Source organism: Physcomitrium patens, chromosome 1 (genome assembly GCF_059467195.1).
Source record: "Physcomitrium patens ecotype Gransden chromosome 1, ASM5946719v1, whole genome shotgun sequence".
NCBI classification, from domain to species: Eukaryota; Viridiplantae; Streptophyta; class Bryopsida; order Funariales; family Funariaceae; genus Physcomitrium; species Physcomitrium patens.
The window spans coordinates 5,984,176-6,056,264 of NC_143410.1; the positions used below are offsets into that span (position 1 = coordinate 5,984,176).

Sequence of the window (72,089 nt, forward strand, 5' to 3'; positions counted from 1 at the left end):
TACAATTGGTCTTCTTTGGGTATCAATTCTTGACATTTTGAAATAAGTTTTGTTAAAATCTATTCTTAATTCTCTCCTAAAGATGCCTACATGATTTATTTTCTTAATCAACTTTATTTTTTTATTAATGGCCTTATAAAGTAAATAATTTTCTTTTATAAAATAGCAATATTAATACTAAAAAGCTTTACTAACTTCCTATTATTTATCTATATTTTGCTACTACATCTTTCTACTAGGTTCTTTTACAATTGAATCCCATATTTTGATCTTTCACCATATAGCCATGTTATTGTACAACAATAATCCAAGTCAGTCAATAATAAGCCCAATGATGCGACGGTTAAGATCACAAATAACTTAAGTATCAATAAAGTACTTCTTTTTCTATTAAAAAATGTATCTTCATTATTTTTAGGGTACTAGCTTAGGAGGGATTGTGTCCTATTGATAAGTTCAATGTAACCCTTGAATCTTAAGAGACTAAAAGACTAGCTAATTTGAAGAATTTAGGCAATATCTAACTACCTAAAATATTATTGTTTGAGTGAAAGAATGACATGAATCACCCAATTTGTATATACGCACATTGTGCCATTGCCAATATCTTAGACCTTTTTCAATCTTTCAACACTAATTCCATTTTCATATGATCTAAGATGCTCTAGAGCTAAAGCCAATTGCTAAGCAATATTAGTTTGTGGACAATGGCTTTTGTTTTTAAAAAACAGAGTAGTCTTTGATAGTTGAAAGCACCATCTCAATGCCTTAAATTTCTTGCAGTTTTGCAAAACTGGGTATGATGCTCATACATAAAATAATTCAAAATCCAATTGCACAATTTGGATATTATATTTCAAGTAAACATGTAACAAAAGTTGTTGATTGCACTATAAACCACCATAAGTTCGTCTACATCATTGAACTTAAAGAAGTCATCTTAAAACTTATTATCAACCTCTTAGCACTATTCTTCAAACATTTTATAAAATTCCTCATCAATTAAAAAAATGAACAACATTTTTAAATCTCAGGGGATCTATTATTTTTTAGAGTGCCAAGATATAGTGAAGTTGCAATGTGGTAGGAGTCAAAGATGCTTAGGATTTGTTGTTTTTTTGGAACACATAAAAAGGTGAAGTTGTAGTGTGGTATAGAGTCAAAGAGGGAAGAGAGCTAAGGCAAGCAACACGGTTTTGATATTTCACCCACCCCTTGTTTGATATTTCATTTACAAAATCACCCACCTTTCAAGGTGGGTGATTTGGTAAAGTATCAAGTGATGTTTTGAAATATCACAAGATACTTTGAGATCTCATCATTGGTGAAATATCACCTAAAAAGGCCATGTTTGAGTCCCCCTATTGGGCAAGATTCATCCACAAAGAGCGAAGTTCAATCTAGGGGTTGTTCTGCAAACCCTGTTACCGAGATGATTTCAAGTCTACATTTTTCACAACAAGAACTTGCAGAAAAAATTCAAGGTTTTCAGAATTCTGCTCTTTCCGAATGCCATGCGGAGTGACACATCTAATTCAAGGTTGAAGATACACGTTTAAACCTGCAACTACACCATTCCTATTTAAAGTTCATCTACAGTAAGTTCTCAATGATGGCATTAATCAGAAAATTTAGACACAAAGAGGGTGGGTTTGACGTAAGATTGTGTAAGAAACTGGACATTGGAGTCTTGACAATGCACACAATACCATAGCTGCCTACAAGAGAGCCTCTAAGAAACAAGCAACTTGTATTCCTGAATACAGTAGAACTGCAGCTGCTTCACCTTCCACAATACTCCTTCGGACTAAGAAAGAACAGAACCGAAATCTGCAACTCTTCATGTGCCAAGACTTATGCAAGTTGATTCTAACTACTAAACCAGTGTAGCCAGCCACACAGCTAAATCTACACAAGACGCACTACTAAAAAAGAGTGCTTTGCAAGGATAACGATGTGAAACCCCCTAAAATATTGAAATGCAGAACTTCAAGTCGTATAGATAAGCCTCTCAAAACTCTGCGCGACCAAAAAGCATCCTCCTTGAAATGTGTTTAAAGTTCCAGTTGACAATTAAAAGCCGTTATTGCTGTGAAACTTTAGGACCTGCTAAGAAGCTCTTAAGAAATTTGCTTCTTATTTTCAGGCCCAAAATAATTTCCAAGCAATCTTTGGTCCAGCACTATGTTGGGCAGCTGCATCACAGGCAAGCACTTAGTCAAGTACTTAAAACATCATAAAGGTTACCAGTGCGTAGCCAGTGCTTTAGCAAGACAATCAAATCCGTTCGCACGATACCCAGCAGAATAACTGCAAAATCTGAAGGCTTTGCCAAGACTATCCTTGTACAAACATTCACTAAGGAATTGGTCTCACATTCAAAATCTCTACGAAGTTTGTTATGGAACGTTGTTCTTTGAGAACATCTTAGTGATAGCATGAACTGAAATTGAGAAATGGTTTTACCTTTTCCCCAAAAAACATCTTAGAGTTGTTCCCAACAGCCTCAATAAACTTCAACTCGAGGAACTCGGGAGTTAACTTCAGTTTGTTAGCATCAGCTTCTCTCATAACTCTGCACCACATACCAGAGAGAGGATTCACATCGTCTACAAAGAACCCTGTCGACTTCAAGTATTCAGAGAATGACCCAGAATAAGACATTTCCAAATAGAGAATCTCATATAACAATAAGGGAAAAGTGCACAGAGCTAAAACAATTCTGAAGACTCCGCTGAATTCTGCTTACTACTATCTTGGATTCCAAATTTTTATACCATCCATATATTGAGAAGCAAAGATGAGACTGAAAAGACGTACCTGTAAAAATTAGCGTCAGCTAAGCTCTTTTCTCTTGCAAGGAATATCTCATTTTCTATCTCCTGCTGCCTTTTGATGCTTTCCTTCTCCCTCACACGTTGACTCATCAGGATCTCACTCACCTTGGCATCCTTCTCAGCATCTGTCACTGCTCTTTTCTTCAGTGTTTCAGCCTCCTTCTCTGCTACCTTCTGCTTCTCTACAGCTATCAGCACCTGAAAATCCAAGCAAGACCCTTGACAATGTTAAATAGCCCAACAAAACTGGATTAAGAAACCCATGCAAGACAAAGCATAGAGCAGAAGGCTTGCCTGGCATCTGAGAACACCAACTGACCAGCGGCAACTCTAGCCAAACTCGTGTTGAACATACATAACCCTAGCATAAATTTAATTTTAAATCCAAACAAGAAATAATGTGACTACACTTCACTCTGGCTGAAAGAGAAAAAAAATATACCTTCGTGCGCTCCTCCTCCATAATTTCATAGTTGCGTGCAATGGAGTGTGGAATTGTAGGTTTGGTCACACGCACACCGATGATCTCAATGCCTGGAGCATATTGTGTGCAATCTCGCTGGATCGCCTCTTTCATCATCTCATCAATCTGCAAGACGATACAAGACGATAGTCAATTGATAATGACATCCCTGTAAGTGTGCACTAAAATCTTGGAGCAGCACTGGACCTTCCAACACAAAAAAAATTCTACTACACATATCCCTTACCGCAGCGACAGAAGCTGTCAAATAAAAGAGCACTTGATTCACATTATCAAAAGTTTACGTTTAAGCTACCCCTCATACAAGGAAATCCAAGATATCCTGACGCACCTGATCAAACTTGTCAATGTAAACTTCTTGCAAAGTATGTCCACTGCAAAATTGGTTGATTTCGTGATGAATCTTGTCGTAGATCCATGTTTTATCATAATGGACGCCGAAGTTCAAGATAGTTTCATACACATAATTCTTCCTTAATCTATTTACAACCTGTGAAACGAGAAAATCACAATTAGAAGTTTTACCACCTAAAACAGTAAGAAACGAAGAGATATAATTCAAGGTTGCAAATCTCCAGTGCCAAGCTACAAATTAAGCGCTAAAATAAGGATGAGATATTATTAGAGAATCCTAGTACTAGAGTGAAAATACACCCAGTCACAGATATATTGCATCATCAATCCAAATCAAACCACCAACGTAGCAACCAGTCGACTAGATAAACGTCAGGATGATCAACCTTTCCAACAGACAAAGACGACTGCCTCGACCACAATATACACGAAATACCTAATTCAAATGTAATATTAGGACTCCGATGAATGGAGATACCTAAACCGAAACGAAAACTGAGTTTCAAGTGGGCTGGGCAGAAGCATCTCATAACAAGGAGCAAGCGATGATCAAATGAACAGCGTCAGATATGAATGTGAGTAAAATCCGGAAGAACGCAGCTGATACCCACCTCAATCTTTGCAAATTCAAGCATGACTCCTCCCTTGGTACCGCAAGGTATGTTCATAACCTGAAAACCAACAGATGGCAAAAGAAAGGATCGATAATAAGTTGACACAAACAAGATTAAGATTGAACACTATTGGTGCAATGACATGTAGATAACTTCTTGTATCAAAAAAGTAGTTTTTCCTGGTTGGAACTTGCGAAATTAACATGCTATCGGATGTGATTAATGACGTCTATTTTGACCAAATAGTAATTAAGTACTCAATTGCCAAATGCAAGTGCTTCCAAGCGCCGATTCCGAAGTTCCCATTTTATGTCTCCATATGTCGCACTCGCTACCATAGACATGACAACGAAAGAAAACAAGATAGACCTACCTGGTCCGTCTGAATTGTCACTTGAATGGGCTCCACGCGAGTAAGAAAGGGAATCATCAGATGAAACCCTGTAACACCAAGGAAAAGTGAAGGTTTAGTACAACGCTACCAACACAGATGAACACATACCAAGGTTGTGTACAAATATTATTTATAGAATAGGGGACATTAAATCCATCAGCATACAACCTGAGCAGTCATGTCGCGGTACATAAGTGTTACATGGGAAAATGGAGGTAGTGCGCGCAGTAAATTCCAATGGATGGAATTATTGTGGCACTCAAGGGGACAACGTATAACAAAGCGGCTTAGAACAGACCAGGCCCTGAAATTGTATTGAGAAGAGCACCGCCACGCCAGTACACTCCAACGTGTCCTTCAGGAATCTGATGCAGTATGGCCAAATTTGTACCTGCAACCGCCATTGGAAGCAATATCTGGACACCAACAAAACCTGATTAGAACTGAAACAAAATTTCACTATTCTGATATGGTGTACCGTAAGAGAGCTAATGTTAAGCTCAGTAAAGTAGTAAAAGGATTCAGTAGTACAACAATCCGGAAACTTCAGTTTCAACAATTGAGACATAGGTTATAGTGAAGGAAGTACCGCTAAACCAACTGCGACCATGGCGAACATGTTCGGAGCAGGTGGACCATCTCCGACTCTAGCTGGTGGCGGGGGCACTCCCCCTGGAATTCCTCTACTTGAATCCATTCTGCTTAACATATGAGCAGCTGTTAAATAATCTAAATTTGGAATTCAGCAGGTAAACCAAAAGATTTATCAACCCAATAGTGAAGGCAGCGTGTCATTTCAGACAAATAAGTCATTGATTCACATTAATTGCGTCAAACATTGCAGATACTCTCAAATTCTCAGAACTCAGTCATAAATGTATGGCCAAGAGATCCCATGAAAATCTAGAGCACTCTGAAAGGACCTATCATTTCAGATGATAAAGAAAAATTGAGCACTAACACCAAAAAATCTGTGTGCATTTGAAATACAGTAACTGACGTTCACAATTCCCACAAAGCATCAAGTTGATCTTGTATTCAACAGTACCGCATAACCAAAACATTGTTAGTTCTTAACTGAGACAACCAAATTCTCCAATTCAACATAAAAGACGCCTGATCCTGAACATTCCAGAAACTACCTCCACAGTTAAACTCAGTTACACACAAAACCACCAACCAAAAATCCACAACAGAAAAAAGAAAAACAAACAAACAAACAAACAAATCATACAGATTATACCGACAAGATAAATACAAGCAACACTTGTGCAATCCACAATAACATCCATAAGCAAACATGTGCAGCTCGGGCCACATCAACCAGGCACCCTCCAAATAAAACCCCTAAATGCGGTCAAACGATCCGACACCACGGCATCGAACTCGAAACAAACACCGGCTTATCTTGAAAACGCATACTAGCGTGAAAGCGACCTCACTAAAAGCCCTAAACGCCACAATTTACACCGCAAGCAGTAGGCAAAGACATCGCCATTGAAGTGCAAGTTTGCAGCTAAAAACCGCTACACACAACCATTTCGGACGAAATTTGTGGCAAAAGGGATATTGACTAACAGCGAAAGGCAATTGCTTAACTGGAAGACAGCGGAAACTGGTCCTGCGGGCAGATGCAGCGGCGGAATTGCAAGCTCCGATGTCGGAGGAGTCTCAATGTATTCGCCTCGCTCGTGTTGGTCTCCTCTGCCGGAAGCCGCTTTCTCAATTACCGTCGGTGGAACTTCGCCAACGAAAGTTATGTTCCGTCGTGGGGGCCGCTCAACGAACGTGGCATCTTGACGAACGCGTTCGTCATCGTTCGACTCACGCACGTTCTGCTTCTTCTTCTTCAATGCCTGAACTTCGTGGAATTTTCCTTTTCAACACGTTCTCCTTCTAAATGTAGTTATGAAGCTATATACGGGTGTGTGTACGTGCGTGTATATGTATATATTTGTACCTCATATATTATTATTGAACTATTTGTATTACAATTAATTCCTTGGAATTTGGTAAATGTAGTAATTATTATATTTTTGTGTTCTTGTTACTCTTTGCATCACATTATCAAATTGATGTGTTCAAATAAGGTTAAAGAGCTATTTGTAGTTTTTGAGATTTTAAAACCTTACTTTTCTATTTTAAATATTTTACCTTCAATTCCTGAATGTTTAAGTCAAAAATCATTACTAAGTTTAATATTGCTTATTTTATTACTATTCAATGTGTTTAGAAAGTAACATTGATTTGATATTTGAATAAGAAAAGTCTTTTAGAACAATGGAAAGTTTTTATACATATTCATTAGTATGTTTTTGCAAAATAAAAAAATAAATGGTAAAACTTTATTAGATATTTATAAGTATATTGTGCAAAGTCAATTAAACAATCAAGCCTATCAAACTACAAAATTAAGTATATATCTCATATGATATTTTATACAAAATTATATAGATTTGATATAATTTTTATTTGAATATAAATTTTTATAATAGACTTAAAAAAAATTAATGAAATTCTTATTTTACGCAGTTTATTAAAAAAAATAATAAATTGAACAGATAATATGTATATCATCTAAAACCATATTTCAAATAAGTTAAATTAATTTAATTGATATTAAATTAGAGTGTCATTTTTAATATTGAATGTTATTCATTTATGGCCTCAATATATATATATATATATATATATATATATATATATAATTTTGTATACAAATCAAAATCTATGTATTTAAATTTTGATATTCAATAATGAAGTGAAATAATTTATCTCATCTTATAAGCAATAAAGCCTATCATTAATGTATTTGACAAGAAAAAAAAATCTTTCATGATTGGATAATGTAAATTTTTAAGTTTCAAATTTAAAGTGAGTGGTTGTAAATTTCATGCAAGAAACTTAATAGCAAATATAAAAGAATAAATAGAACTAAGTAGAATATCATTTAAAGGATGTCTTTTCCATCCTTCCAAAAGTATCCACATACATACATAAATAAATTATTTCATAATTGAACAAATTTAATTTTAAATTTATAATATTTAACATATAATCATATTATTTAAATTCAACTAATTATAAGCATCATATTCAAAGAAGAATCAAATAAAGAAAAGAACTAATCTTTTATTTCGATTTTAATACTAATTATTAAAAATTCATTGTATCTTTTTATTTATGAATATTAATATTTTCTCTTTCTAATATTATATATGATGAATACATAAGATTCATTACATATAAATCAACTATAATTAGGCATTAAAAAACAAATTATATACAAATTTAAAATTATAATTATTATATTACATAAATATCATTGTTAAACTATTTTTGATTCACAACTTGTTTTAAAAATAATATTAAAAAAATTTATTGATAAAGTTTCAATGATGAAAAATATATATAAAAATAATTATTATTTATTTATTTGTTTTCAATTTAAGAATAATAAAAATATGCATCTCAAAAACAATACATCAATGTTATAAAACAAATCTTATATTAACTAAAATATTTATTTAATTAAAACATTATAGAAAAAATCATTAGATTATTGATTAACTTTTATTTTTAATTTAAAAGATAAGATGTAAATATTGATTTTACGAAATATTTTTAAAAACTCGAAATGTGTGTATGTATATTTATAAATATATACATAGACACATTCATAGTTTAAATATTTTTATTTCAATTTATATACCCCAACACAAAAGTTTAAAATAAATAAAATCAAAATACGAAAGATTTAATACAATAATAGAAAAAAAATATGCTTAGTCATATACTAAAACAATACAAGTAAATAAGCCATATTTGGATGTATAATAGTTGTTAGAATAAAAAAAATTAGAAAAACTACACATAAGTCACATATTATTTGAATATTTTGAAAAACTCTTCAATAAACATAAAAAATGAGAACCACTATTAAAAGTTTCTAAGCTCACTACTAATATTTATTAAATAGAATTAAGAAAATATTTATAAAAAAAAACTAATGAAACATTTATACAAGTTAAGATTCTAAAAATAATCATAAACTTATTATTAAAATACTACAAAATGGTAAGGGATAGCTAAAGATGTTAAAGTTCAATAACTTAATATAAAAACATTTTTAATCAAAATTTTAAGCTTAAAATAATATTAGGTTTTTACATTTAATTACTTATAAGTTATATTTATTATATAAAATTTTAAATAAAAATTTAGAAAAATTAAAAAATCATATATATATATATATATATTTATTAAAAGGCTATTAAATTATATACACACATGATAACATGTATACATACATGTTAATATACACACATATACATAAATACACAAAAAATTGTATTTAATACTTACTTTTATATAAAACTTATTTATTTATTTTAATATAATAATATGTTATTTTTGAGCCAAGATTTTAAAAACATCATCCTATTCAATTATTTATTTATACATATAAATATAAATTATTTAAAATAATAATAATAATAATAATAATAATAATAATTATTATTATTATTATTATTATTATTATTATTCAAGAACCACTGTATTAATGTCATAATAAATTTTAATTTCGATAATATATTTCTCTTTTAAAACTAAATATAAAATTTTAGCTTAATTTGGAATAATTTTCTTCCATTTTCTTTTTATAGTATTAACAACTATGAAGTAAATATAAAAAGAACTTCTAAGCAAACTTTAAGTGTTTTAGATTAATTTTGAATATATATAATAAATTTGAATAATAAAAAACATAGTGTTGTTAAATTAAGTTAGAAAGTAAGTAAGTATATCTATATTTCTAATTTTTTAAGTTAAATTTTATTTTTAATATTTATTTCTCTACAAAATATTTATTTGATATTTCTATTATAATTAATGCTATCAAAGAATTATGATATCTTATACATACAAGATATAACATCATATATCTTGTAAATATAACAACCAACAATACAATCTAAGATTATCAATCTTTATTAGAATATTATTAAGCTTTGTTCTAAAATATATTGTAAAATATATTTTTTATTTTTCAATAAAATTATCACATATAATAATTTTTAAGCAATAATTTTATTAATTATTTTGATCAAATTTAATACTATTGGATTTTTATTCAAATTAAATATCTATTATTTAAAAGTTAAATAAAAATATGTATATATATATATATATATATATATATTAGTGTTAAATTAGATTGACATATTACTTAGGAAATTAGAAATAAATAGAAATAAGTAGAATATATTAGATTGATGATAATTTTTTTTAAAAAAAAATTAAAAATCGTAATAAAAAAATTAGATTTGTAATTTCTCATAAGTATGCCATATTACTATTAAACTTTGTTTTACATATTTCATGCTTTTAGAAAGCTGCATTATAAAAATTCTACAACTTGATGCTTGGATCACAAGTCTTGTTACCTTTAAAAAGCTTCCACAAAGCCTTTGTAGTAACTAGTATATATAGAGAAATGAATGAGGCGATTTTTAGCCTTGTCACCACCTTTCTTGTGTTTAAATCTTAATTTGAGATTCTTTGAATTTGGAAATAGCCACTCTTATTCTTTTCTATCATATATTAATATATTTTATCTTCTTCTTCTTTTTCTTCTTCAATGATATTTGAATGTATTGACTTTTAAGTTTTGTCTACATTCATATCTTAGATAGTTTTAGAAGACAAATAGTCATAACATTAAAGCTGAATTATGCAAGTATGTTAGCTAGAAAACCAAAAATTGTTTTCCTAGAGATGTTTAGTAATACAAAATCGAAGTTTCAAATTATTTTTTTGCAAAGTAAAACTTTTTATTCAACTCTAGCATTTTAGTTATCTAATCTAATCAACTCAACGAATTCATAAGAACTTTATTCAATGTATGTATTCTTTTTTAGTTCTCATTATTTTTATAACAACCAGTTTTTATATTAGATAACTTAGATATAATTTTGTGTCATGGACATACTCATAATTACATATATAAATATGTAGAAGTAAGTAAAAATAAATAAAAGTAAATTAATTCTATATTATTTAATATGAAAGCTTCTTAGAAGCTTCATAGACACTGCTTTGACTTCATAGGTATCTTTAATTGACTTTTTGGATTAAAAACGTGGTCAACAAGTTGGCCATGTGCCACACATGTTGTTAGCTTAAAGACCAAGCTAACTATGTGGCCCACACATAGAAAAACTTGTCTTGTAAGTCAAGGCATGTGTCCTACAAAGTCAACACATATTGGAGGTCCTATAGAATGTCGCCACGTAGCCACTAGTTAGATAATATATATAGAGACAAGAGTGAAGCCTTCTTCACTCTTGTCAACTCCTTTCTTGCTTCCAGTCTAGTTTCAAGGGTCTCTAGTTTCTTTATCTTTTGGCAATAGACATTCCAGTTTTTCTTTCAATATGCATACTTGTTTATTTATATTTTGTTATCTTTCTTTGAGTGAAGGCACACTTGTCTGAATTGTTTTTTCATCGAGTTCTTGTCTTTGATATTTTGTCATAATCTCAATCTACATATAAAGAACATGATGCAACTTGTATAGCAAGAAGATTAAAGGCCAAATTTTGTATCAGAGAATTTGATATAAATATATATATCATTTTTTCTTCTAGAAAAAAATATCAAAATATAAAATAAATAAATTATTATTCAACGTACTTAAATTATAACTTTGAGTGAAAGAATTATTTTTCAAACAAGTTCAACATCCAAATTTTTGGATTTTAATCAAAAGCCATCTAATATATATATATATATATATATATATATATATATATAAGGAGATTAGATTATCTCATAGTCTTAAATTTTTTTCTTGCATTATCTTTAAATAAATGAAAAGAAAAAATATGTATTATGTTTAAAAAATTGAAACATCTATTCATAAAAGCTAAGGTATTTATAAAAGTCTTAAAAATGATTCAATGCCATTTATGAAACACTAAATATTCATTGAAATGGGAGAAAATAGTAAAATCTTATAATTATATGAAAAACATCAAGATATATTCAAAAATAAGAATATTGAAATATTATCAAAATACCAACATTGTAACTACACAATTGATTATCAAGAAAAAATTCAACCATGTCTTAGATTAATTTATAATTTCATGCAAATAAACTTAATGCTTTAAAAGAATATATAGGCTTAAATTTGGCAAAAATAATTTATTTAATATATTAAAAATCTTATAAGTGTATTGATTTTTTTTATAAAGTATAAAATAAGATCTTTATAAATAAGTAAAGATTATTTTAGACTCAACAAATTTACTACGAAGAATTATTAACTTTTTTCATTGATATTTATACTTCTTGATAAATTTTAATAAGCTAAAATATGTATAAAAATAGATCTACAACGAGCTTATAAACTTTTATATAATAAAAAAATAGAATAAAAAAAAAGATAGTATTCCAAAATAATTATATCCAATTTGAATAAAATATAAAATTTTAATAATTTAAAGATTTTTAAAATTTCTTTCTAATATTTTATAAATAAATTATTTTATTTATTTTTAGAAAATAGTTTATGTATTAGATGGAAAATATTCTTATCAAATCCAAGAATATAGAAGAGCCTAATAAATTTATTTGCTTTATACCACAAAAATTCAAAGATATAGGAATACATTTCAAACAAGAAAATCATATATTTCACTCAATTTGAGTGCATTTATTGGAATAAATTAGCTTAAATAAAGGTTTAAAAATCAATTCTAAGATAGTAAAAGTTATGATAGATTAGAAAAATCTAAAATCTATATATATTGTGACTAATACAATTTGAAATTCATACAATAGTTTTAAGTGTTCATAAAGAATTTTTATTTTATTTCTTATTTCTTATATTTTAATTCTTATTATATGCCACTTAAAATATTATCAAGGGATTTTTTATAAAAATAAATATATTTAATTATGCAATAGATGCAAGTCCATTACAAATAAATAAAAATAATCGACTTAATTCTATTTTTTAATTATTTTGAATATTTTGATATGATATATATTATATCTATAAAAAATAACTTACAAATAATATAAAATTATACTAAAAATGACAAAATTATTTTGAAGGAACTTTAATCCTATCAAAATTTGTATTGACTATAAGGATTTAAACTATATATATATATATATAACTTAAATCTTTTTTAATTAGATTGAATTATATATTTTTAGAATTTTATATTTGCTAATTATATATTTGTCATGAATTTAGAATACTAACTTGAATTCTAAACAAGAAGCTCAAGAAGAATCGGTAAGAACAAGATTAATCAGATGAATACAAGAACAACACTAGAGAGGTGAGCTAGAGCTCCAAGAGATGTGTTGCCGAGACTGAGGATTCCTTCAGTTTCAGCTCCTATATATACTACAAGCTAGGAAGCTTCTGAAGTAGCTTCCACAAACTACAAAGCTTCTCTAAAATCTTCTAGAATCTTTTACAACTTCCTAGTGTATGTCCTTGAGATCACTTCCCCCTCTTTAGCTTCGAGGTCTCCGAGAAGCACTCCTATTGCAAGTCAGTATTAATGTAAAAATTTGAAAATTTGTCGCATAGTATCTGCAATATATTCCAATTGTTGTTTATGCAGCAAGTAGTTCATTGATCCTTGTAGTCAACAATAGTATCCCACTCCTTCAATTTTTGACCAAGCATGAACTTCCATGTCTTCATTGTGAAAATGCCCTGCAAACACTCCTTCGGGAAGATCTTTGTAGGCAGGTTCTATCTCAAATACAATCATTAGTGACTTATTACTAGGTATTCTTCGTTGTCTTTGTGGTACAAGCGATTCTTCATCTTGGGGTTATCTTTGTGAGATACTCGGCTGAGAAGACATGACTGATATGGTATCTATCTCTTGGCTATCCATATCAGACCAAAGAATACAAGCACTAAATATGGAAGAATGGACTCAAGTTACAAATTTATAGTCTCTAACTATGTCTTTTAGAGTTTCCTTCTCCCCCTTCTTTGTAAGGCCGAGGATTAAGAGACTTCAAGGAGAAGGGACTTCATTGAAAAACTTTCATCAAAAGGGCTTAGGTTGCTGAGGATATTATTGATGAAACTCCTCTACCTTTTGTAACGCATTGATAAGATTTTCCGTTGGTTCTCATGTACGCTCATTCATATCATAGCCGCTCCAATGCACTAGGTACTCCAATTTTTCCTACTTACGTCGCAAATCTAATACCTTTTATACCTCGAATTCCTCGTGGTTTTCAATTTCAATTCTAGATGGCTGACATTCCACTCTTTCAAGAAAAGACGACTCTCGATATGAGTCCAATAAAGAAATATGAAAGACTATATGTACCTTCATAGCAGCCGATAATCCCAAACGGTATGCCATTGGATTGATTTACTTTTCGATGATAAATGGTCCCAATCTTCGATAGTCTAACTTATCACATGGCCACTTAGTTTTGATATTCCATCGAAGCAGCCATACTTTATTTCTAATTTTGAAAGTAGATGCCCGATTCCGAAATATGTCTACGGATGCCTTGTAAGCTTCTTGGGTGGTTTGCAATTGAAGCTTCAACGTAGTTTGAAGCTCCAATAGTTGTTTTACAAATCCTTCAATTGCAGGGTTGTTATTAGTTGACAGATTCAACAAATCAAGCTTTGGATGATATCCATAGTTGGAAAAGAATGGTGTTTGTTGAGTCGATGCATGAATGGTGTTGTTACATACAAACTCGACTAACGATAGATATGCAATCCAAACATCTTGCTGATAATTGATGCTGCATTGTAAATACTGCTCCAAAGTTTGATTCACCTATTTTGTATGGCTGTCAATTTGAAGATGGAAAGCCAAAAAAAGCTTGGTATCTACCTTCAATATCTCAAAGAGAGATCTCTTAAACTTTGATACAAATTGGATTCCTCGATCTGACATGATATTATTTGGTAAACCCTGATATCGATATGTACTATCAAGGAAGAGCCTTGCTGTTTCTTTGCTTGATGATGTTTTCTTGTAAAGGACAAAGTGTGCCATCTTTGTAAGGCAATCTACCACAACAAAGATGATGTCAAATAAATTTGATGGCGGCAGGTCCGTAATGAAGTCCATGGAAACTAAAGACCATGGCTTACGTGGAATAGGCAATGGCTAAAGAAGACAATAAAGATGATGCCGAGGGTTCTTGGATCTTGAACAAATGTCACAGAAGAGGACAAAATCTTTGACATCCTTCCACATTTGGAACCACCAAAAATCTCGAGAAATAAGTTTCAAGGTCTTATTGAATCCAAAATGTCACATAGTTGGAAAGTTGTGTCGAGATTAGAGAACTCGGAGTCGTGTTAGTCCCTTTGGAATATACAACCGCTCCTCAAAGTATAAAGATCTCCTTCCACCTTGAACTTGTCATTATTGACACGTTGCATGATATCAAAGGCTACAAAATCTTGAATAGTTGTAGTATGTACCTGATTGAGGAAGTCAACATCAATTGGCACTATAGCAGAGTAAAGCTTGAATTGTTTTGACTTCAATAATATTGTACACTGTTGATCAAATGCTACTTCTTCAGTCTTTGGTGCTAGATACAATCTCCTTGATAATGCATTAAATAGTCTTTGTTGCTTCCCAAGTCGATAAGTAATAACAAAGTCAAACCTGAATAGCAACATATTCCATTGAACTTGACGACAATTCAGAACCCGAGTTGACATGAAGTACTCCAAATTCTTGTGATCAGTGTATACGGTCATCAGATGCACAGCTCCTTCGAAAAAATGATGCCATTCTTGGAAAGAATCTACTATCATAAGAAGTTCTTTATTGTGGATTTCATAGTTGATCTTGACAGCAGAAAACTTTTGGAAGTAGAACGCAACCAGATGAAGATTCTCGTCTGCACATATCTGCAAAAGTACAGTTGCCATAGCAAAATCTAAAGCATCGTTCTCTAAATAGAAGGCCTTTGCAAAGTCCAGATGTACCAAGATTAGAGCCATAGTAAATACTGCCATAAGATCTTGAAATGCTTTTTCCACTAGAGGTTTTTATTTGAGCTTGTCTTTACATGTGAACTGAGTGAGCGGAGTAGCAACTTGAGAATAATTCTTGATGAAGATCCGATAGAAGTTAGCAAAGTCAAAAAAGTACTCTACATCTCTAATCGTCTTTGGAACTTTCCATGATACAATTGCTTCCACCTTCTTAGGATGCATCTTCAAACCTTCTGTAGTTGCAATGAATCCCAAAAATTCCATCTCAGTTTGATTAAACAAGCACTTTTCTAATTTGCTCGTAGAGTTTTTCAAAGACCAGATAAACGTATTTTTTATATTCTTCTATGTTATTGGAAAATATCAGAATATCATCTAAATAAATGGCAACAAAATCGTCAAGGTGCTCTTGAAAGATGTCATTTATCATGTGTTGAAAGACCACCGGAGTATTCATAAGACTGAAAGGCATGACATTATATTCAAAATGGCCATACCTTATACGAAAAGTTGTCTTCCATTTGTCTCTTTCTTTGATTTGTACGAGGTTGTAAACTCTTCTTAGATCAATCTTCATAAAGATCCTTGCATGCTCAAGTTACTCTAGAAGACCTGATATCAAGGATAATGGATAATGATTCTTCTTTGTCACCTTGTTGAGACCCCGATAATCCACGCACATCCATAGCGAGCCATCTTTCTTCTTCACAAATAAGATTGTTGCCATAGCTAGCGACTTTGAATGACGAATGAAGTTCTTGGCTAGATTCTCATCAATGTACTTTTGTAACTCTGCTAATTCTATCTGCGACAAATTGTAGATTGGACCAAAAGGTGGTTGTGTTATTTTTTGCAAGTCTATGGCACAATCATATAGTCGATGCTCCAATAGCATGTCGACATTTTTTTTTTGAAATACGTCTTCAAAATCCTTATATTGCTCTAGTATACTTGTTGTCAAAATCTTCTCTCTGCTAGTTGAAGTTGCATAAATGACAAACGGTGTGCCTTCCTTGGACAATGTTACAAATGCTCTTGCTCCAATAAATAAGGGTTTTTTGATTCGAGATCTTCTAACAGGCTTACTCTCAAAATATTCTATAAGAAATTTCATCTTTTGTAACCTCCAATCTATGGATGGGTTATGCATTTCTAACCAAGAAAGACCAAGAATAACAGGGTTTGATCGGATTCTAATAATATTAAAAATAATATAACTACTATGGTCTTTAAACGTCACCTCTATAGGTTCTGATTCATGGGTGACACTACCAGACAATAAAGGTCGTCCAGCTATTACTTCTATGTGAATAAGTTTAAGTTTTTATATTAGAAGAATCTCGTGATGCTTAACAAACTCTTCATCTAAAAAGTAAGCAGATGCTCCTCAATCTAATGACGCTAAGGTTTTTAGTTTTTGAGAGCCAAAATATAGAGGAATGGTAAAGCAATGGGTAGGTTGAGTGGAAAGAGAGGAATCTGATTGTTGTTGTGGTATTGAATTGTTCAGTTGCTGGGTCCCTATTGTAGTTGGGCATCCTCGTTTTCCTGAACAAATATGCCTCTGGTCTTGACAATGCGTTGATTTTACTTTTAGGGGCACTTTCCACCTTTGTGGCCTTCTTCATCACAATACAAGCATAGTCCTTCCTCTATACATCGCTTTTTTTCTTCTAGAGTTAGCAATTTGACACATACCACGTCAATTTGCATGTCTTCTACCTTCGAATGTGAATTCAGGTTGCTTGTTGACATAGTTGGAACGTGGTGAGCCTTATATTCTCTTGAGCGTTGGTCTTGGCGACGTTGGAATAGGCGGTTATTGCACTTCATAGCTTAGCCAATGGCTTCGTTGAACATTTGCAAATCGAGAAGAGATAATGACAAATCCTTCATGTCATCCCTCAAGCTCCAAAAAAATTAACTCATCAATGCTTCCTCGTCCCAGTTGATGTTGCAAGCTAATTGTTTGAAATATGATGCGTAGATTAACACGGAGCGTGCTCCTTGTTGTAGTGATCGAATCTTTATTGTAGCCCATTGCGCCTAGTCATGTTCGCTAAATGCTTTCGCAAACGCCTCCAAAAAAGTTTCAAAGTAGTTCAAAATTGACGATCTTTTCTTAAACAAATTAGCAAACCATGATAGAGCTTGCCACGTGAGTAAAGTTCCAACCAGTCCAACACGTGACTTGTTGGATAGCATTCGAGCTGTAAAGCTGTTATCAATCTAATTTGATTGACAAAACCTCGAAGCTTGGAACACGTACCATCAAACTTGTTTGAAAGACCATCTTTTTGTATAAGACCAACAGTCTTTGTTGAACTAGAGGCAAAGCTGCTTCTCTTGATACTGAAGCTTGAGGCTAGTGAATCCTCGATTGTGCCATCTCAGATGCTTCATCATTATGAAGTCTTGCAATGATTCCTTCAATCTCTACAGTTCTCTATGATAATGTAGCAAGAGCATTCATAATGGCGTCCAACTTGGACTCCAAACTTTCAGTCATACTAATATCTTAACCTCCGGCCATTCTAAAAGCAGGAAAGAAATAACTCTACAAGAAGGCAGTATTGGTTTAGAGGAGGGTACTCCACAACTTCTAAAACACCTTAAAACCTTCAAGAAGAGAGATAATCCACTCTCTCCAAGAAAGATAAGACTCTAATATTATAATAGAAGAAATATCAGTTTAGAGGAAGGTAATCCACAACCTCTAAAATGCCAACACCTTCAAGCAGAGGGATAATCCACATTCTAATAAGAAGGAACTAGCTCTGATATGAAAGATGAATGTAGTCTCGACAAACTATCACAAATTTAGAATACTGACTTAAAATCTAAACAATAAGCTCAAGAAGAATCGGCAAGAACTAGATTAATCAGATGAATACAAAAACAACACTAGAGAGGTGAGCTAGAGCTCCAAGAGATGTGTTGGCGAAATTGAGGATCCCCTCAGTCTCACCTCCTACATATATTACAAGCTAGGAAGCTTTTCAAGTAGCTTCCACACACTGCAAAGCTTCTCTAGAATCTTCTAAAATCTTCTACAACATCCTAGTATATGTCCTTGACAATATTTGGCATAAAAAACAATAAATCTTCTAATATACCATGTCTAAAAATATTTAACTTATATCTAAAGAAAAAAATGTTGGATGTTATTAAAAATGGTATTTTATTATAAAAAGCATAACTTAGAAATGTATAAAGGATTTGATTTTTGAATAATTTCATTTAAAACCTGAATTTATTTTTATAATTTATTTTTTAAAAATGAGATCTTTAGAATTATTTTTAAAAAAAAATTAAACACTTTAATAATTCTTACACCAAGCAATCATAAATCCATTCATGTACAAATCTCAATTCCCATTAATTTAAAATTTTAATTTTTACCAATCCTTAATGACCTAAAAGTAACCTTATGAAAATTTAAAACATATTGATGACAAATTTTAAATGAATTCTAATAATAATTTGATAAAATCTTTAATATACTCCATATAAATCCTATAAAATCCTAAAATATCATAAAAAAATTTAACTTTTTAAAATCAAATCCTAATAAAATTTTAATTATTCTAATAAAAATTATTGAAAAAAATCTTAAGAACTATAAGCTGACTCCATCATATCCTAAATAAATCTTTAAAAAGTCATCAAATTCTAAAAAATATTATCAGATTCTAAAAAAAAAAAAAAAAAAAAAAAAATTAATTACTTTGAATGAACTCTAAAATAGTTTTAAATAATATTAAGAGATCTTAAGAAAATGATAATTAAAAAATAGATTTTTTTCTAAACTGTGAATCTTTTTGTATCATTGAATCAAATACAAATAATTTATGTTGCTAGATATAATGGTTATAAATAACTTTATCAAATTTTAAATAGTAATATTACATAACTTAAAAGATGTGTTTAAAAAACAGACCAGATGTTTGGCAACATCATTTTTCTATTTTGATATAATATTTTTAACCATAGGATTTCTTCTTTCCAATATTAATATAGACTAAAACTTATTATCAAAATTTTCTTTGAATTATTTACCAGTATACTAACACGTAATTTAATAAATTTAGTAGATTATTACTTTAAAATAATATTTTTATTAACTTCAAAACTACTAACTACCAATATCTTATTGTACTTATATTTTAAAAGCTTTTAATCTATTCTTAACTTTAATCCAAAGATAATTGCATTGATTATTTTTTATATTTATTATTACCTATTTTACTTTATCTTTTTTCATGTATATCCCTAAAAAGTACATAGAAAAAAACTCTTTTGTGCAAAACTTACCATAAAACATTCAATTTTTAACTATGTTCAATCGATAATTTGTTTTTTTTTAGAAAAAATTCTATAAATTTTTTGATGCTTTTACGGTATAATATGTTGCATCATGATAATAATAGATATTATCAAAACCAAAACAAAGATGCCTTTAAAATACTGAATCAATAATAGTAACTGATATGTCTTTCCTTCTTGAAGTTGGTTCAAACATATTAACAAACATTCTTGTTCTTGATGTTAAAAGTAACTTTTATAATAACTTTAATAGATTTTATTTTAAAGACAAAATTATTTATTATAAATGACAATGATATATATTCCATAAGATCAAGCACAAAATGACTTTCTATTTGTAGAGTAATTTCAATATAATAAAGCTATAGAGATTATTCAAGAGATGTTTATTAACTTCAAAAGTAAAAAAGTTGTCAATTTTTTTGTTTAAATGTGTCATCCTTGCACTTAAGTAAAGACTCTAAATCATCAATCCAATGAACTTCAATCTTTTTTATATTCCCAAGCAATCAATTTATATGAAGGTTTTGAATGATAATTTTTAACATAATACAAAAAATTAATATAAAATTATTTATATGTTTTTAGTCTCAAATTAATAAATTAATACATAATGTCAAGTTGTAACATAACTATTGAGTAAAGAAATATATAAAGTCCAATATTTAAAAAGAGTCAAATTTTAGATTTAGTTAAAAAATTCTTCACTCTTCATATATAAAAGATAAAAAGGAGTAGAAATGTTAATATCATGCTACCATTTATGCTAGAAAGACTTCTATATATGTAAACTAAAATAAATCCCCACTAGTTGGAAGTCTACCTTAGTTCACAATAATTTTAATTATCTATCAATTTTATTATTTTATGATTATCATTCGATTCATGTCCAACAATTTCCAAAACTCTCCAATTGTAATCTAAAATAATTCCTCTTAATAGGCAATTTATTCTAGTTTACAACTATTAATTAATTTGTGAATTGATTAAATAAAATGCCTTCTACTTCATACTAAAAGACTTTTAAGTTCTCCTAACTAATTCAATGTCCTTCACACATCCATAAGCAATAATACAAGAAATATAGAATACTTCAAAATCTACACCCTTCAAAGGGAATTTTCATATGATTTTATTTCTTTTTAATTTTTGATATAATTTTTATGTAGTATTATTGTTCAATAAAAATCATCCAAGTTTAAAATTTCATCCACAAACAAATTCTCATCCACAAATGAGTTTTCATCCATAAATATTTTTTTATCTAAGAATAAAATTTTATCCACTCACAACCAACATTCATCCATAATTTACCATCCATTTAAATCCTAAATTCTTCCATGTTATAATTTCATTAGATCATGACATTTGATTAATAAATTATTGTTCTACAACACTTATCATGTATTTATCATGTGTTTTATATATCTCTTCTTCAACTTTATACTACAATCAAGATATTAGAAAAATAAAAATAAAAATAAAAATATTACTACTTTCTATTAAAATAGAAAAAAACCAAGAGTTTAAAGTAGGAGAAGTCTTCGACTCAAGAAAATATTGAAAAAAATAGGATATTTTATATATTGGATATGATATTATTAAATGTATATGAAAGCAATATGAAAATCTTGCAAATGCATCAAAACTTGCTCATTTTTTAAAAAATTATCATCTATTAAAACCAAAGACCAATTTTAGATAACAAGATTGTATAAATAAATAAAAATATAGGTCTAAAGTTTTTTTTGTTACTCAAGTAAATAGAAGTAGGAAAATATGTCAGGTATATATTATCTATTTTTTTTTAAAAAATAATAATTTAGACACAAATCAAATAATTAGTTTCTTATAGATACACAATGTGGCTATTGAACTTATTCCACACTTTTTTATTTTTAACAAGCCATGTTTGTAAGAAATCTACAACTTGACACTTAGTCCACAAGTCTTGTTATTTTTAAAAAACTTCCACAAGATCTTATTTGTGGGTAGTATATATAGAAACATGAAGAAGGCCACTTTTAGCCTTGTCGATGTCTTTCTTGTATTTAAGTCTTAAATCAATAATCTCTAACTTCTTTGAATTTGAAAATTGTCATCCTAATTCTTTTCTATCATACATCTACATACTTTATACTTTCTTTTTCTCTTCTTCAATGACATATAAATGTGTTGACTTTTGAGTTTTGTCTAAATTCATGTCATTGATAACTATTATTATTGTGGTATTCATTTTTTTAATATATCTTAAATTAATTCTATGATTTTTAAAAATAAACTAATCTTTTAAATTACAATCTATATTTAAATCATCCTTTAAAATCAGAACATTTAAAGTATATATGTTTAAAATAATAGTATAATAATAATACATAACTTAGAATTTTAATTAATAATATAAAATTGTAGTATCTTTTAGATAGATATATATATATATATATATATATATATATAGATATTCTTCATAATTACAAAAACTAATAAAATAATATTTATAAAACTAATCTCAAATCAAACATAGTAGAAGCAAGCCAAAAGATTATCCATATTGACAATTAATTTCTAGATAATAAAACTATAATCACAATAGATCCATACTACAAGAATACAAATAATAATTGAAGCTGTTATAACAAATATATATATATATATATATATATATATATGTATATCAAAATTTAACATGCTTTAAAAATAAATCATGTAAAAGGGATTACATACAAACCCAAATGTTTTCAATAATACAAATAAATTTATTAAACTTTCAAAATATAATAATGTTTTACATAAAGATTCACTTATTTTATTGAGTAAGTTTTAAACATTAGCAACATCGATTTTGTAACATCACAAAAAATCTTAGATTATTTTGAAATGAACAATCTAATATCTTCAGAATTGAACAGAACGAAGAAAGACACAAGCAAACATTCAAATGTGTCTTGCCATTGTGCCCAAAGCAAGACTTACATGCGAACCACAACCATCATGAAAAACACAAGCCTTTCTCATTTTCTTTCCTTTCTTCTTCCCAAATTCACTCCCAATGTCCAAAAGAAACATTCTTCATCACGTGCACAGATCGCAAAGTCACTGCAAACCAAAACACCTCTCATCAATAAACATCAACAATAACAACAACCAGAGTTGCAAAAAATACGAAAATGGGGGAGAGGGGAAATGCATGCGGAGTGAGTGAGTGAGTGGCGGTGTCGGCAAGTGCATGACCTCCGATCGTCACCACCATCGTCGCCGCACCCTCTCCCTCTCTTCTACAATGCTTCCATGCTTCCACTTCGATGTGTACTCGTGTTGTTGTTGTTGTTGTTGAACTCATTCCAATCAAAGGTCTTCACACGCATGTGTTCTCGCGGATTGTATGATCCCCGGATCGCTTACTCTTGACGTGGTTGTCGTGGACCAGAACCCTGAAGCTTCACCACTGGAACGCCGCGACGAACTTCGGCGATGGGAGGGGGGGAGTTTCGTTTTGTTCTCTTGGGATTTACATCCACTGGACGAGTGGGTGTCGTCTGCAAATTTGGAGCGAGTGAGGGACCAATTTCGTAGAACAGGTACTCAGTTCGCACTCTCACGTTTTTACTTCATCCGTTTGTCAGCCATGCGTTTGTTTACAGACATAGGTGTTGGGTAGCTGCCTCAGATTTTGTGAGCACCGTATTGACGGGCACCCAATTGTTGTGAGTCTCTAGAATATTGGTGGAAGGGGTGCAGGGTTTAAAGTGTGGGGTTTAGAAAATAAACACACGCACGGAATCATTTGTGAACAATTAAATAGGGACACGAAATCATTTATGAACGATCAGACAGGGATAAGAGTTTAAGGTTCGTTAAAACGCTCTGGTGCGAGGAGGCATTAGGGTTTTCTGTTCATCCAGTGCCAGCTGGGTGTCTAATCCGCCATGGCGTCGAGTGAGTGAGTGAGACAGTGAATGAATGAGCGAGAAATGTGAGTACCATTTTGTACAGAGCGAACTACGGCACTGTACTGGATGCGGATCGAGGGTCAACTCTGGGTGCTTATCCAGAGGAATACCTGATTAGGAACTACATGGGATTGGGTGGGACAAGCCTCGAAATGGAGGGTCAGGTGGTTCAAAACAGAAATGATTCCAAACACAGATGAACCTTGCCCAGATATACGTTAAGCGCCGGCCTGGCTCCATTTTTGATGACGCCGTATTTATCTGAGAGCTGGAATAGGGTCGCTTTATTTTGAAGAATCAGTACATTTAGCAAGCTTTCAGTCCATCTGGGAGTCGGAAACTCGGCAACATTGTTTTTGTACTGGAGTGGGTCAAAGCCCCGGCTCGATTGGTGAGTTGTGAGCGCTTTTATTAGGGAGGTGCGCGGATTGTGGGTTTGTATCGTTTTGCAGCAAGTTTATTCCCCGAAACGTTCGCCTTCCTCTTCCCTTTCCTCGAAGCGGTTGTGAAATGCTCGATGACTTACGAGGAAAATGTGGTTGTTTCCAAAAAAGCTTGACAAGCCCAGGAATTGAACTTCGGAAGCAGCGAGACAACTCCTGATCAAATAATAATAGAATATCATTGACACCTGTGGTAGATTGAAAGCATACAGCAGTTAATTGTCACTTACCCAACTGCTGCAAAGAGCTTCGTAATTTCCACAATGTCTTCTTTTGTATCAATCGAATATTCCTCAAAGCAAATTTCGTGGTGAACGTCAAATCACAGACACGTCTTCATTCCCTGACCTAATTGACTTTATCTCCATTGATGCTTCACATGATTCTCACTATGGACGTTATTTTGGTTCTAGTTCGGGAATTGTGGCTCAAACCCGCCCTCGGATAAAAGTAGAAGAAAGAATGTCTATATCTGCGAACAACAGACCAGAAAATTGCTGCTTCTGAAATCATTGTTGAGGCAGAACAAGTCAATGCTGGCTTCCTGCTTCCTACTTCCGATAATGTGAGGTCCAGCAAGTCCACCACATTATAATACCCTGCTATGATTATTCTTAGTTCCGTTGTTTGCTGTTTATTTTAATTTTTGTGTTTTTCAAGACTTTGTCTTTTAAAAGCTGGCCTGATGGATTCAGCATCGTCAAAAATTGCTGGACTACGACTGATCTGAAATCTACGGATACACGAATCAATGCTGCGGAACATGTCGTGTAAATAAAAGTGGATATTGCCGGTGAAGTGAAAAACCGTGATGAGATAGTTTCATACTATTCCGAGCCACGCCCATTTGTGACCCAAAGATGCGGTATTCAATTGCAGTCCATAAACCTGATCCCGCAAGTGGACAACGATAATAATCTGTGTGCAACTCTGCAAACTGTCATGCACCCAAACTGCTTTTTCCAGTGGGTTTTATCATTGCGTTAGAAAATCAGGAGAATAAATGATGGAGGATCGAAAAGAATATTCCCAAAATTCATCTTCATTTTGTGAGCATTCTTAAAAACGGCGAATGGTCTAATTTCATCAGACATGGTTTTCTGTTTTCTGTTTTCTGTTTTAAGTTTATTTTATTTTATTTATTTTTGCATTTTAACAGGTGCACAAGACGTTGAATGCACTGAGGACGGATTGATTTAAAGATATGAATAATCAGAGCAGCTGGAGCACAAAATGGTCGAGTGGACTTGTCAGCAGAATGGCAGAACGATCATTTGCCGCGACCAGCACAGTGTTTGTCACACGAAAGTGAGGTACAACGCAAGAATCAACGGCGACCCCTTTTAATTTTCCTCTTCCGAACTCGTAAACTACAGGCCCACGGTTGCAAGCAGATGACAAAACCGCGTCGGGACTGATGAAACCTCTGACGCCTGCAGCGGCAGCAACGAGAGCAATAATGCGTTTGGCCATGTATGCTCTCTGATTGCTCATGCGACACTAATTGAGCTGTAAGTACAATCGCTAGATTCATCGCAAGGCCAAAAGCCAACGTGGGTCGTTGCACAAGTTGCTGTCGAGGGCACAGAAAAAAACACTGCGAGCCTCTGGGTACAAAGTTGACTCAGGGGGCGGTAAAAAACCGAGAGTGACGCCGAACAGGGGTGATGAATCGCCCGAATCAGCAGGTGGGGTGAAAGTTCAAGTGGTCATCGTCCGCAACGGACGCGCACCTGTGATGTTGGGTGGAAATGGAAATGGAATAATTATGATGCGTGTCACGGAGTGTGGAGGTGGACTGTTCGACATGTGCGCCAGGGGGAGGGGGGGGGGGAGGCGGGGGAGTAGGGGGGAATGTTGGGTTGTCCACTGGTGAAGGATAACATGGGACGATCAGGAGGCAGGAGTCCAATGCACAACACGCAACTGCAGATTGCTGCCGTGCCCCAAGCGACGAGCAGGAGCTTGGTGCCGCGGTCACTCCATTGCACCAGATATGCTCTGGAGTATTACTGAACACCACAGAGCTCGCGGAGTTTTTGAACTCTGGAAGTCCCTCCCAGAAACAGCTCGCAGGGCATTTGCAGCAGAATTTTCGAGCGGGGGGGCTTCGAATGCGGAGCCGTGTGGTCCGAGTGATTATTCTCGTCAGTGTGAGCTAAGATCCGGCCATTTGGAGGCGGTGGGTGTGCGTAGCGAGGCTGTTGCTCCTACACTTTGCAAGTGTGTTTCCTCCTCCTCTTCAGTTCTGTCCATTCTGCTCATAGATCCTGTTTGCAAGGCACCTCTCTCGTTCCTGTATCTATTTATTTTTAAATTTTTAAGCAACATTTTTTCGATTCTCTTTCGTACAGTGGGCGTTTGAAGTTTCGAAGGGTGTAACTACTGCGAGTGCTCCTTGCGCTTTGTTTCATAGCTTTGTTTTATTCGATTTTCTTTTGTTTTTATTTTTGTGGCGACTCCATTGCCTCGCGAACGCACCTTCGGATCTGTTCTCATACGATTACTTTGAGTGATTATGCGAAACTTATTCGCTTGCTTGGAGACGATCTCTTCATCGTCCTCTTTGGAGGTAGTGCGCGCATTTGCATACATGGAGTGATCTGTGAATGCATCACCCTCCGCTTGAGGTCTACTCATTTTATTTGTTTCTCTCACGAAACGTTATTCATCCATCAGTATCCGGCGCTTGCAAGGTTCAAAGCCTCGGGAGGGCAATCTCCGTGTGGAAATGAATCTGTCGATGGACACTTCCGGAGCTCTAGCGTCTGTTAGGAACAGAAATTAAACTATCCTGAAATCCATTTATTTTGTGTCTACCTCGTACTGTTTCACGTTTCGAACGAAAATAATTGAGATTTCCAATTGCGGCTTCAGAAGTCATACGTTGCTTCGTTGAATTTTGGTCGAAGTCGGAGCCGAGGCTTCAAAACGTTGTAATTTTTTGCTATTTCGCGACTGACTGCGCTGTTTGCAACAGTAGGCTCTTATCTTTCCTGAATTGCAGATCTTGCACAGTGCTGGGACATGGATCAGAAACGCTTGGTTGAATTTTTACGCATTGATTCTCCGACTGCTTGTCCTAGTTCCGCATTCATGCTTCCTTGCCATGAATGAAACGATTCGAGTACTTTTTTTTATATAGGTTGAGAATATTAAGGTGGTTTGACGTTGAACTTATAAATCAGGTCTCGAGGAGGAAGCCTGGAAGTTCGATACGAAGTTAACTGTTGGGTCTTAAGCCACAAGGGGAGATTCCCAGCATACGCATTTTGCGAGAAGCGAGGCGGAGGGATCTCGATGTACGACTCCCTCAACGGTTCCCTCCAAAATCCACTTCTCATGAGAATGCCTCCGTCTGTGCTTGATGAGTTCCCCTCCACCCCCGGAAAGGTTCGCAATCAATTCGCATTGTTGTTACATTCCACTCATGTTCCTGAAGAGCGCTGCAGTTGGTAACATCCTGATGGATTCAATAGTTCACGGCTCCTAATCGCATCAATGAACTTCTCCTATCCTATCATTGACTGCTCGAGCTCCCGCTTGGGTAGCTCCTCTGAGAAATCTCTCGATTTAAGCTCGTCGTGATCAATTGCAAGCGAGCCTGAAACGTACATGGCTGTGATCTGTTCCGAAGGCTATGGAAGATGTTTAACAACCAAGCAGAAGTATCTTTACTGAAGGTTTCAGTGTTGATCTGCAGGTGAAGATGGAGAGGAGCAACTACTTCGGGCGAGTGGGATCGAGATGGCATTCAAGCGTGTCAGCGAAACTTCTGTGCCTCACTTCTATCCTGCTCCTCTTGACGATTTCTGCATTCTTCTGGGTGAGCTCCGCTGGAATAGACAGCCAAAGGCCGCCAACGTTCCAGCGCAGCCATGAGTGGGAGAAGCGGGTCCGACAGTCATGCCTACCTCGACGAGAGGACAATCCTCTCGTTGTGTTGGTCACCGGCGCCGCAGGTTTCGTCGGCTCCCATGTATCACTTGCCTTGAGAAAACGTGGTGATGGAGTTGTTGGGCTCGACAACTTCAACAGTTACTACGAGGTTTCATTGAAACGGGCTCGCCAAGAGCTACTTGCGAAGCACAGCGTGTTCGTCATCGACGGCGACATCAACGACAAATTCATCATAGAGAGCATCCTCGAGGCGGTTCCGATCACGCACGTCATGCATTTGGCCGCCCAGGCTGGTGTGCGCTACGCTATGCAAAACCCACAATCTTACATTCACAGCAACATCGCAGGATTGGTAAACATCTTCGAAGTTTGCAAAGCAGCTAACCCCCAGCCGGCTATCGTTTGGGCGTCATCCAGTTCTGTATATGGACTGAACACTAAGGTTTGATCGAAGAGCTTTTCTGCACTCCTTCCAGCTGAATGTACACCACTACCATGAGCTAATCGGGGGCAGAAATTCAAGGTTGGAGATAGCTGGGCGTACTTTTCCTCATAATGTGAGTGTTGATCTTGGCAGGTGCCGTTCTCTGAGGCCGACAGGACAGACCAGCCAGCGAGTTTGTACGCAGCAACAAAGAAGGCCGGAGAGGGGATCGCTCACACTTACAACCACATTTACGGTCTCTCCATCACAGGACTAAGATTTTTCACAGTCTATGGTCCGTGGGGGAGACCAGACATGGCTTACTTTTCCTTCACACGCGACATTCTCAAGGGCAACCCAATTAGCGTCTACTCCGGTGCAGGCGGAAAAGACCTAGCTCGCGACTTCACCTTCATCGACGACATCGTGAAAGGATGCGTCGCCTCACTCGACACGGCGGAGAAGAGCACCGGCAGCGGGGGCAAAAAGACAGGCCCCGCAATGCTGCGCGTCTTCAACCTCGGCAACACTTCCCCCGTGACAGTACCGACTCTAGTGGACATCCTCGAAAAGCACCTGAACACGAAAGCGAAACGGCAAATCATCAAAATGCCGCGCAACGGCGACGTCCCATTCACGCATGCGAACATATCCTCCGCGCAGGCTCAGCTCGGCTACAGACCCACAACCAACCTCGACACGGGGCTCAAGAAATTTGTGAAATGGTATCTCAGCTATTACGGCGACAACACGAATCGAAGGTTATGGGTGGGAAACCATGAGAAAATTATCTAGTCTCTAAGCAAAACCCAGAGCTCGTTACACACAACGCCATGTCCAAATTCTTTGGGGTACAAATTCAGTGAACATCCAGCGCAACCAGCAATGAATTCGACAATTCGCACATAAAATCCAGTCAATCCAGGTCGGAACGCGACGGATGCCATGCATTTGTTAACACCAGCAATGCCTCGCGTAGGGGACACCATCGTAGGTGCTGGGATTGTGGCAAGTTGGGGCTTCAAGGGGCGATGCGCGGAGACCCATGCCCGGTGTGGCAGTGTCCGTGCCTTCGAGGAGGCCCTGTGGCTGTGTGCCCTGTCACCCTTTCCCGCACCCAACTGCTCGAATTCTATTCTTTTATCATTCTTTCCTATCCTTTGTAAACCCTAAATCCTAAACCCTAAGCCCTATTCCCCTTCTCCTGGTCTATTACTGCCTCTCCCCTCCCCCCCCTCGCCACCTTCAGTAGCTCGGGGTTCAGCCACCATTGCTTGCTAGCCCCTTATGAGGTTTACACCCTTTGAAAAGACTTCTTTCTGGGTGATTTTGTTCCTATATAGCTAAAAATGATCCATAAATATATTGAATGCTTATTGAGCATGAGTTTGTTTGCTTATGGTCATGATCCAGTCTGAGTTGCAGTAACAATCAAAATTAAACAAACTACAAATCGAAATGCCTCATTTCAAGGCTTAAGAAATAATTCTATGCATTTTTGTGTTGACTTAAATGTACTTCGTGTTGTACCCAGTAGTTATTTTTCTAAGAATTTTGCGAAACTATTGGAAATGTTCTACTAAACATGCTCGACATGAGGGAGACAATTGATTCTCTATGTGTCCAGTAAGATATTCAGTTTTTGAATAGCTCATTACCTCATTAGTTTTGCACCTAAAGTCACACGTTTGACATTAAATTCAAAAAATATAGAAGACCTCTGAAATGTTAAGCTTCCAAATTATGTCACAACTAACTTTACACTGTAATTATTAGAATTCAACAACACTTAATAGATTTGGAATATTAGTATTAAAACTGCTTCTAATATCTTCTTTGCTAAAAATATATCAACAGAACTAATACCTGACTATTAAAAGTGCAAAAATGTCAACCTATATGTTGCAAATTTGATTATTCTTGTTATTTCACATTAAACTTATTTCTATCATAGCATTATTTTTCTTATTTTGTTATGATCATTTGTATCAAATAAACTAAAATGGAATACACACCTAAATTTCCTGAGGAGTACTTGTAAAGGAACATATTGTAACACATTCATACTTATATACATTCTAAAAAAAACAATATAATAATAGTAGTTCATATAATGAATAAATTATTGTAAACACAGGTACGTACTCATTTATCTTCTTGAATGCAACATATAACTTAAAATAGATCAATATGTGATGTTAATCTAAGAACCTAAACGTTATTCGTACAAATTAAAACTAATGGTTACTACTTTAAAAAAACCCTACGTCCAATCCGAAGTAGGCAGTACATAAAAGGAAACATTTGACCATATTGATTTGTCCACATCAACTGATCATGTGCATAAGAAGAAGAAACTATTTAAAACCAAACCCCAACTGTACAATAATTGTGTGCAAAAGCAATTTGCCAAGGAATTTGCAGTTGGCACAAGGATGAGGAAGAAGGCGAAGACGACGAAGACGAAGCTATGGCGTAATGGAGAAGTTAGGGTTTGCACGCCAAATATGCTTCCCGCTCAAGCGTCTCAACTCGGCGGAGCCCCGTTTGCGGCACTACTTGGACCTCCGATGCCTGATCCTGCGACTGAGAACAGGTGACCCTGCGGCGCGCCAAACGCATGCGAAGAGATTCGTCCGACTGCGGGGTGGCTGAAAATGTAGTCGTGCGATTTGTCGAAACCTTGCGACCTCGATACTGGCTTGCCTCGGTTGTGGATGGTGTCTGTGTTGTGGTTGCGAGCTGGAAGGGCGTTTTTTCTGGATACATTGATTCATTGCTTCGACGTTTTCGCTCGCTTCCGAGGTATATTTTGCCGTTTCTTTCACAATTCAAATTTTAATTTTCTAAACACAATGAAAATGAACATAAAAATCTGATTCAGGTCTTTCAGGGTTTGACTTACTGTGCGAGGATGGCTGGATTTCTTTGTCGTTGTATTCTCGTGTTCTTGCTCCTCTCCTGCCAGTGCTGAGAGAATAGTTTCCATCTCTGTTAGTGTAGGTTCTGTTTTCCGAAACGATTTGCGATTTCCAAGCTTGATGTGGTGCTGTGAGAAGCTCTCAGAACGTTGCATTGTAGAATGCTACCCTAGGACTGTGGACATAATTTGCATTTCCGACCTTTAATCTAGCATTGTGGAGATTCAGAATCCGTTATAGCAATAAGTGGCAAACTTGTGAATCAACAGAAGCAGCTGCCAGGTGACAAATCTTTCTAACACCAGGATTTGGAAATCACTAGGATACCACACAGAGGGTTAGAATCCGTCGCTCGGAACTTGCTCTTACTGTGCGTCAAGAGCTTAGATCAACTTCTTCTACGATTTCATGTGTGCTTTGCTTATTCTTCTCCGTGAAATGCTATTTTTGTCAATGCCTAAGCTCGTTAGTAGTCTTCTGTTAATTAGGTTGATGACAGTGCACGGTGATAACTACTCGATGGTTCAAGCCATTAATGTACTTAAACGGGTATAACGAGCATTAGTGAGTGGCACTCCCACCTGATTCAAATTTTACACGTTAATTCTCCCCGATTCCAATACCTCCCCAGACAATCTCCTGTCAATTGCAAAACTGCACCACCGCATATCATTTTGCTCATATGTGGACACATGGCGTTTCTGCACCTGGTGTCTTACCCACACTGTAGATTGTCTCTTGAACGGAAGGCTTTCCCGGTGCTTACTTCTAGAACTGGATGCTATAACTTTGTGATTCATCTGGGCTATATCTTTGTCTTTGACTTAGCATGCATTTGAAGCTTTACATGTCTAGTTTGAAAGCAAAAGTGAAATTGTGCATGTTTGGAGAATTTGTGTGGGAGATAATGTCTTCGATTATTGTTGACTTTGTGAAAGCACGTAGGTTGATATGCAGAAAATCTTTATTCCCTTCTTATCGCTTGTCATGAGTGCAGCATTTATGTATAACGTATCTATTCTATCATAGTCAAGCAAGTGTTAATGCTGTTCATGATATTAACGACAACGAGTGCTTGAAGTCTGCTTTTCATTTAGAGGCTTTAGTTGGTTTCAATGGTTAGTGTAATTGTCAAGTATTTTGCACAAAATTGAAAGTTGAATTTGTGGATGTTGGTTATGGTTAAGTGCCTCGTAGAACTGCGATGTAGGGTTGGATTGAAATTCGTTTATTCCATTGCAGAGCTAGAAGAACGGTGAGACAAAAGACGGCTTCTTTGTAGAAAATGACGGGAAGCAAGGCATCAAAACGGAGGAGACGGGAAAACTCAGTTCATTATTCATCAGATTCTACAGAGCAAGAAGTAGTCTCAGATGGACAGGAATATTGTCACGAATCGAAGGGGAAACGGAAACTTGGAGAAGAAGATGTTCAAAAACCAAAAGAAGACGGGAAAGAAGTGGATCTCTCACTTCTGGATGAGGAGAAGGTTGTACAAGTATGCGGTATCTGCTTGACCGAGGAGGAAGCTGAAAGAGGGAAGCTTGATTGCTGCGACCACTATTTTTGTTTCGGATGTATCATGGAGTGGTCAAAAGTTGAGTCCCGGTGTCCATCGTGTAAACAAAGATTTTTGACAATTGTAAAGCCTTCAGTGCCTGGCATATCACGCAGCCGACCACGCATTTTTCATATTCCTCATAAGGATCAGGTATTTTTACCTTATTGGCGTTAATCGATGTTTTTACTTTATCGATTTGTTGGCTTTTCGTATGTTCAATGTTTGTTTTGTTTTGTTAATTTCCTTTTTCTATGAGTTTTGCAAAACTTAGCAATGAGGTAGTTGGTAGCAGATTTCGATAGTTTTGAGTTATTCTTCATCCTTACAGTGGTCATTAACTCATTTGAAAATCATGAATGACAGGTTTATCAGCCGTCCGAAGAAGAGATTCGTCTCTTTACGGATCCATATCTGGACGTGGTTTGTTCTGTGTGCCAAGAGGCTGGAGATGAAGGGGTTCTTCTTTTGTGTGATGGATGTGATTCAGCAGCTCATACATATTGTGTTGGTCTAGGATTATCTGTTCCCCGTGGAGATTGGTTTTGCAATGCGTGTTCTATTGAGCATCGAGGTTTCAGTACTGATGACGACGATGAGGTAAACAACGAAGCTGAAGAGAATGACAGCACTCCTTTGCTTACTTTTGTTATAGCCAATGTGCAGCCTGTCCCTCGGAGACAACGTCCCCGACGATCTACAGCCTACCGTTCGAACCAAGTTGGTCGTAGGTGAGTAAGGCAAGTTCATGTGACCAAATTTCACAGTAACGATTTTATTTGTGGCCTTTGATTCGATTTTTATAATGTGACCTCATGGAGATTTTATCTTTGAGCCATTAATTTAACTGAAGAGATTGAGATGTACTTTCTATGTTAATCATTTGTGGTCGATCATGAGCAAAGCCTTTGTTACGATTGGTTCAATACATTGAATTGTACATAACTTTTGGGTATTTCTATCATAGTCCGTTCTTTTCAGTACGCGCCCTAACTTTCAAGCAAGGCGATAAGTCTGAAGGCATTGAGTTCACTCACTATGATGAACTTTGTTTTTGGCAGACACACTCGACTCCACCCATTTCCTGCACTTTCAGAAGAAGCACAAGCTTTAGCAATCCAAGAAGAAAATCTATCCGGTTCGTTGATCGATGATGTAGAGTCTACGCAAGCAAGTGCACGCACCTTATCTTCGCAGCGGATCATACGCCAAAGAGTTAATGATTTTCGGAACCATTGGGATCAATTACGAAGAGGAGAGCTGCAGTTTGGATCGATTTCACATTCAGCTCCAAGGACACGAGCATCGCAGGCTGGACGGAATCAATCCAGCGCGATTGCTCCAGCTGCACCAAGTAATGATATTTCTCAAGCATGGGCAATGATGGAACTTGCTCGGACTTTGAGAGCAGATAGGGTAGCCTCGAATTCTGCACCTACTACTAGAACTGTCGTACATAGAGAAACCACGCGGGGAAGGATACCTACTATTGAAGGGACTTCAATGCCCTCATCAAGGTTCAGTCAAGCTCAAGAGCCGAATTTGAGAACGGATAGTGCTAGAGATGGTAATCAAGCCATGGAAACTAGGCCCATGATTCAAATTGATCAAAATCAAGAGCAAAACTCAAGACGAGAAAATACAAGAGATACCGGTTGCTTAATAGCAAACAGATTAAGAAGTAATAGAGATCGAGCTCATGGACACGATTTAAGAAACGATGTTAGAGAAGGCAATTACTCGATCGAAAGCAGTTCAAGAGGTCGTAGAGGAAATGGAAGAGAAGGTAGTCATGCAGTGGATGGTAGATCAAATGATCATGGAGGTGGTCGAATTAGCGGACGACGTGACATGAATTCTGTCCATGATATTCAGGACAATAGTGTTCGAGAATTGAGGTCATTCAGGAATAGTAATGATCTGGATGGTGAAGGGCGGAATGCACCTGGTAGCTCTGGAGGGAATGAGAGGCCTCGTGTTGTTGGCAGGATTGGAAGGAGATCACAACTTGAAGATCAGCAGGCTCCTACACCTCGTACAAGAGGGAGCTCTAGGGAGCGGAGAGAAACGAAAGAACAAGTTGCCCACTATGTGAAAGCAGAGCTGAAGCCACTTTATCATTTAGGACATATCGGTACGTATCTAAATCCTTTCTTGATTACCGTTGAAACTTTCAATAAGTTGTAGATCAAAATTAGTGGGTTCCGTTTGCTTGTGTAGTTTTTGCAAAACCTAATTTTGATGGAGGGTTCCAATTTGAGTGCCAGTTTTTCTAGTTTTATCGTATTTTTTGATTCCTTAATTTGGCCAAAATCATTGGAGGTGAAGATTTATCTTCTTCGTTGTCATAGATGAATGTTTTTCTTCGTAAGTTTTTTATACTATTCACATGTATTACCTATTTGATTATACTGTGTTGCAGATAAGGAAGAACATAACAGGATTGCGAGGTCGGCAACACAGGAGTTTTTATCAGCATTTGGAATAGAGTGCAGAGTTCCTGAAACACGTGCGTCTGAGAATCTCAGTACCCGTTGTACTCACTCATCTCCGCCATCAACTTTCTCAATTTTCCCTATATCTTGCTTGCAATGCGTGAAGCATAATGTAAGCAAAATTGTAGGTGTGCTGGTGAAGAAAGCTGTGGGTAAGGACATCTTGTAGTACATTATCAAGCGTTGGATGTACAATAAGTTTTGACAGAAACTAAGCGGTTTTTTAGTGGCTGATTTTGAGCGGATCGTGTTGGCTTGTACAGACTGATAGAAGCACTTCTTTGTTAAACTTCGTTATATTCGCCAATTTCGTTGTATGAATGACAAGGTTCATATACTATGCCAAAGCTCCTGTGTAATTTTCAACAAGCTGTATAATTTTGTTGCTTCCTTACTTTCGGTTTCTTATCATTGTTGATGTTTTATATATATTACTTTAAATTATTTTTAAAAAATTATTATTTGATACTTCAAAAAACTTCCGTTTCAATAAAATATACTTAATATTCGAGATTTAAATTAAGGTAATTCCTATAATAAATCTCGAATATTAAGTATATTCGAGATTTAAATTAAGGTAACATTCGAGATTTATATTCCAATAATTAAATTTATTGGAATATTTTTAGATACTATAATAACTATGTAATGCTTGAATAGTAATTTGACTATTCATCTTTCAATAACTTTAAGAAGACATATCTGTATGAGAAGTTATAACATTGAAAAAGATATTTCTTCTATTCAAGTTTTTATCTCAAATTGAACCTTGTTTTTTTCCTTTCTCATCTTACAATTTACAATCATAGGCAAACAAGCAAGCAACCATTAGAAAGACAAACCATGAGCAAAGTAAGGGCAATATTAACCTAGAGTTCCATCACAATGTATGTGACATCCATAGCTCCACAACAATTAAGCAATCTGTGAACCTTCTGAAACCCTAACTCACTTCATTTCTTTACCAAAAACTTGCACAAAAGAAGCATGAAGTTTTCTTTTAGAGATGAATCTAACTTTTCTTTGTCAATGTGTGTACATCTATTCATTTATGAGAATCTTGCAACTAGATTTGAATAAAAGGTTCAAAATCTATTCAACATTCAAATAAATTTTTTGATTAAAAAGTAAAATCTCAATGTCCAAATTTTGCATTTTGTGATGGAAATTAAAAACTAAAATGACAATTAACTTAATTTGTAAGAAATCTCCTTCATTCACAAATTGAACATACAAGTAATAGACAAAAAACTTAATGTGCACTAATTAAAATTCTTAAAAGAGTTTGTAGTGATCTATGCTTTACTATGCTTCATCAAAAACAAACTAATGGCTTGATATCATTCTCATAGCAAAATCCTAACCATGATCATGATGGTGACAATGACAACATAAATACTTCTTAAACTAAGTCAAAATTAGGTGTATCCTATACAAAAGAGAATTGTATTGCATGCAACTTTGCCTATGAACCACTCTAACTAGCGACAAAATGCGGGGGTACACAATAGATCTTGATGAGCCAAGTTAAGGCACAATACAATGGTAAAGAAACACTCAATCAAGCTTTTTTGATCGACACTTCATACACATATTTTATTCGACCAAAGCTTTGTATGCTTTCTCTCCTAGAAACATCCCAAAACAACATATTAATCTCAATTAATGTTGTAATTAATATCTTAGTTAATCTTAATTTTTCTTTACTTTTGATGGAAACTTTTGATGAAAATAATAAAGTGTGCAGCAAATTAGAGAGTTTTTTTTTTTTTTTTTTTTTTTTTTTTAATTCTTCTTCTTCTTCTTCTTCTTCTATTCCATTGATTTCTACCTCCCTCCACTAAGTTTTTTCACATAAAAGATTTCTTCATTCTCTTAATGTTATTTTGTGATTTTTATATTAAAATATTTTAAAGAATAAAATCTATATATAGTCAATGAAATCAATTAAAACTTGTAAATAAACTTCAAAATTTTAGTATTTTTTTAATTTTTTTTAATATATTATAAAAATTTGATGTTTGTTTATCATCCATAAAGTATTTAAGTTATTTAGTAATTTAATTCTAATGTTTAGGATTATTTTGATGATATCCTCAAATATGTATATAATAATATTTTTATATTTTTAAAGATAAATTTAAAATTTATAAATTTTAATAATACATATTTGTTATATTTTTAGCTTATAAGCTTATTATGCTTAATACATAGATCTTCAAATACTTGGCAAAATAAAAATAATACATATTTTGTATTATATATATATTTATATATATATATATTTATGAAAGTTTATCTCTAGTATAGTAGATAATCAATAATTAATTATTAAATATCAAAGATCTCTATAATTTAGACAATTATTTTTTACTTTTATTTTTTTTAAAATAATTTTTTTATTTCAAAACAATTTTAATTAGAATATTATGTGATAATTATATTATAAAATTTCAACTTATAGATTTTATAAAAAATCATATAAACAATAATAACAATATAATAAAATAGATTAGACTACTTTATTAAAAATCTTAGTTTATTTATCTTATATTAATCTTAAAATTATACTTATATTATAAATAACACTTTTATAGATTTTTTAAAGGAATTTATTTTATTTATTTATTTTCTACATATAATTTAATAATCATAATTCTGTTTACATGTATTATTAAATATATTTTTACAAATCTATAATTGCAATGGTTATATTTAATTTTTAAAAACCAATTTTATTTGATGACAACTCATTATTTAGTTGCAAGCACTTAAAGAAGCTTTTGGTACAATAATCCAAGAAATTTGCAAAATATGAATACAAAGTAATGTAAAAAGTAAACACTTCAAGATAAAAATAAATAGAGTATTTAGTGTAATAAAAGGATTACCACAAGCAAGTCATTCTTGGCTCACATTGGAAGCCATAGAGCATGAAAAGATGACAATCAAGAATTTTAAAGATATTTGAAATTCCAATGTAAAATAATAGAGGCATTAATGATACCATAAAACTTTATTCAGCAAAGTTTTATGTGGATATTTTTATTATAATAATTTATCTTAAGATCTAATAAAAATAAAAATATTTTTTTTGAAGTAGATAAAATTGATTATTTATTATCAATAAATGTTTAACATCAAAAAAAATATTTTTCTTTCTTGTTTTGTATGTATTTTATAAAAGAAAAAAATATGACATATTTGAAAAAATTGAATCTACGAATATTGATATCTAATAAATATTGATGAAAACAAAATTATAAGAAATTTCTACTATAAACTTGTTTAAACAAAGATGTATTAATGGACTTAATTTTCTAAATGTGGTACATGTATACTACGATGAAAATCGTGTACAAAAATGATGAATCTTAATTTCAAAAGATTAACTACATAAATTTAAATACTAATGAATAATTCAAGCTGATATTTATTTCAAACTAACAACTTTGAATATCCACTAAGAGATCTTGATAACTACAAAATTATTACCTTAATATAAAATAAAAATTAGATTATTTGTATTAATTTTATATTCTAAACCATGATATGTATTTAATAATTTTTAGAATTCATTATCTTATGCATTATCTCACTTGTCAATGCACTTGACAATATATTCTAAAAACCATTAAATACATATCATGATTTAGATTTGAAAAAGTACTTATATTCAAACTATTAAGATACTATCTAAGGTCAAAACTTTTGTAGATATATCAAATTTAATCTAACATTATATGTTTAAAAAATTGAAGATATTTGAATTTTTTTCACTTCAAAAATATTTAAATTAGAAATATTAGAGACTAATCAAAAGCCACTTAGAATATTCAACTTGTTTGATAGAAACTATCTTTCTTGAAAGAATATTTTGATTAAAAAAAGGGCCAATAATATTATAAGAAATTGTTTTTATGCCTAAATTGTTTTGTGATTATATTAAGTACATGTTAATAATAGTGCTAGTACTAATAATTATTTTATTAATTGGTTTAATAATCTTAGAATGCTAAATATTATCCCTTGTTGAGCTGTAAGCAAAAATTATAAGATTGGGCTACACAACACCAGTCACAGTGGCATTTTAAATTCATAAAAACATGGTTCAATCTACATCAAGGAGAAATGTAATGGGTTTACAAGAGGTGCACACCAAAGTCCTCTGTGAAGAATGACCACATAGGCTTTGTTCTCTGCTTTTGCAACGGAATGCTGTTCTAGATTGGTGCTAATTTGTTGAACACCGATACTGCACATAATGAAGCACCGTAATAGACTGTCACGATGTGTTCAACTCGCAAAGCTGCAGCTTGATTCTTCGAGTGTAGGACGTTGAATTCAACGGAGCTTTCCGTTTCCCAAGCATTGCAACTCACCAGACACTGCGGTCTGCTCAGTAGAATTCCAAAATGATAAACAATGTTCTTCAGTACACTACGCAAACTTGACAGTCGACTCTCAAGCGAATCTCGAAATATACCATCAACGTCAAGTTCCGGATTTGTCACGAACCTCACAATCAAGGTCCCGATAATTCGGTAGGAATCAAACACCCTCACTGGTGAACCCTGTTCACGTCTTTGCATTCTACAGGCAGCGATGACATCAAGAATTAGGCCCTGATTACCAGTACAATCTGGGCTGCCTGGGTGTTGATAGGGCCGGTACACAGCGAACTTGACGTCGTTTTGAGTGTATTCAAGTTACCTTTGAAGTGGGCTATGTCAAAGTAGAGTTCAAGCCAAGACAGAGAGAAAGTCCACTTTGAGATAACCCATCTCACAGGCTGGCTCGAAGTTAAAAAGTTCCCACCATGAAAATGGGCAATAGCTCTGGGTTCGTCTCTAAGAAGACTTGGAAATCCTCCCAGCTTATGGCCCCATCATCGTGCTGAGAAATCTTACTGAACCACGCCCTCACCTGCATTACTCAACACATGGTCAACAATATACTCGTAAAGCCTTGCTTGAATGGCTCTTTCTGAGTAGCTTTTGAGCCGGAAACAAAATCAATGCATGAAATTAACTAATGCTCTCGTCAAACAAAGAAGTTCACGAGATGAAAGATTTTGGCTTACGTATGCAGAGCTAATTGTTGGCATACTTAACTTCAGGCATTTTTCCAGCTGCAAAAGTAGATCATTGTTCAAAACATGAGGCTTAATCCAGTGACACAGAGCGCTCAAGTATGACTCCAAGGTTGTTACTAATTATCATCTACCAGTGCACAACTGAAGAACCTCATTAGACTTGGAAGTACAGGCAGGGGCAACAGCAACAGTCGACGTGATCAAAAGTCGTATTGAATGACTTGATTGTGCCAACATTGACACCCACTAGACACTTTAATGAAGATAAAACTCAAACAAAGTTGAGACAGCAATGATCAGGTGCTGTTATCCAAAGCGACTCTTAAAATTCAAATGTTGACGGAAGTGTACCTCCAGTTGTGAGATGCAGTCACTGTTTTGAAGGTTACATGCATCGTAAGCTGCTTTCATTTGACTCTTAAACTCCTTGCTTTTAGTGATTGATCCCATTACCGCCACGAACTGCACATATTGGAAAACATCAATGATCGTTAATGTTAAGCAATGCTTATTACTCAAACACGAGAAATGAACAAAAATGTGTGCAAACCATGCCAATGAAAAGAATAATGAACCCCAAACAGGCTTCAACATGAGTGCCATGTATGTTCTTGAGAGAGAGGAATCTAAGAGATGTTGAATACCTCTCTAAAAGTCGTGAAGCCCTGTCCCGATTTGTCGAAAAGATCAAATATCTGAGTAGAACATTTAGCGCGTCAGAAAGAGCATCTTGGTAATTCGATATCATAACAGTACTTTATGATATCATCACAACTGTTCCAGGATAAAAACCTTAAGACCCAAAATTCAACTGCTGCATATACTGATCCAAGACGAAGGAGTTAACGATCCAAAATTTCTGGAGCTGCAATCTTTGCTTACCTTCTTCGACATCCAGCATTTCGGCATATGATGCCATTTGACAAATTGGTTCAAGCTGACGGTACCGCTGCGTATCAAAACGAAATGTAAGATACAAGTTGCACGCAGGTTTACTTCAGATTACAAAGCCACTAACCATCGTCTGTGACAAAAACCAAACCTTAAATGTAGATGGACAAACAGATAACTCACCAAGAAGTTGGATTCATAGCGGCAAACTTCTCTAGAAAGATCTTCACGGCACCTGCCCTCAGGCCAAGTACCTGCTGACCACAAGCGATTATTTACTTTCACTCCCTCAAAAAGTAACAGTTGCAAAATGAATATTAATCGTAAACTTGCACATATCTAACCCAAAATTCCCTCTCTAAAGCAAGGTCTTGTTAGCATAGAGATACGGTAGAGCTCTACACGGCACTCACTTCACACCTTGAGAGGGTAAACCTATGACAGAATAAGATAGCCACTCACCTTCTCCACTCTCCCCAATTCAACCATGTAATTCGACGGTGAATTCTGCATATATCGCATCAAATATTGCAGAGAGTTGGTACATAAGCCCACATGACAGATTTGGTAAAGACAATTTCAAAACCATACATTCCAAGTTAATATTGCCAGTGCTATTATCCAAATATAGATCTAGACCCATCAATTTTCATTTGCTCAGAAAAGAAAGTACTATCACGCACCAAGCAAAGCCGCCGGGCATGCAAAGATAACATAAGATCACCGTGCGTATGCTCGGTCACTGGCACACCTAAGGCATGTGCCATTTCATCCCTAACCTGCAATATGGATTCATAGAATTAGGGCTATATCATCATAACCTACAAAATTGGACAATTCCACGTTGGAACTGAAACTGTCTGGATACCCTATATTTGTCCATAAACTATGCACGCTGAATTCGCTTCAATATGAAAGACTCACCCGGTCGGAAAATTCAGAGGGATTTTGCACCTCCCGCGCAGATGGGTAGATGACAGGTAAGTACTCAACCTGCTTACATGCGTAGGGAATCCAATTTCAGCGTCATCGCTTTGCACAAGGTCAATCCAGACCGGGATTTATGGGATCATATCAACCTCAAAGTAAAGAATCTCTGCCCTAAGGATTGAAGTGGATGGATCCACGATGCCATACCTCCATGAAGTTGGTGAATTGCGTAAGCATTCGAAACAGCACATCACACAGTGAAATGTCGCCCCTGCAAATCATAAAGCACTTCCTTGAGGAAATTTGATGTGCAAATAATGCAATTTGTAAGCACCACAATGGAATGCGATCCGAGTGTAATGGATGGACCCGTACCAGGAAATATCGAAGTGGGCAAAGGGGTACCGGATGACCACTGGCTGAATTGGAAAGCCAGGAGCAAATGCACCCTGCTTGAATGCAATCAGTGCCTTCCCATTAGTTGTTGTGCCCTCAGGGAACAACAGTACCGACGGAAATTCCATGCTTGCCGCTCTTCTCTGCCATAAAAAGTAAGACAGTAGCGAGACTTATTATTTCTTGAAAGCGATGCAAGATATTCTAGCACGAGAATCGCACAATTTGACTTGAAAATCCGCCGTCACCAAGGCAGTTTCTTCTTGAACATATTAATACAAGTTTCAACTTCATTCAAGAAATATGTCCTAAACGTGCACAAGCAATGAAGAGACTGGGATGATGATAGTACTTTGATTTCGAGAGTCGCATTCTTTCTCGACTCTGCTGATAATTTGTCGACAGGGATGACCTACAACGCGACCACAGTCACACCAATACAATTAGAGAGCCGTAGATGAGAACTCCTGTCTTCCCGAGACAATGAAGAACGGCACTAAAAGAACAGAGCACGCATGAGCACAAGGAGTGTGAAGATTCTATTACCTGCATTGAACGGATTATGGTCCCCACCAAATAGAAACGGTCATGGGCCTTGGAGCTCACGATGCTCGGAAATAGTTCATAAAAGTAGAACAGGGGATCAATGAATGAAACATGATTCGACACAACGATGGGAGCGACGTCTTTACATGCAGGCTTCCCAACGCGCCGAATCCAGTAAAACCTGACGCATCCGAGAATCTCAGTCGAGAGAGCGATGTAAAAGAAATTGGCTCTTGCAGATAATGCACACAACCATGCACCAAGGAGATTGACAGAACATGGAACTGTTAATTCGATTCTCCATCTACTCACTTTCAGGATCGCTTCTACACTCAATGAAATGTAAACGCCCCCAGTGACGTAGCGAATTTTCTTCACACGCAGACAAACACGAAATTCTGACGAACTCCTAGACCTGTTACAAGTCCCCGGAGGCACACTCTACTTGAATTGTCACTCACAGAGTAGATTTGCCGCCACTTTTCTCAATGTGTTAGCATCACACACCTAATCAAAAAACAGATGGAAAATCGAAGATGAAGACCCACCCAAAGCAGTACAGAATGCCGCGGGCGCAGAGTCGTGTGAACCCCATCAGCTTGCGGCGCCATGGTTGCAAAACTCCTCCCTTCTCCCACCCTATCAGCGCCACTTTCGTGTTTAAAAATCCCACCAAGAGAAGCAACCCAATCAGCAGCATCCGAACCACCGCCACTGGCGCTAGAAGGACCGTCTTCACTGTCTCGTATACTCCAGTTATGTTCGGCGTTGTGTTGACGAACGGGTCCATGGAAGGTTGTTTCCCGAGTGTGGGCACATTTGGGAGAAGGTCCAAAGCCTTCTGCATCCGCATAAAGTCTCCGTCCTCGTCCAACTCGTTTTTCAGCACCGAATCAGGAGACTCATTGTGAAAACGGCTAAAATTTTTCGCTAATTGCGTAGAAATGGGAATCTTCACAAAGACCTCTTTGTGGAGTTCTTTGATAGAACCCATTGGATTACCGACAAGGATACTAATTCCTGAAAACCTGGGACTGGAAACTCCTCGTTCTTCAGGTTTCAAATGCTGTGAGAGCAAAGGAAATTGATCTTCGTCCATTGTTCCGTCAGAATGCTTCACCGAAATAAATACAAAATTGAGCCCAAATTGGAATCAAGCTGGAACCGGCAACAGGCTCAAACCTCGTCAAGATGCTCCCAGATCCATCCTGCCACAGGATTCTGGCTACGAATTTTCTTCACGGAAGCGCTTCCCAGACAGCAAACATTCCCCAGTAATCCACCCTCACCAATGCAAGCATACAACGCATCATCCTACAATCTCATCGCGTGAAGTTGCAACAACTGCATCCCAAGCCGCAAATTCTAAATTCCGTCATATAGTAAGACCCTCTCATTCCAACCACTTCACAAAACCTCCCAAAACGTGCTTGAGGAAAAGTATTCTAGATCTAGTCGCCATTAGTGACCTCCTCACCCCAACCATTCAATCTAAACTCACTGCTAATCACGAATCTTCTAGGTGATTGACACAAGGTGTAACCATTCACGAGTCTCAAGCGTCAAAAGGGACGCGGATTATTGCTCTTCTTCCGAGCGGAGACGGGTGGTTCCGAGTTAGCGAGTTTCTCAGCAACGAACACGAAACAACACAACGCCACGAGCATTGGTCGCGCGTGAAGGTTCCCAGTTTCACGAGGTTCCGATACGTCGAGTCAAGTCAGGCACCTCGAAGCAGCAACATCAGCCTTCCAGAAGCACCTTTGCGTCCCCAATCCTACGATGGGTATTCCGCAATGATGGGTCTAGTCTAGCGCAGTCGGCGGCAGTCGGCTGCAACTCCACTTTCATCAGCATTCACGCTGCTTTTGCGTCCGAGTCCTGCGATCACGAGATTATGGCCCCCGGTTTGGCGAATAATATTTTTAGCCTCTCGCAATTTGCCCAAATTGCACCATGGCTATTTCAGAATCAGCAATCCATTTTTTTCCCATGGAGCTTGCATCCTCCAGGACGGATGACAGGAAGATTGGACCCCCACTTCAACTGGTCGCACCCAAAACCCAGAAGAACATCAGCCGTCGGAGCCGACCGAATCCTCAGCTCCACGATCACCAGCACGGCGAAGGAAGACCAACAACCCCCACACCGCGTCAATCGACCCCCTCACTTTCGCCAAACGCGTCAGGAGTTACTGCAGTAAATTGAGCGCCGCATCGATCCTGCGCTGGGTGTCGCGGCGACTATTCTGACTCGAAGTGTCCTCCAAGATTCCAGGGTCGTCGGGGCTCGCGTTCCAGATTGCCGTGACTCATCGATCGACCCATCATCGATCCACCAATCTATCGATGTATCCATCGAGAAATCCAGACCTTGGGATGATGATGATGATGACGATGAGCAGTTGGGGGGCTGGCTGTGTGGCGTGGCGTGAGGGAATCGGAGCCTATACAAGTCCACTCTCACAACTGGCCACTGAACCTAGAAATTACAAAAAAGGATAGGTTGCGTTGACGTGACGTGCCGTTGCGTGTTTAGATTTGCAGTTCAGTGCTGCTGCTGCGTTGCATTGCGTTTCGTTGCATTGTTGCAGTGTTGTGTTGTGTTGCGTTGTGTGAAGTGGGAGGGCGCTGTGGAATTCACAACTCCACCTTGATTTCGTCCCATTCCTCCTCCGCCTCCTCCTCCTCCTCACTTTTGCCTGCCCTGCCTGCCTTCCTGCACTCCCTGCTGTTGCTGTTGCTTATTCTTCTCCCTACTTCTCTGTGTTTTTTCTCCTTCTGTGATGGTTGTTTCTCGTTGTTTCTAATTGTTTCATGCATCGTGTGTGAGTTTTCTCCATAAAGTGCCTCTTTACCTCACTCCCTACGTTGTTTATCATATATCCTGTCTGTATATACATAAATAAATATAAATATATATATATATGTGGGAATGTGTGTGTGGTTATTTGTTTCTGGAGTATTGTGGGTAGGGAAGCTTCGGTGTGTTTGGTTGGAGTTTGTTTACTGTGTTCGATTCTTCGGAAATGGAGTGAAAAAGTGAAATATTGAATAGTAGTTGTTGGATTTGTGAGGGTTGGTTTAGAGTTGGATGAATGCTTCATTGCTTTGCATCAAATGCTTTTTGATAACTGGAGGTATGGAATGTGATACATTTGGTTGTTGTTTTGGACAACGTAACTTGGATTTTGTGGATGAAGTTAAAATAATCACCGCATTGTGACAAGGCAAGAATGTCTGTGTTTTCTTTTGTTATATATATATATATATATATATATATTTAATATGATTTTTGTACTAGGTTTGTTATTATTTTGGTTTTTAAGTGCAATAATGTATTTAAAGTGCGTAGTAATATTATAAAACTATTTCATATCATGATACATCAGTTTATAATTTTTGCCCATATCTTTGTGGAATTTTTATATCTAATCCTTTGGGTTTGTAACTACTTATGTTTGTACACTCTATTAATAAAATGTGAATGTTGTTTTTATTTACTTGCACCTTTGATAGTAGACATGATAATTAATTTAGTTAGATCTCTAACAAATTCTTCTACTTGTAGTTTAAGTTTGTGTAGCTTCATATATATATATATATATATATTCACACACACATTTTATACACTAGCAAGCTTATGCTATTAAGCACATAAATAGGTTATGTGGATCCCATGCTATTTCTCTGTGTGAACACATCTTCTATCTTAGAGTTTGAAGTCATTTCTTGTATATCACATGTAAATTTTAATTTTTAGTTATCTTGCTTTGGAAACATCTCTTGCAAATCAAAATTAATGTTTATATTTGTATGAAAATATACACTATTTCGAAAAATGAGAGTGCTTAATCATGCCCTTTGTTATGTCTTTGCAATTTATTTTTTAAAGTAAAATGCATCCCTTCCTTTTATGTGAATATGACTCCATGAATTTGGGTGCAATATTTTAAGGTTATTTTATTTTATTTTATTTTTGTATGTTTAAATTTCCATGAGAAGAAATGCTGCACGTTGGTTATAAATCAGTACTAAAAATTGATATTCCAAAACTTAAGAAATTTAATGTATAAATTCAGGAGAATATTTTGAAGCTTTAACCTATGTGATATTAATTTGTCTTGTCAAATTATATATCTCATAGTATAATGATTTGTTCCTCTTGTTGTAGAAAGGCTATTGGAAAAGCATTTACAAGGTGTTCAATTTATTTTTTCACAATATGTAAAAACCTACAATTTGTTAATTCTAAAAATTTAATCAGAAAATCGAACAACATTTTAATATCGGACTACATCATAATGATTATTTAAAATCAACACAGTAATTTTCAACATTTTCAATAGGTATACTGTTGATAAAAATTTCATTATCAGTTTTTAAGTTTAATTTATTTTGCAATAAAGTTTATAGTCATATTTTACTTAAAAATGAAACACCTTTCTTGAATATTAATTTCAGATGCACAGCATATGGATGTTTGTATGTGATTGTGGCCACACAAGTAACACATGTGAGATCCATGAAGTGGAATATTTTGTTCAAGTAGGTGAAACAATTCAAAATGTATATTTGAATGGTTGATATGTATTGAATGTATTGGTCATAAAATAACAATGTAAAGTAACAAGAGATGACTAATCAACAAGATGCAAAGACCCACAATAGACATATTTAAATTGTAGAAATGTTGTGTGTAAGTATAGGTTTAAGATAAATCTAAACAATTGGTGGGAAACTACAAGTGAAGCTTCTTAAAACTTAGTTTAAAAGAGATAAGGAGTGAGTTTGTTGCCATTAATACTTTGCCTTTGTTCAAGGGTGTTTTTTTGTGTGAATATTTTTAATACAAGTAGATGAGAGCCATATTGATATAATATAATATATCACAACATTATCAGCATTATAATTATATATATATATATATATATATATATAGATGTATATTTCTTCACTGGAATATTGTGTCCCAAAAGCTTGAACACAACTGACAATTGCTTTCAATAGAACATGACTTTGATAAAAAAAAATAAAAAAATAAAAAAGTAAAATAAAAACTTTGAAATCGATATTTCACACACATTTTTGAAAAGAAAACTTTGTAATTGTTCTGTGGTACCTTCTGGTACGAATTTTAAGTTACTCCCTTTTTTTTTTATTTCATAAACTAAAAATAATATTATGACAATATATATATATATATATATATATATATATAATATATATATATATATATGTATATATGTAAATAATATATATATATATATATATATACTAAAGATCAAAATTCCTTTTTTCTTCTAAATCTTTCATGCACATTATTTTCTGGTTGCTTCCATGAGCTAATGTTTTCTTCACATGTTGGTTAAAACATCTAAGTTATGTTTAATATATGATATTTCATTTTCATACTTTCTTTTGGAATACATTTTTATAATTATGAGTTCTAGATTGTCATCTCACCTCTACATTTTCATTCATTTTTCTATTTTTTTTTGGTATAAACCTTAGTCTAGTGTGTATCCATATCATGTTGCTTTGGCTTTAAGCTATACACCTCAATACATAACTATTGCTCCTAAACAAATCAATTCAGTAGCCATTGGCTTCATCTCTTGCATTAGTATTCCTTGAAAAATTTGTTGACATTTACATGCACTTCAAAAACAATTGATTAAATCAAAGATATTCAACACAATGAATGATATAATATATTTTTAATCATTTTAGAATAATTAGCGCAATCTAATATATCATGGATTCCATTTGTATATATATATATATATATATATATGGTTACTCACTCGTATATATAGTTAACCATATATATATATATATATATATATATATATATTTATTTATTATTGGTTAACCATAGGCTTTGCTAATGTTAAGTACATTTTTGACAACCAATTATTAAAAAAAAAAAAAAAAAACACAAACACAAACACAAACACAATACACCTTAGTAGTTAATCAATGCCCATTACTGCAATAAAAAAAAAAATAAAAAATAAAAAATAAACACACACACAAAATACACATAAAATGGTGCTACATTAGTCACTTTAGTGAAGTGCAAGTCGGGTTCATTTGCACTGCTATTGCCATTGCCAACCCACCATTGCCAACCCACCATTGCCAACCTGGCTTGTCCCATCCTCTTATTCGAGTAACTGGGTTAAACCCGTAATTAGGTTTTATCATCTTACTACTCTAGCCAATGGAATTTTTTGACATTCTAGCCTAATATATATATATATATAATTTAAGGTCTAATAAATATAATAAGAAAGCTTAGTTATAAGAAAAATAAATAAAATAGCATTGTCATTGACTAATTGGTTGAAACAAAGAGGTCTTCTTATTGGCCAAAAACATATGTTGTCTTTTGGTAATGTAAAAACATAAGTTATTCTATCATAATGTAAAAGTTTGTGTTACCTTTTTTCAATGCTTTTCTCCAAATACAATCAAGATTTTTTATCTGCAAAATAGTAAAGCCAAAAGCACCACAACAAACATAGTTTATTTTATATTTTTATTAATTAGCTATTTTAGTTATTGAAATAAATAAGAATTGTATTTGCTTGTAACATTAAAGAAACATAAATATTTTATGCTTATTTGATTTGATTTTTTGACATTTCTCTAGAATTTGTTGATTTTTGGCTTGGAAAATTAACATGCCACATCTTTTTTTGTGCCCAATCGCACAAGTTTCTGCTAATAATCAATAAACATGCTGAAATGCAATCTCATCAATGCATAAATAGCTCCAAATTTACAAATGACAATTTATTTGGTCCCTTAATTATAAGTAAATAAATAAATAAACATACAACTGTATTTTTTCCTATTAAATTATCTAATTGACACTTAACATCTAGTTAACATTTCTGGATGAAAAGGAAAACCCTTATCCAGTGTTTCTGATGCCCGATGGAAACCCTAATTCTGCATCCCCGCGTCGTTACAGACGCGCATTCCTCGTTCGCCATCGCAACCAACCCATTTTCTGAATTAGGTATGTCGAAAAGATTGATGCATTGCTGCCCACGAGGGCCAGTTTTCTTTGCACTCACTTTTTGGTTTTGTTTTTTTAGCTGCTGAGTTTTTTTGAGTGCTTTTTGAGTTGTTTTGTGTTGTGTTGTGTGCTTTTTTTTTTTGACAGTAGTGAAACTTTTGTGTTGTTGTGTAGTTTTTTCGACACTATTGCAGCCCTTTCCACATGGTTAGCGTTATCCTGAAAATAGGACGACCCACACTCCAGGACGCATCTCGTCTATCTTCGGTATATTGACTCTTCCGCATCAGTTATTTTAGCTCTCCACCATTGCGTGCACAGCGTGTCAGATTCCACTGGAGCTACTCCGTCGTGGAAGCCAACGCCAGGGCGAAGCTTGTCCACGGACATGAACAGGACGATAGGAAATCAAAGCGATGCACTGGAAAGCCTCGGAGTGACGCAGACACCTTCAAACAGAGCCTTCTTCCATTGGGGGTGAAAGAGAGCATCACGTCAAGCCTTACGATTACTGCATGTTTGCACATCGTGGATTGGAGTTTCGAGTGCACGCCACCGGACCCTGCCTCTCAGTAGTGAAGTGAAAAAAGGGCCGCAATGGTCATAGCTACTCGTGGACTACACCTTTTGAAGCATTTAGATGGCCTCTAGTTTAGTAGCTATCCCAATCGATGCTTTTGGCGTGGTTTCATGTGTGGTCCTGGTGGAACATCTCTCAGACCTTGATTTTGTATTTGTTTATTTTGGTATGTCTCACGATAACTAAGAAGTTTCAGTGCAAGGAGATGAGAATCTGCAGCATGGTGTCATGGATTGACTACTGGTTACCGTGGTAATCAAGCGGTAATGTCTATCCTGGTGCTAATCACAGACCTCTCTGGTCATTTGTGATAATACACATTTACGAACCGAATGGCTGAGGCCTCTTCGAACAAATGACAAGCCATGAGAAACTTACTTCTTAGGCGGACAAGAGTTTCATGGGAGATGAAGGAGAGCTTCATACTGTTGCTTTGCCAAGGTTCACTCCGTGTTCGCTTGCCTGGGGTTGCCCTTTCAAGGAAGAGCTGATTCGTGCGAACGCAACATCTCGAAATTCTCACATGGGTGTGTTCGGTAGTTTTCATGTGGAAAATTGTTTCAACAATCAATTTTCACGTTGTTTCGAATCTTGGCGCAGGTGAGGTCTTTTTTTGGGTTGAATAAAAAATATTTAATTATCTAGAAAGATTTTTTTTACATTCGCTTTGTGAATTCATTCTTTTTATTTAAAGACATATGCCATTGCATCAATAAAAACTACCATGTTCCCTACTCACCACATGTAACCTTAATTACATACACAACGTGTCAACAACACGCAAATCTGCGCATTACTAACCTGAAAGATACGCCATGTTTTCATTCGATGTTTATGAACATGATGATGAAAAACCATGCCATTTTCGCGTGTCAAGAAGTACTTTGGAAACAAATCACTCTGGATTCGAACGCTTACTCAAAGAATGAAACAGTTTCTCCGAAACCATACTGATTTCTACCACATGGATTTTTGGCTATGTCTGCTTACCAAGTCTACGCGTAGTTTTTGTATGGGTCGATGGAATCTGAATCTGTTGTTGTTTAACATTGCTCGTGGCACCGCAGTCACTCAATTCTGACATCGTGGAATCTGGCCTTGGGACTCAATCAGTGTTCTGTGTATCCTTTTTTTTTTTTTTTTTTTTTTTTTTTGTTTTTCTCTTTTTGTCGTTTCGAGTCTTTTGATACTAACTGTAATTTTATCTTGAAATTCTTTAGTTCTACGGTGCTTGTTCAAGATACCTCGATTGTGTCATCAGCACGGAACCTCAACCTGCAAAATATCTCTCCATATTATAGGCTTACGGAGGCAAGGCTGACAAGGAAACACCCGTGGGATTATCCGTTATAAAACCGTAGAACTTTATAGCCACTCACTGGTGACATCAACCTTCATCATTTCACAAGCTCTCACTGTGCAAGTTTCACTGAATGTGGACCAAAGCAGAATGTATCTGAGATCTCAAAGCAGTATTTGACGTATTGAATTGTTACTTTTCAGCCATTTTAGGTTGACGAAGTTAGTTGCCTCATGTGCCTAACTGTACCAGTGAAGGAGCCTCTTCGGCTGAGATTTCAAAACAGTATTCGACGTATTGAATTGTTACTTTTCAGCAATTTTAGTTTGACGAAGTTAGTGCCTCATGTGCCCAACTGCAGCAGTGAAGGAGCCTCTTCGGCTGGACACTCCGACTTCACAATTTGGAGAAAAAGAATGAGAAAGAGAGTCTATCACCAAGTCTTTTTGCGTGTGCTTGTTCTAAGCATTAACATATCGTCCAGGAAACTAGTTACAGGATCAGGCTTTGCAGAATAATAGAACCACACGCAATTATTTGTAATAGACAGCAATGTACCATGAGAACTACAGTTGCTGAAGATAACGAATACTACAACAATTTCACCTCACTCTCTTTTCACTGCATTCCCTACACGTTTCACAATAGCTTTCCCTCTACCTTGAAAATTGATTCAAGCGAACGACGGTTAAAACCGAGGAGGATGAGTTTGTTTCAAGATTTTGCTGGTGGATAAGTTGCACAGGCTCATTTGTGCAATGCTTCACTTGTTTAGAAATTTAACCAGTATGCACTGGTTAAATTTCTAAACAAGCGACTTTAACGGGTCCAGCGGCACAAACATGGCCTTCAAGAGATTCATGCACAAGTGGTCTTAATGTAAAAAGCACATATCTGACATGGGGATTCACTTAATCACAAGCCCAGGTTTTTATATATTTTTTTCCTCTCACCTTTTCTCAAGATTTCATTACGTATTTGTACTTCTCGTATTCGACTGATGCCTTCAATAATTATAGCAGACAGAAACAATTCTCAGGTGCTGCCGAATGCAGTCCCCCAAATGTAATCAACTACAAACAATTTTCTTCATTCCCAGTTCTCACTACCAGCCACTTGGTATTATGCTCCAATCGTTTCCTTCTATCGATAATGCAAGATGGTAGATTTCTCCATTCCAATTGGGAATGATCCATGCTGGTGTGTGAGCTTGAGTAGGTTAAGGTCATGGTCACGAGCATTGCTGTGAACTGCAAGTAGCGCCGTGAAGACGTCCAACCGTTGTGATATCTTTGGTTGCAGCCATGGCGATCTTGAGAGGCAGCTTGTGTGAGATTCTGTAGTGACCACATTGAAAATAGCTTTTGTAAGTTGAGTTGGTTCTGTGTCTTTTTTTTTGAATAAAAAACTTCAGAAAATAATATACAAAGCTCAATCGCTATTAAAGTGGTTTGAATGAAATCCCTCGTTACAGATTTCGCAGCTTGCTTTCTGAACGTCGTCACGGTTGCTAAGCATGGATCCCGCTGGGAGTCTTGGAGTGAATCAAACCTTCGTCATTCGACGGCATACCTGGTGGCGATCTTCTAGTGCGTGCTAAAATCTTACCCATGTGTCCAACATGTGTATAGTGTCCCCTCTTTCCTCCATAGAACTTTTCCTTCAATGTGTCTTTGTGATTCACGTGGTCGTGGTCTACAGCCGTGGCCTGATATGTTTAATAGTACCGCCTGAATGTGAAGATGGCAGAAAAGATGACGCTCGCACCTGATCAATTGAGCCAGACCGTCATTCTCATAACTAGTTCGAAACAACGTAGCAGAAGGCATTTCAAAGTGAATGACAAAGTTATGACCTCTAGCCTGGAGAATATTTAGATGAGAAGCTAAGTTAACATCACCCAATAAGTATCTAGACGCCCAGGCGCACGTCATCTGGCAGGAAATAATTCGCCTGTCAGGTATCCTGATGCAAATTGCAAATCTAATGATGAGATCAGGGTGGAACGCCAATCAGTTCACGGTCAATTTCCAAACTGACCTTTGTGTCTGCATGGGGGAGTGGAGGCGAGTAAATGGTTAACAGAGCAGTTATTTCCAAATAGAAAAAATTAAACGCGTTAGAAACTATTCTTTGTCTCCAGAGGTTCAACCAATCTTTGCTGAACTTTACATGCGTTCGTAGTTCTGAATGATGCCTCTTTTGTAGTCTTGGGTGGGAAAAAACTACAGTGAAGTAAACCCTAATTTCATCTCGCAGCCTCTTTTCTGAGATGCACGAATTCAACCTATACGGTTGGCCTTCTTGCTGAGCAGGTATGGCGAATTTCTGCAGCAGTATAACAGTTGCGAGACTTCAACGAAATGTTTGTGTCACCAATGAATGGAGGTGGGGGACGCGTGGAATCTAATGTCCTAAGTTCAGCTCTCTTGGAGAAATTTAACATCAACCCAACTTAGTATACCTATCAGTATTCAAGCGAACAATTGCATGTTTCTGCAATTATACGTGAGATTTCCTTTGGGAGGCGACTATCGGCTTGCTAAAGACTGGGATCCGGATGCTGTCCCTGATGTTTGCAAAGTAGGCTGTAGATATTCTCTTCTCACTGACATTGGAGCTATATTAGTGAGAGTATTTTCGAAATGTTTAGAGCAGCTGGACTCGTTTCCCAGTCTTGAAGAGCAGGGTAGAACTTCCAAACATTCCAGACAAATAATCACTGCAACCAGCGACATCTCGCAAAGTGTGACTGACAAACATGGACGTCTGTTGCAGATACGCAGATGCAGAGGTTTTTATCGATGAAGAGCAGAAGTGAAATATTGATTTCGTGTCTCAACAAAGCCGGGAGTGCTCTAATTTTTGCGAGTGATACACTTACTTTGCGCCTGACCTTCAATAAGAACTTTTGAATCGTCCATCTGAGCTACACTTTGCATTTATGAGGTGGTGTGTAACAATTAAACTGAAAAATTTGAAGAATGAACGCATTAGGATCTTAAACTACACAACATGAACGGCTTTCCGAGTGATGAAGATCATCTCGTCATATGAGTTCGGCAATTGAACTGTGCAAGTCGGTTGTCAAATACCTTAGTGCTGTGAGTGTTGCAACCCAATCGCCATGAAGGTTTACCTGAATCAATTCTCATTACTGGTTAGTATGAATGTGTGTAATTCCCATCCTGTTATTTTCCAACCGAAGACTTTTAACAGGCCACTCAAGGAAGTATAAATGTTGTTTACATTAAAAAATTGATAAAAAATCAGCAATGAATAACTACGACCCGCTTTGAAATCTAAGCGTGTATTGTCGTCCACCATGTACTCGTGTCGGAAATATGTTCACTGTAGGGGGGGAGCTACTGCACCTAGTGACTCAGTACTTTCAGTGAAAGAATTAACTGAGTCTGCATCAATTTGATTGAAACATAAATTCCTCATTTATGGTCTGTAACTGCATCCTTCGGTGAATCACGCTGCAGCACTCTACTGGTCTATTCAAAGTAGATGGTGGCAAATGGACGGGAGATTTCTTACAGCGACAGCTGATGGCAGCTGTAGGACAGAAGATGGATCAGTTTCCATTGAAGCGGCTGTAAATTCCCAAGGCGCTCAACCAGGGGCGCACACGGTGATACAAGACTGGTAGAAGATTTCGTGCTCCTTTGTTGTTCACCTTTTGGGAAACTCGGTTCATCTCCGAAGACTGTGTAGAACGGTTTAGAGACTGGGTTTGAATGAAGGTTTTACGAAGCAACCGTAGTGGAATGGTGGAAGCAGAAGGTTCTGAAAACTCATCAGTTGAAGGATAATGTAGCCATGGCCGATGCAATGTAGAGAGAAATTTTTAGCACAACGAGCCATGGAGCTCAAGATTGAGTCCACAGCTTGCCAAGATCTCAATGTTTGGAAGTTGGTTGCGACGGAAGGGAAGGAAGTGGACTCCCTGAACAACCTAAAACTTGTTCTGGTTTAGATTGAAATCTGCACCAAAGCACTCGCAGTCCTACAGCGACCATGGCCTTACGTCGACAAACTTCGAGACTGTTTTTTGTAACTCTGCTCCTGATTGTGCTAATTGCAGTTGTAGGCGTGCGAGCCCAAACTCTTCTGAAGGATTCCGCCTCTGCAAGCAACTGCTTGTTTCCAAATACCTCCAGGATCTCCACCACAGCTTGTTCCCCTAACGACTCCACATCAATGCTGTCCACAATGCTGCCGTGCCAGCCATACTTGGATGAAGACGAGGAAGCTCCCAGCACCATATGCTGTGGAGCAGTGCGCAACGTCTCAACTTTTAGTATACCGTGTCTGTGCAAGTATGTGTTTTACCCCGCACCCATCGTCAACCACACACGGGGGAGGCTCACGCCTGCCCTTTGCAATATGACCGCTGACTTGTGCCATGACTGCGCTGCCTTTCTCGTCCCCAAAGACCCGGATCATCACTGGAACTCTTCCCAAGATCATTCAGGCAAGTACACAATTCCTTCTTTCCTTAACTAGCTACGGAAGCTTTAGCTCGGTTACATACAGATCTTGCGTACAAAGCTGTGAGTAAACTAGCATGGCCTAGACCAGCTTCAACGGATAGAACGGCATTCCAGACTGTTACGTTCTTGAATTAATTTCTGTGTTTATGTTCTACGCTGCAACGCTGAACTACATGTGGAATGAGTGCAGAAGAGAAGATTATATCATACAGGAGGAAAGTGATAGGACTTGCAGTTGTGCTGGGTTTTTCCATGGCTTGCATCATTGTCGGCATGGCGTTGTTGGTCCGGAAGAAACTCAAGCAACGAAAAGCTCTGACCCCAGTTCTGAAGACGGAGTTTCAGGCCAAGCAACCTGGCAGCGATTACTGAGACGACCTATCCTTGGACCCACTCTCAGCTCCCACACAGCAAGCTCAGAATCTATCTCTTGGACGCAACTCAATCAACCATCTGATTCTCGTAACCAAGAGTCTCTCGCTCCAGGACCACCGAAGTGTGGGTTTTAGCTCTGCGTTCTGCAAGCTCAGATGTTCACCATGCGGCTCACGTGGAGCAGACCCTGTTGCAGGCATCAGTCATTGCCTGGATTAGTTAACAGCAGTTGACAAGTAGTTAAGAAGCGCAGTCAACTACACAAACATCAGAAGTCTTTGCAAGATGCTGTAATTTAGGTTCTGGAACACAGTTCTGCTCAAAAATTTAATTTAATTTATTTTAATTTATTTATTTTTAACAGCTTGCTCTCTGGTCGTTGATGCATTAGATTTCCCTAATTTTATTTTTATTTCAGTATGCTGTTTGAGTCTTGCACTGTCTGCTTGTGGATTGTACATGTATAAGGAGAGGTGTTTTCTTCCAATGAGCTTGTGGGTTCATGGTCGGAAGTAAAGGGTGTGGAATTGTTCACTTGTCAAGTGTCGGTGTTCGCAGATCGTTGCAAATGGATATGAAAGCTTCTGCTTCAAGGCTCTTTTGCATTCATTTTAAGAAATTCGTTGTAGAATATTGTTAGAGTGGCCACTGAGGAAAAAAGAACAGTCATGAGTGAGATGTCAACAGTGTGGTTGTGGAGAAATATTTTGGGTTGATCATCTATTTTGAAAAAAATAAAATTTTACAGTGCAAAGTAAAATTTTATGTTCTGTTTGTTGTAAGGAGTGAAGAAGTGTTGGTGTGTACTCCTAATTTTACGATTGATTTTTAAAATATTTGAATAATGTAAATAGTTTTTTTCTCATATAAATATCTGTTCAGGTTGAATAGCCAAGTTTTAAAATGCATATTTAAACATGTAGAATTTTTGAAAATATAGATTGCATCGAATCCATTATAGCTGGTGGAACTTGTGCTACGAAATCAACCAGCAAATGATAACAAATGTGTTAATGCATTGCATGTTCTGTGTACATATATTACATTTACACACTATAAAACAAAGCAAAATATTACTTTTAATATATAATTATATATATAAATATATATATACACATACACATACACAAAATAGTTTCTAAACATTTGTATACATGATTTCTCTAAAAAACAGCATAATATTATGACAAAAAAAGAAAAAAGAAAAAAGAAAAAAGAAAAATTAATGTTTTTATTAACAAAATTTGAAATATCTTGACACAATTTGATATTATTAGTATGTAATATTTCAAATAAATTTGGTGCAAGTTTATTTATTTATTTATTTATTTATTTTTTTTTTTGTAAAATTACATGTTAATGGTAGTTATATTTTGAAAATATTATCACATCTAATTTTACAAAAATATGTTATTTTAAGTAATTATTATGATAATAGTTTTAAATTAAATTTAAATCTATTTTTTTTCAAATCCTATTGTAAAGTTCTATTAAATTATAGTTCTATTATAAACACATTACAGTTTTAATAAAACAAAAGCAATTTATTTTATTTAAATTAAATAGATTTAATATTTTGATATCAAACTTAAAACAAAACTTTATAATTGATTATAGAATTGCTATCTTACATTAATTTGAGCTTTATGGAATTAATTCTAAGAATACAAATATGCAATTTTATGCTTCTTAAAGCCTTATAGATGTTTAATTGACTTTTTAAGTATTTGTAGTTGATTGGTACATTAGAAACTTGGCCAAGAAGTTAGCCATGTGTTGCAAATATTAGCCACTTGTGATAGAAGTTTGTTATGTAGTGCACATGTAAAACTTGTTTTACAAATTAGACATTTGTCTTTCAAATTGAATACTTCTTGGAGATCATATAGAATTTTGCCACATAGCTTTTAGTTAGATAGTACATATAGAAGCAAGAGTGATGCCTTCTTTATTCTTATCAATGCCTTTTTTGTTCTTATTCTTGTTTCAAGAGTCTTTAGTCTTTTTGTCTTTTATAATAGCCATTTTAGTTTTAATATGATGCTATATTTGAGTAATTAAATACTTTCTTTGAGTGATATAAGAGAATATTGATTTTTGTATTATTTATGATTTTTTTCCTTAACAATTTGATAAGAGTGTTAATTCTTATTTTGTTTTAGAAGTGTGTAAATTATTCCACTTCTCTTATTATGCTTTAAAAGTTATAAAATATCCACTTTTAAACTAATAATTTTTATTAGTTTAACATCAATTTTTTTTTAAAGAAAGTAGATTATCTCTCTTTGTCAAATTCTTCATTAGATACTAGGGGTTGTAGATTATTATTTTTAATTTAAATTATAAATTTATTAAAGTTTTTTATCATAGAAATGGTATAAAAAATTATTGATGCTACTCTTTGCAAAAATAAGTATAGATTTGCTATAATTATAAATTTTTATAAGTTTATTAAGAGTCTTAAGATAGAAATTTTATATATTATTATTAGCAACAATAAAAGTACTATTTCCATACCTATAAAAGAAACTAATAATAAAATCCAATATCTATGCAAAAAAGTTATGGAATTAAAAAAAAACAAATAGATTAATCTCTTTGATGGATATACATATTTGTGCCTATACTTACCTAGATAATATGAATAGGTAGAAGAAGATAAAAGTAGATAATTTTGATAATGTCTTATAGTGAATCTTCTTACAAGCTTTTTAAAAACTTTATAGATGTAGTTTCACATTTATATGTGTTTAAAGGTGATTAGTAGGTTGAATACTTGGCCAACAAATTAGCCATGTATTGTACATGTTAGTAGCTTATGATTCAAGCTAATCATATATTACACATATAACAAACTTGTCTTATAAGTTAAGCGATATGTCTCATAAATTAGACACATGTTACAGGTCCTATAGAATATCACCATGTAATTCTTAGTTATATATATATATATATATATATATATATATAAGAGTGAAGTTTTTTTTAGAAATAGCATTTTAGTTTTTTTTTATAGTTTTTTTATAGTTTTTATTTTATTTTATTATTATTATTTTTTATGTATATACTTTCTTACTTCAATCTTATCAACTTTTGTTTAAAAAGACTCTCTTATTTATTTGCCTTCACTAAGTTTTTTTCTTTGATTGATTAAAAAGAGTATACTTATAATATCAAAGTATTTTTTTTTTTTTTTTTGATCAAGAGTGGATTATCCCTTTTTTTTTTTGTTGATAAGACATAAGCATATTAAAAATTAGAGATTAACTTTTTTTAAATTAATATTATTTTTACCATATTTTTTTATTCTCAAAACTTCTCTTTTACTAGTCTTAAGTAATATTTAAACATCTTCTATTATTTAATATTACTATGATAAGGCTTATTTAAATAAAGAATGTAATAGTACAAATACAAGAGCAATTGAAGGAATTATTGCTTGCAATGCATCAATTCAATTTATTACTATAAAAAGTAATAAAATCAACAAGAAGTGAAGATATAGAAATGATTGGAGCTGCTTCAATATCTACATCAAATCATGTTACTTCTCATATGATAGAATATATTCAAGTATTAAAAAACCAAAAATTATGTTGTATAAGAATTTTGATGGTACAAGATTAAAATTTTGAGGATTCATTAATCAAGTATAATTAGTGATTGAACTTCAACCTCAAAGCTATCGAATTCTAAGATCACAAGTAAAGTTTATTGAAATACTACTTTCAAGTTCTATATTATTATGATTTTTATCTTTTTTTGAATAATATGATCTAATATTAGATACTTTTGATACTTTTTTGATAGAATTTTGATCCATGTATAAAAAACATAATAGAATTTGTATTACAACTAATAAAATCTATATTTTGTGTCAAAAAAATTAATCTATAATATTATTTGGTTTATAATTTTGACAACTTGAGACTAATATCAAGTATCAAGGACATGAATTTCAAAGGAAAAAATATTCAATATACTCTTGTGTCACTTAAAAGAACTAGAAAGTTAAAGATGATATAATATTAAACTAAAATGGTGGTTGCCAAAAACAAGAAGACTAAAAACTCTTGAAATAAGACTAAGGACTAAAAAGGCCATGACAAGAGTGAAGAATGCTTCACTCTTGCCTCCATATATACTCTTAACTAGGAATTATATGGCAATATCCTATAGGACCTCTAAAACGTCTTAACTTTGTAAGATATATTACAAGGCAAGTTTTTCATATGTATACCACATATTTAGCTTGTTTTGTAAACTACCAACATGTGGTTAATTTATTGACCAAGTATTTAATCCACCAATCATTTATAAATACATATAAAATCAAAGTAGCATCTACAAAGCTTCTAAGAAGCTTCTCTAGAAGATATTATGAAATTAATATACTTTTATTTATTTTTACCTACTTCTATCTAATTATATAAGTAATTATTAGAATATGTATGTATATTCATGACATTACTTCTCCTACTAGGGATAAATTTCTTAAGGAGTGGCCATCATATCTGGATGAAATTTAAGATATGATAAATCATATTTGCCACATACTCTGATCTTTGTTCTCTTCAAAGATGGTTGATAGATCCTCTCAGCCATTGATAATGTTCCATACTAGTGAAAAAAATACCACCTTGTTATTTGATCATTGTTGAGGTCTTTATAACTTCTTTCAAATAAAATATTTGTGACACCATCAAGAGTTGTTCTTATCTCTAATAAAATCACCAAATATCGAGAGTCTCTTCCAAAGTCATGATATCAAATACATTCTATCATGTCATCTATCTAAAGAAGGACATGTTGTTCTTGAGGATCTTCATCTTGATTATGTTGACTTGAAGATTGTGACAATTATAATATCTCATTTGATAATTTGGCAAGTGAAAGTTTTTGGATTGAATCTATTAGTTGTTGACTCTCCATATCTTTAGAGTTACAAATACACAAAAGCTATAAAAAAAGATAAAAAGTAGAATATTTTCTTCTTTGGATCTTGTTTCTTTTACAACAAAGATTTGCTATTCTTCATCTTAATTGTAATGGATGTTGTTGATAAAAAGCTTCAACTTTCTTTGCTCTATTTGTAAGTTTCTTTGCTGGCTTCCATGTGTATTTACTAATTTTATATCCATACCAATAAACAAGATATTTCAACTTATTTTGGCATCGTCTTGAATCTAAGACTTCTTCCACTTTAAATTCTTGATTATTATCTACTTCTATAAGAGGAGGGGGCATTTGTCTTTTTCTTGAGATATTCACTATCTTAGAAATATCTTAGCTATTTCTTTATTTATGATAAATTTTGTACATGATACAAAATATGCCATTGTGGTAAAAATGATCTATTACTACAAATATAAAATCATATGAATATGGAACTGAAAGATCCATGATAAAATCCATAGAAATGGAAGATCATGTTTGTTCTAAAATAGGTAATGGCTAAAAAAGTCCATAAAATCGATGGTATAGAGTTTTGGATCTTAAACAAATATAGCATGATTGTAAAAAGTCTTTGACTACCTTTCAAATTTGAAGCGACTAAAAATCTCTTGATATTAGCTCCAAAATCTTATTGTATCCAAAATATCTGGTTGCTAGAAAATTATGACAAGTTTGAAGAATATGTAATTTTACTCTACCTTTTGGAATGTACAATCATCCCTTGAAATAGAATAGCTTGTTCTTAAACTCAAACTTAAAAGTATCATAAGATTTAGAAGAATTATTCTTAATATCATGAATAAGAGAATTAGACAACATACTTAATTGAATTTGTTTGACAAAGATTGAATCAATAATCAATGTTGATTTTATTTCTCAAAGGTGAAAATACTCTGACTTCAAGAAAATCATTCTTTGTTGATTTAAAGATGCATTTCTTTCTTTTGGTGCTAGATAAGAACATCTAAAAAAGATGTTCAACAAACCTTGTTGTTTTTTGAGTCGTTTAATAAACTTGAAATCAAATCTTGATAAAAACATGCTCCAATAAACTTGGCAACAATTCAAAATACATGCCAATATGAAATACTTAAAATTCTTGTGATTTGTTTATATGATGATTGGATTTCACGTGCTTTTTAGATAATGATGCCATTCTTAAAATGAATCCACAATTATAAGGAGCTTTTTGTTATATATTTCATAATTAATCTTAATTATTGAATTTTTTTTAGAATAAAAAGTTATTAGATGGAATTTATCATCTGCTTCTATTTGTGATAATATTGCACTTAAGACAAAGTTTGATGTATCTATTTCTATGAGAAATGCCTTAAAGAAGTCAACACAATATAAAATTGGTGTAGAAATAAACTTTTTAAAGCATCAAAGAATGCTTTGGCTTCTTTACTCTATCCAAATTTGTCTTTACAAGTCAAAGGTGTAACTAAAGATACAATTTGAAAAAAATTCTTGATGAAGATTTGATAGTAATTGACAAAGTCTAAAAAGCATTGCACATCTTTTAATGATCTTGAAATCTTCCAATCCATAATAGTTTGAATCTGCTTTGGATCCATTATTAGCCTTTTGTTGAAAATGATGTATCTTAAGAAGTTAACTTGAGTAGTATAGAATATATATTTTTCTAACTTTATAAATAATTTTGTATCTTTAAATTTTTGTAATACATGACAAATATGAACTTCATGCTCTTCTATATTCTTAGAGTAGATTAAGTTATCATGTAAATAATAGATAACAAAATCATCAAGAAATTCACAAATTACATCATTCATTAGATGTTGAAAAGTGGCTGGTGCATTTGTGAGTCCAAAAAGCATGACATTATATTAAAAATATCCATACCTAGTTTAAAATGTAGTTTCCCATTCATTTCCTTCTTTAATGTGTATTAAATTATATGCTCATTGTAGATCTATTTTTGTATAAATCTTTACTTGATTGAGTTGATCAAGAAGTAATAAAATCAAAGGTAAAGGACATCTATTCTTGATAGTGATCTTATTGAGTCCTTGATAGTCTATATACATTCATAAAGATCCATCTTTTTTCTTTAGAAATCAGATAAGAGTTCCAACTAGAAATTTTAAAATGGCATATGAAATTTTTAGCCAAGTTTTTATTAATATATTCCTTAAGTAAAATCAATTCGTTTTGCGATAAGCTATAGATTGGTACAGATAGTGGTTGAGCTTCTTCTTGAAGATTGATGGAACAATCATAAAGACAATGCTCTGAAAGAACATTTGCATTTTTCTTTTCAGAAACATCTTGAAAATCTTGATACTAGTTAGGAATATTATTTGACATCTTTTTATCATAAAAAATAAACATGGCATATATAGCAAAAGATAACCCTTCTTTTGCGGCATGTATGAAAGCTCTTGCACCTACTAGTAAAGATTTGGATGTAATAGACTTATGTATTTTTACTTGATTAATGGGATTTTGGATTAAACTATCAAAAAAATTAAGGTTACAAGAAATCTAATCTATTTGAAGATTATATTTTTTTAACCAAGATAATTCTAAAATAATGAGATTAGATAGAGATCTTATTACGTTAAATATTATTATATTATTATGATTTTTAATTATTATATCTAAAGGAATAATCTCATACGTAATATCTGTAGAAGATAGTACACAACTATCTATGACTTCTACATGTATAGATACAGTTTTTTTGCCTAATAATATTTCTTATTTTATAACAAAATCTTTATTTTAAAAATAGATTGAGGCTCTTGAATCTAATAAAATTAAGACTTTGTAATTTTTTGGTCCTAAATAAACTTTTAATATAAAAAAATGATGAGTTTGAGGAGAGAATAGAACCTTTATTAGGAATTATATAAGATTTTAGCCAAATAATTTTAATAATCAATTATTGTATGCAATGGCTTGAGTAATTAATTATTTGAAAGATTTTATCTTTGGTATTATCAATAACAAATCTTTGACATTATCCTTCAATTCATATTGAAATTGATTGATAAGGGCTTTGTCATTCCAATCCACATTGCAAATGAGGTTTTGGAATTTAGTAGCATATATGGTATAAAATAGGATTGGTCTATGTCAAGTATTCAAAACTCTTTTAATCCATAATAATATAAAACTTCATTACAAAATAGCACCAAAATGGACTAGAACAAAACTGAATTAAACTTAAACAAATAAGACACAAAAGATAAAACTAAGAAACTAGAATTAAAAAAAAACAAAACAAAATAGGAAGATACAAAATCAAATTTTATTAAGAGAAAGGATTTAAAGCAATACCTTACTAGATGCCCCAAAAGATCCTAGTTAGTCATATTTATACTTTATTCTATGACCTTGGACTTTCTAAAATATTCTCAAATGATGGACTCCACTTAAATAACTGCCTTAAATTCCTTCTAATTTTTTTTATGATGGGCCCTACTTAGATAACCTTTCTAAATTTTTTTTAGAATGTTCTATGATGTATCCTACCTGGCCTACTAATCTAGCTCCAATTCTAAAAACTTCCATAACTTCTCAAATATGGTTCCAACTATTTATCCCTATGTGTCCATAATACAAATATCTTATCTATATTTTGTTATATGGTGGTTGACTGTGATCTTTGTCGTAAAAATAAAAGCTTTGTCTCTACTACTTTTTCTTGATTACTTTCTTCAAATGTGGCTATAAATACTTCTATGAATGAATTCAAATCATAAAAAAGTCACGAATCTTTTTCCATTAAAAGGTGCAAATCAAGAAAGAGCACTTCTTCATAGAAGTGCACTTATGAATCTGATTTGAATAAATCCATCAAGGTATTGAAAGGGATGGTATCTTAAATAGAGTTTGACTTATTACAAAAATCCTTAAAATTATAATCTTGTTCCATCAAACTTCTCAAGCATATTAATCCTTATCCTTGTTATATTTGTAGAAGAAAAACTAGATTTGATTGTGAGGTCAATCTACTTACTTTTTTTAATTACATAACTTCTTGATATAGATTTTGAATTTTTTTTTATATATATATAGGAATAGTACCTCTATAATTCATATTAAAAATATATAATATTTTTATTCTTAGAGTATTGACAAGCTCATAAAGACCTATAATAGTTGCAAATTTATTCTTACGTTTACTGAAAGTAGCATTTATGATCTTTCTTTCTATGGATAATTCAAATAAATTCAAAAAATTAAATTAAAAGAGGGTAATTTAAAATTTCTAATATCAAATAAAAATATCCATAAAGAGAAATAATCTACTTTCTTTTAGGAAAAGATCAGTATTAGAAAACAAAATTGTTTGTTTAAAGGTGGATAGTTTACAACCTTCAAAATACAAGAATAAAAGTGGGATAATCCACTCACTTCTAAAAGAAGATAGAAATATTAAATTAGCACTTTTGTCAAACTGTCAAGGACATAAATCTTGAAAAAATAAATCTTCAATATATTCTTGTGTGACTAAAAAGAACTAAAAAAGTCACTTAAAGATGATTAAATATTGAACTAAAATGGCTATTGCCAAAAACAAGAAAACTAGAAAGTTTTGAAATAAGACTAAGGACTAGAAAAGCCTTGACATGAATGAAGAAGGCTTCACTCTTGCCTCCATATATACTCTTAACTAGAAACTATATGGCGATATTCTATAAGACCTCAAAAATTTGTTATCTTTTCAAGATACATATTTTAACTTGCAAAGTAAGTTTTTTTATATATACGCCACATAGTTAGCTTGTTTTGCAAGCTATCAAAATATGATTAACTTATTGATCAAGTTTTTAACCTATTAATCAACTACAAATATATATAAAGTCAAAGCAGTATCTATGAAGCTTTTAAAAAGATTTTCTAGAAGGTATTATAAAATTAATATACTTTTATGTACTTTTATATATTTCTATTTAATTATATAGGTATTTATTAGAATATATATGTATATCTATGACATCAAGTAGAATGATGTTGCACTCATTAGTTAATTTATCATAAATTATAATATAATGTAAAGAAATTGATACTCAACTTATTTGATTCTCAAACATTAAATTAAGCAATTGACTTTTTTGTGAATTAAGATAATTGGATTTTTAAATTTTAATTTGAAGGTTGTATAAATAGGCAATAATATTATTATAATTCAATGACAATGCCAGCATCTTTTTAATACATACATTCAAAAATAAAAGATATATAAATTGATGTGATATATTTCAAATTTCTTATTGAATAAGAAAAGATTCATTGTTATTAAAAATTATTATGTTTATATTATGGAGAAATTAAGCACATTGTTCAACATTATTCAAAGTAGCAATGTAATTATAAAATAAAAAGTATGGCTATCAAAAAAGACAATATGTCAAAAAATAAGTTTGTCCAGCTACAATGGAGATTGTGTGTTTGGAATCTTATATAACATTTAATAAAAACCTTATCTTTTTCTTATAACCTTCTACTTTTTTTACAATAGATGTTAGTTTAGGACCTAAATATTATAAAGCCTTGACTTTATTAGCTTCAAGAGCCTCATCTTGTTTTTTAGATGAAGAATTTATTACAAGACATAGTATATTTTTAATGAAGAAATCTTAATTTATTCTTATAAAAGTCATAGATAATCATCAATTATCTTTTAGAGATATTATTCATGAATTCTTTAGTATAGAAGTAATAATTAATGGTTATAATAGTTTTATATTATTTAATATCATTAAATTTTCTTTTAATTTAATTATTTTAGATTTATAGTGGTTAAAAAAATACAATTCTTAAACAAATTGCATTTCTTATAGTCTTGACTTTTTTGAAATTATAACTAAGAGTGTTATTAAGTAAGTATAAAGTCATAAATTTAATACAACCAAATTTATATTTATAAGTACAAGATCTTCTTTGCATGCTACAAAAGAAATTTCTCCTTGTGCTATTTATGCCACATCTATTTCTACTACTAGAATGACTTCAAGTGGCATTCTAAATCAATATTAAGATTATTAATTTATTTTTGAGAAAAAAATATGATTACTCTTTCAAAATATTATTCTTATGATTGCTCAATTAAACTTCAAAAGAAAAATCAACCACCATTTGGACCAATCTATAATTTATTATAAAATGAATTGGCTAAAGTTAAGAAATATATTGAAGAAAATCTATCTAAAAATTTTATATGCTATTCCAAATCTCTAACAGGATCTCTATTTCTATTTGTGAAAGAAAAGATGAATCATTGGAGATATATGTCAATTATTAAGGACTCAATGAGATTACCATAAAAAATAGTTACCATCTACCTTTGATATCAAGACTTCTTGATCAATTGGATTAAGCTAAGATTTATACAAAAATAGATTATAATATCAAAAAAAACATACAATTTGATGTATATCAAATAAAGAGATAAAAAAAGATTATATATTGAATTAAGTATAGATATTTTAAATACAATATTATGCATTTTGGACCTAAAAATATACTTGCACCTTTTCAACATCTAATAAATGATATCTTTTAAGAGTTTTTGGACAATTTTATTATCTATTATTTAGACAATATTTTAATCTATTTTAAAAACATTGAAAAATATGAACTTCATGTTTGTTGTATATTGCAAAAACTAAAAGATGTAGGACTCTATGCTAAGATACATAAGTATATATTTCACACTATTCAAATTAACTTTTTAGTATATATCTTTTTAAATGATGGACTTACAATAGGTCATAAATAAAATTCAAACTATCATGGATTAAAAGATTTTAAAAATAATAAAAGATATTCAATATTTATTAAAATTTACTAATTATTATCAAATCTTTATCAATTTTTTTTAAAGTTATAATTCTACTTATATATTTGACTTATAAAGACAAACTTTAGTAGAATTAAAATCAAAAGCAATATTTGAAGCTTTAAAGATAACTTTTGTTTGTATATCAATCTTATATTGTGTCAATTTTTTTGAGTAATTTTTTTATGAAAATAGATGTATTGGACTTTTTTTTAAATGTTGTATTATTAAAAATAGGAAAAAATGATAAACTTCACCTAATAGCATTTCATTCAAGAATATGTTTAGCAACCAAAATCAACTACAAGATCTATAAGGAAGAACTTCTTGCAATTGTAGATTCATTTCAAGAATAGTACCATTATCTAAAAGGTACTTTTAGTCCAATGACTATGTATATGAATTATAATTATTTTAAATATTTTATGTCAATATGTATTTTGAATCATTGCTTAGTCTATTAAAACATGTCTTTGTCAAGATTTAAATTTATAATCACTTACTAGATAAAAAATAATAAATTTATCAGATATCCTTTTTGGACAATCTTATCTTGCATCTAAAGAAAGAAATGTGGCTTTTGATTAAAAACAAATATTTCTCTTGAAACTAAAGTAATTTCATTTTTAAGCAATAAAATTAATGATAATTGTTGATATAATTTTTTTCAAGCAAGTTCAATCAAGTATGTCTTCTAATCATCTTATTTGTGATATTAAAGATTTTTTTTTAAAATCACAAGATACTTCCAAGTTTAAATTTAAAAACAATCTATTCTATTTTAAGGATTTCTTATATATTCTAGAAGATGAAGCATGATCATAAGTTCTCTAAGTTCATCACAATTTTTGGATAGTGGAATATTTTGGATACAACAAGTTTTTGGAATTAATATCCAAAATTTTTAGTTGCAAATATAGAAGGCAATCAAAGATTTTTTACAATCATATAATATTTATTCAAGATCAAAAACTCCTTATTATCAACCTTATGGACTTCTTCATCCATTACTTATTCTAAAACAACCATGGTCTTTTATTTCTATGGATTTTATCACAAATCTTTTAGTCTCAAGTTCTTATGACTCTATACTTGTAATAGTAGCTTTTTTTACTAAGATAGAACATTTTGTACCATGTACAAAATCTATCACAAGTGAACAAAAAATTAAGCTTTTTCTAGACAATATATATTGCTATTATGGATTGCTCAAAGATAAAATATTAGATAGGGAGATTCAATTTGTATTAAGATTTTAGAACCTCTTTTTAAGATTCTAAAGGTAGACATAAAACTATCTTTGGCTTTCAATCCTCAAATTGATGGACAAACAAAGTGCATAAATAAAGTTTTACAATAGGATTTGAAGTGTACCATAAACTACCAATAAGATGATTGAATAATTTTTTTCCATTAATAGATTTTATTTATAATAATATAATATATTTTTTTATTCAATAAATATCTTTTTTTAGTAATTATGATTTTTTTACTATAAAATAATGAATATTCAATGGAGATTGTATTCTATCTATTATTTTTTATTATAAATTCTTTGTATTTTGTGACACTAAGAAGATAGAAAATCTTCAATTGGCAAATTCAACTCAAGAGCCATAATTTGTTGAATTATTAAATAAAATATTATAATTATTATAGCCTTCAAGATGAAAAAATCAAGATAAAGATTTTTAAAAATGACATATATTATTTGGCAAATAGATGGCAAGTTATAATAAATTTGGTATTATGACATTGAAAGAAACTTCCAATATTTGGTGATTTTATTAGATGTAGAAATAACTCCTAATGATCTAATAAATATTTTATTTAAAAAAATTTATAAATATTTTAATAATGATTAATTAACAAGGTGGTATTCTTGCATTGAAATGAGACATTATTAATAGCTAAGAAGACCTATCAACTACCTTCAAAAGAAAAAAACAATCAAAGTATGTAAAAAATATAATTTATTGCATCTTGAACTTCATCAACATGTAATTATTGCTCCTTTTGGAACTTATTTCTAGAAAAAGAGATAATTTTATTGATATATATATTTATTCTAATAGTTACTTAGATAATATTAATGGATAGAAGTAGATTAAAATATATTAATTTATAATATCTTCAAAAAAAACTTCTTACAAGCTTTATAAATATAATTTTATTATTATATATATCTATAATGAGTAATAGGTTAGAAACATGGCCAACAAGTTAGCCACATGTTGTATGTATTAATAGCTTTTGGTATAAGTTAATACTGTGGTTCAAGTATAGAAAACTTATATTGCAAGTTAAGACATGTATCTTGTAAATTGAATACATGCTAGAGGTCCTATAGAATGTCGCTACATAGCTCTTAGGTAGATAGTATATATAGAGACAAGAATGAGACCTTCTTCACTCTTGTTAACTTCTTTTTTGCTTCTAATCTAGTTTTAAGGATCTATAATTTTCTTATCATTTGGCAATAGCCATTCTAATTTATTTTTTAATATATCTACTTTTTTATTTCTATTTTTTTATCTTTTTTTTTTAAAAAGTTTTACTTCTTCATTTAATTTTTTTGAGTTCTTATCCTTTAAAATTCCATGCCATCAACCTTATAGACTTTTTTAGCTATTACCTATTTTAAAATAACCATGGTCTTTTATTTCTATGGATTTTATGATAGACTTTCCAGTCTTAGATTCTTATGACTTTATATTTGTGATAGAAGATCGTTTCACCAAAATAACATATTTTATATTATATATAGAATCTATCATAAATAAAGAACAACTAAGTTTTTTCTTAACAATATTTATTATTATCATGGATTGCCTAAAGATATTATATCAAATAAAGAAACTCAATTTGTATCAAGATTTTAAAGAAGTCTTTTTAAAATTTTAAAGATAGATATAAACTATCTTTGGCTTTCCATCATCATATTGATAG

General features: G+C 33.4%; 5 protein-coding genes and 2 long non-coding RNA genes across 11 annotated transcripts; 5 read left to right on the forward strand and 2 right to left on the reverse strand.

Moving 5' to 3' along the window:
- Positions 1 to 1,630: 1,630 nt before the first annotated feature.
- On the reverse strand, positions 1,631 to 6,549 carry LOC112281255 (uncharacterized). The gene is made up of 10 exons (XM_024517601.3): positions 6,262 to 6,549; positions 5,273 to 5,381; positions 4,982 to 5,099; positions 4,663 to 4,730; positions 4,287 to 4,346; positions 3,653 to 3,811; positions 3,280 to 3,426; positions 2,821 to 3,035; positions 2,467 to 2,575; positions 1,631 to 2,195 (listed from the first exon to the last, which is right to left on the reverse strand). The coding sequence occupies exons 2-10, from the start codon at positions 5,378 to 5,380 to the stop codon at positions 2,121 to 2,123; spliced, it is 1,059 nt and encodes a 352-aa protein (XP_024373369.2). The 5' UTR covers position 5,381; positions 6,262 to 6,549; the 3' UTR covers positions 1,631 to 2,120.
- Positions 6,550 to 23,077: 16,528 nt separating this feature from the next.
- LOC149989840 (uncharacterized) lies at positions 23,078 to 26,235 on the forward strand. Its single transcript, XR_016501980.1, has 2 exons — positions 23,078 to 23,613; positions 25,588 to 26,235. It is a non-coding gene; the product is annotated as an uncharacterized LOC149989840 (long non-coding RNA).
- A 65-nt stretch (positions 26,236 to 26,300) lies between these two features.
- Positions 26,301 to 30,151, forward strand: LOC112278819 (UDP-glucuronate 4-epimerase 1). Its single transcript, XM_024512671.3, has 4 exons — positions 26,301 to 26,651; positions 27,617 to 27,821; positions 28,132 to 28,770; positions 28,906 to 30,151. The coding sequence occupies exons 1-4, from the start codon at positions 26,425 to 26,427 to the stop codon at positions 29,545 to 29,547; spliced, it is 1,713 nt and encodes a 570-aa protein (XP_024368439.1). The 5' UTR covers positions 26,301 to 26,424; the 3' UTR covers positions 29,548 to 30,151.
- A 1,262-nt stretch (positions 30,152 to 31,413) lies between these two features.
- On the forward strand, positions 31,414 to 36,120 carry LOC112290137 (uncharacterized). Its single transcript, XM_024536130.2, has 5 exons — positions 31,414 to 31,557; positions 32,916 to 33,384; positions 33,598 to 33,962; positions 34,293 to 35,365; positions 35,654 to 36,120. The coding sequence occupies exons 2-5, from the start codon at positions 32,959 to 32,961 to the stop codon at positions 35,893 to 35,895; spliced, it is 2,106 nt and encodes a 701-aa protein (XP_024391898.1). The 5' UTR covers positions 31,414 to 31,557; positions 32,916 to 32,958; the 3' UTR covers positions 35,896 to 36,120.
- A 3,670-nt stretch (positions 36,121 to 39,790) lies between these two features.
- On the reverse strand, positions 39,791 to 45,415 carry LOC112285113 (lysophospholipid acyltransferase LPEAT2). Of its 2 annotated transcripts, none has more exons than XM_024525663.3 (14): positions 44,133 to 45,415; positions 43,585 to 43,765; positions 43,391 to 43,450; positions 43,018 to 43,181; positions 42,850 to 42,913; positions 42,637 to 42,705; positions 42,396 to 42,491; positions 42,175 to 42,219; positions 41,896 to 41,966; positions 41,704 to 41,770; positions 41,466 to 41,516; positions 41,173 to 41,283; positions 40,810 to 40,857; positions 39,791 to 40,652 (listed from the first exon to the last, which is right to left on the reverse strand). In XM_024525663.3, exons 1-14 carry the CDS (start codon positions 44,681 to 44,683, stop codon positions 40,530 to 40,532), a joined length of 1,701 nt encoding a protein of 566 aa, XP_024381431.1. In that variant the 5' UTR covers positions 44,684 to 45,415; the 3' UTR covers positions 39,791 to 40,529. The 2 variants fall into 2 exon arrangements, with proteins under 2 accessions (XP_024381431.1, XP_024381422.1); XM_024525654.3 differs by having other exon boundaries at positions 42,637 to 42,708; positions 44,133 to 45,408.
- Positions 45,416 to 50,496: 5,081 nt separating this feature from the next.
- On the forward strand, positions 50,497 to 51,397 carry LOC149989841 (uncharacterized). The gene is made up of 2 exons (XR_016501994.1): positions 50,497 to 50,613; positions 50,788 to 51,397. It is a non-coding gene; the product is annotated as an uncharacterized LOC149989841 (long non-coding RNA).
- Positions 51,398 to 53,279: 1,882 nt separating this feature from the next.
- LOC112280469 (uncharacterized) lies at positions 53,280 to 57,733 on the forward strand. 4 transcript variants are annotated; one of them, XM_073532504.1, is made up of 5 exons: positions 53,280 to 53,420; positions 53,796 to 53,859; positions 53,968 to 54,082; positions 54,809 to 56,973; positions 57,183 to 57,733. In XM_073532504.1, the coding sequence occupies exons 4-5, from the start codon at positions 56,517 to 56,519 to the stop codon at positions 57,362 to 57,364; spliced, it is 639 nt and encodes a 212-aa protein (XP_073388605.1). In that variant the 5' UTR covers positions 53,280 to 53,420; positions 53,796 to 53,859; positions 53,968 to 54,082; positions 54,809 to 56,516; the 3' UTR covers positions 57,365 to 57,733. The 4 variants fall into 4 exon arrangements, with proteins under 4 accessions (XP_073388605.1, XP_073388611.1, XP_024371781.1 ...); XM_073532510.1 differs by lacking the exon at positions 53,280 to 53,420 and having other exon boundaries at positions 53,730 to 53,859; positions 55,272 to 56,973; XM_024516013.3 differs by lacking the exon at positions 53,280 to 53,420 and having other exon boundaries at positions 53,825 to 54,082; positions 54,809 to 54,881; positions 55,272 to 56,973.
- The last annotated feature ends 14,356 nt before the right edge of the window (positions 57,734 to 72,089 follow it).

Excerpts from the sequence above, each read along its gene's own strand:
- LOC112281255 (XM_024517601.3), bottom strand. The coding sequence starts at position 5,380 with ATGGATTCAAGTAGAGGAATTCCAGGGGGAGTGCCCCCGCCACCAGCT. Across the intron at positions 4,347-4,662 it reads TGACAATTCAGACGGACCAG|GTTATGAACATACCTTGCGG; the intron begins GTAGGTCTATCT and ends GTTGGTTTTCAG. Across the intron at positions 2,196-2,466 it reads AGATGTTTTTTGGGGAAAAG|CTGCCCAACATAGTGCTGGA; the intron begins GTAAAACCATTT and ends CCTGTGATGCAG.
- LOC112278819 (XM_024512671.3), top strand. The coding sequence starts at position 26,425 with ATGCTCTGGAGTATTACTGAACACCACAGAGCTCGCGGAGTTTTTGAA. Across the intron at positions 26,652-27,616 it reads GTTGCTCCTACACTTTGCAA|GTCTCGAGGAGGAAGCCTGG; the intron begins GTGTGTTTCCTC and ends CTTATAAATCAG. Across the intron at positions 28,771-28,905 it reads TATATGGACTGAACACTAAG|GTGCCGTTCTCTGAGGCCGA; the intron begins GTTTGATCGAAG and ends TGATCTTGGCAG.
- LOC112290137 (XM_024536130.2), top strand. The coding sequence starts at position 32,959 with ATGACGGGAAGCAAGGCATCAAAACGGAGGAGACGGGAAAACTCAGTT. Across the intron at positions 33,385-33,597 it reads ATATTCCTCATAAGGATCAG|GTTTATCAGCCGTCCGAAGA; the intron begins GTATTTTTACCT and ends CATGAATGACAG. Across the intron at positions 35,366-35,653 it reads TTATCATTTAGGACATATCG|ATAAGGAAGAACATAACAGG; the intron begins GTACGTATCTAA and ends ACTGTGTTGCAG.
- LOC112285113 (XM_024525654.3), bottom strand. The coding sequence starts at position 44,683 with ATGGACGAAGATCAATTTCCTTTGCTCTCACAGCATTTGAAACCTGAA. Across the intron at positions 42,709-42,849 it reads AATTCACCAACTTCATGGAG|CAGGTTGAGTACTTACCTGT; the intron begins GTATGGCATCGT and ends TACGCATGTAAG. Across the intron at positions 41,284-41,465 it reads GCTTCACGACTTTTAGAGAG|TTCGTGGCGGTAATGGGATC; the intron begins GTATTCAACATC and ends CAATATGTGCAG.
- LOC112280469 (XM_073532504.1), top strand. The coding sequence starts at position 56,517 with ATGGCCTTACGTCGACAAACTTCGAGACTGTTTTTTGTAACTCTGCTC. Across the intron at positions 56,974-57,182 it reads CTCTTCCCAAGATCATTCAG|AAGAGAAGATTATATCATAC; the intron begins GCAAGTACACAA and ends GAATGAGTGCAG.